The following is a 71,996-nucleotide window of genomic DNA, read 5'->3' as shown; positions in this document are numbered from 1 at the left end:
TGCCAACCCAGATTCAAGCTAGAGATCAGGAAAAGTTTCCTCACTGTCAGAGCAATACAACAGTGGAACCAGCTGCCTGGAGAGCTGGTGGGCTCTCCCACACTGGAGACATTCAAAGCAAGGCTGGATGGTCATCTGAGTTGGATGGTGCGAACTGGTGTCCTGCAACAGCAGGGGGTTGGACCCGATGGCCTTCATACCCCCTTCCAACTCCACTAGTCTATGATTCTATAAAGACACAGCCCCATGTCACTATCAGTAAGCATTTTCTAAAGCACCATTGCAATAACCAGCCTTGATCACACGATGGCATTCTTGCTCCACTGTTCACAGCTTCCCAATTACTGCAATACTGGGAATTCGACTTGCACTGCTTAGACTCTGCCTGAGGCAGATCTGGCTGAAAGGAGTGGACCCAGCAGACCTCACTCAGGGAACTAAAACCTGAACTATCTTCTACTGACTCACTAACCACCACACCATCCTGAGTCCAGCTCACCTCCACACCATAACTGTAGGGTGACCAGCTCCCCAGAGCTGAGGCAGAGAGCAGTCATTTGCATGCGCTAATTTACATGCACAGGTGCAAATTTAGAAATAATACCAAGATAGGAATGCAATGCATCTCATCACTTTGGAGAAAACTAATCACATCAACTCTGCTCCCCGTGTGCTAACTGAGAACTGGCCGTGTCTGTGCCTGCATTCCAGTTGCTAAATATATGGCCAGATTTGCCGTTTCTTCCTCACTGAATTTCCCCTGTAAAGTAAAAGAATCCCACTATAGTCTGGGGAGAAAATTTGTACAAGCAAATTTTAATCCATTCCATGGCCGTGAAAATGGAGTGTGCATAGAATGGCCACTTGTGAATCCCCTGAAGAGAGGCCATGCCTCGCCAACGAAGAAGACAAAAATGGGGCTCTGATTTGAAGGATATTCACAGCCTCTTGCAAGGGCAGTGGCTGATGGGTCCTGATTGCTAAGACTCAAACAGCAGGGACCCAAGTTTTATAGTGATGCACCATGGGGCTGGGCCAGCCAGTTGCTCCCACACTTCCCTGTGCCAGTGGGGCTCAGCCACCGCCCCCTGCAGGACCAAGAAGGAGTGCCAGCTAGCTGGAAGGCTGTGGTGTGGCCACCATGAAGGGGGCCATCGGTAGCACTTCATTGGGTGCCTAATCCCATCTGGTGCCAGTCCCCCTGGCTGCCTCCTAGGGAAAGGAAGCAGCGAGGGGCTTGTTGCACCACCTGGTTGACCAACAGCCATTGGACCCTTTCCTCCTTGAGCCAATTCTTGCCAGGAACACCCCACCCAATATCATACGACTTCCATAAAACCCTGACATTTGGGTTCTGGAATTGGCTGACTGTCCTCTGCCTTCCCAACTCCTTCCACAACCCTTTGGTCATACATGTCTCAGATTGTAGGAAACAAGTAACTAGTGGGGATTAGCGAACTGCTGAAGTTGAGTAATAGCCAGAGCGTGTGATAAGATAGCTTTATCTATGCAGACCACAAATGTACTACTCATTAAACATATTTTTGTTCGGTCCAGCAGTTATTAAAGGTCCACCATCAGACCTTTCAATATTAGAAATAATGAAAGGCATTTCAACCACAGGTCTTCCTCAGTTGCCGAGCAGGTTCCTAAAACTAGACTTGCTTGAATAATCATAGGTGGAGATCAGCAGTATTCTACATTAGCAAGAGGTGTGAGGAGCTTGGATTGAAATGTGCGTGTGCATTTATGTAGTTTTTATATATCAGACACGAAGAAGGCCTTCGTTCGACATGTGTTTGGTTCTGCCTGGTACTGAACGATGAGATTGTGCAACCTGGTTTTCCTTTCTTCTGTTGTGGTCAGCACAATCCAAGATGCCGCCAAACTCAGTTCACGGAGGGTTCTCTCTGCACCCCTCCTGCCGTGCAAAGCCTTCAGACAGCCAAACTTGGCCAAATTCACCCAGGTTTGGCAGCTTGGAAAGCAAGGAGTGCCTGCCCACAACTCCCTCAGCACCTCCATGCACCTGTCTCTATGGTCAGCCTTAAAACTTCAGAGCTGTAGCTGCACCGTTTCTTTCCAGCCTAACTGGGAGGGGAATTCTTGCTCTCCAAATTATGGCAGGCTCACGTATGGATGGGACACAGTCCACTGGTATTTAGATTTTTTTCCTTTTATTTACAATAATTTAGGTCCAAGTTTCAAACTGCATTTTTTACACTCAAGACACAATCATGCACAATCCGTATTTCAATGTTCTATTGCTTCAACCACAATTGAAAATGACTTAAAGATTGGAATGGACAAAAAAACCCTTTATTTTTATTTTTATTTCTTTTTTTAAAAGGGTGGATACTGAGGTCAGAAAGATGAATCCATGCCATCAGCACACTTACAAAGGAAATAATGAGGTTCTCTTCTTCTTCTTCTTTTTCTAAAGTACCTCTTAATCCAAAGTTACAGAATAATTCCACTACACTTTTCTTAAAGAGTTAACATGTTCCAAAAAGAAAAGAAAAAGAGGAATGTGCATCAAAATGTTAAACAGAGAGAACGTAGATCTTTCTCTGTTTAATTGTGTTTGGAAACCCTGAAGACAAACTTGGCAGACAACATTTGTGCCATTTGACTGGCAAAATGGAATTTAGATGAGCTGGGAAACGAATCGTCACTTGCAAGGCTTTTAAAATTTCTTTTTCATCTTGAACATGCTGATTACCCAGATCCAGCGAGGGATTTTATCTGTGCAGAAAACAAACCTCTGGTGTGTGACCCTCCCTGGATGGGGATACTGCAAGTGTAAATTGAGTGTGTGCGATTCTTCAGCCTGGATCTGCTCCTTTTAAAGTTGAAATCCCACACACCAACTGCTGGATCAGTTGATGATCCAGCCCTCTCCCCACCAAACACAGACTGACAGATTTTTAGTTCATTTGTATGCAAGGACTGGACATCCTCTGCCACACCATCCTCTGCTAAATTTCAGCCAGCTTTCTTGTTTATGTGGCAAACAGATGGCCACAAATACCACAATGCTCGCATTGGGGGGGGGGGGGGGCAGCAAGTGGTGTGGTGAAATCCGAAAGCCCCACCTTCTGACCCCACCCCCCCAAACTTTAAGCAGTCTTGGCTTCCCTGGCAAAAGGTGGCCACTGGAGTCACCTCTCCCCAAAACTGGCACGCTCTCATTTATGTTAGTACCACCTGACAGAAGATAAACGGTGTTGCTCACGCAATGGCTTCTTGCACTGACATCACCTTTGCATGGAGCAAAGCTGGTAGGCTGCCTTCCTTGACAACCCACAGCCTGCTTCACAGAATGCACTCACCGCTCTTCACATGCGATAGTTTGCACTTCAAAAACTTAATACACCCATAGGAGAAACAGCCCAGAGATGTGATGCAAGCAACCCAAGAAAGTCATGGAATCACCACGTTGGAATGAACTCACATAGCCAGATTCTCCCTTATCTTCCCTCTCCTGCATATGCCAACGCTCTCATGCAACACCGCATTCACACACACACACACACACACACATCACAGAGCCTAGAAATCCCTAATAACCCTCAAAGGGCTTTCCCCCCTCTTGTCAACAATCTTCCGCCTCCCTTGCAACATCTTACAGATATTTCATTGGCTCACCCATCACCCTATTCATCCTTCTATATTCCGAGTCTCACAGGCCGAGGCATTTGCAACAAGTGGCCTTCCTTTTTTCTGGATTTCCATTTTTCCTCCCCTCATGAAAACAGACTTTTCAATTCCATCCCACCCACTGAAGCTAAAATCACCCGCTACCATTCCGTGAAAGCATCCTTAAGGTCTTGCTGCTCATCAGAGCTCAAAGCCAAGCTCACCATCCCATTGCGCAGTGACGGAAAGCACATTGCAGATCCATCAAATACTGTGTGCCAAAAGAAGGGCTCAGTCCTCCAAGATCAAAGGTGTATCTAGCCCACAAACCTGTTCTTGTATCAGGAAGCCTTGTTATTCAATTTTGAAATTCAGTTCTCCAGTGCAGATCAGTTCCTGGATTCCTTTCAATTTCCTCAAGATTCTCTGACATAGAAAAACTCTTCAACTAGATTATTATAGACTACTAAACTTGACCGGGGACAAGTTGATCCAATCCATTCAACCCAAAGTCCTTTATGTAACTCATGATATGATGCTTGGGGCAGCTTGCCTGGCACTGAACTAGCTTAGAAGTTGGCATTGCTGTGGATAATGGAATGCCTTCCTAGCACTTCCTTCAAAGTCATGCTCAGCTACCTGGTCAAAGAACTGGGGGCTCCCTCTGTAAAAGGAACAAAACCGGACAAATGAAACAGCAAACATTCAACAACAGAAGACATTGTTTAATTAAATGACTGATCCCCTCCAGTTTTTCATACAATTCCAGGCTTGGTTCAAGGCAAAATGTCAGATCCCAGCTGCGGAAAGCGCTCTTGGAAATTACAGCCATGGGGGTCTAGTGGAATATTGCGATATGCAGGAAAGATGGTGGTGGAACCTTCTCATGGTTTGCTGAAGAAGCTTTTCAAGACAGATGGTTAGACAGCAAGTGAAATGAGAAAACTCTGACTAGTGTGGCGGCCGACAAGATAGTCTGCAGTTAGCAACCTCTGAGAAAAAAGGGCAGAAGAGAAGGCCACCTGTAAGCCCTGGTGTCCTTGGAACCAACCAGTCGTTCATCTCCTAAAGACAATAAAGAACTGTGACAAGACGATCTACTGCGGAACAAGCTTCTCTTTCCCAGGTCTTATTGCAGGACGCTCTGAAATTTTATGTCAGAGCATCTGAATTCAGACCAGCCTTTCCCAGGCTGGTCCTTTCAAGGTGTGTCTGACAGGAACTCCCACCAAACCCCATCAAGATGGATGTCAAGTGGCCCCAGGTTGATGTACACAATTGAATTTGACAGCCACCAAATAGGAATTCAACCAATGCTGCTCCTTCCTTAGATTCTCACTGCACGTTGAAGGAAATTAAAAATGCACACCACACAAAATCATTTCACATCACTTTTTGTGGGGTTTGCGTGCATGTACTTACATAAAGGCAAGTCCAAAGAAAACATTCCTCTAGAAGGTACAAGAGTAATTTTCTGTGGAATCACAGTGATTTGAGTGCATGGTGGTTTGACACACCTCACATGGTCCATGTTTTTATGAACTCCAATTCTCCACCATGCAAATGATTGCTAATGAATAGTCCAGTAAATGTCAGCTGATGACAGTTAACCCTCTTTGAGTTGAACAAACCTAGGAAGGGGCCTTGCCCCAAGGTCAGACTTGGGTCCATCTGGCCCTATATTGTTTTCTCTGACTGGCAGCTGCTCTCCAGTCTTTCCCATCCATCACTGCCTGATCCACCCTTTCATATTTTCTTTTGAACTGAAGAAACCAGAGAATGAACCAATCATCTGCAGGCAAGAGGTGTTTGGCCACTGAGTTATGGCCCCTCCCCAAACCTTTGAAGCTGAAGTTTCGCAGGGCAACACTGGCAAGATAATATTGCAACAAGTTGAAATGTCATGCTTTTTTAGCAGAATCCACTCAGCCCCATCACTAAAAAATGGCCAAGGCCTAGGAAAAAAGCCCCTCAAGGGGATCTTGCCAAAGGCTGCTAAAATCTGGAACCAGCTGTGGGACAAGGACATGCAAAAGCAGCTGCAGCGGGCCTTCAAGATTCCCTGGTGACATCAGGTTGGGACTTTGAAACGTGAGCAAAATTCTGCACTGGTTCCCATCAAAGATTGTCTTTGCTCTTCTCAGGCTGAATATTCTTGCTCTAGTCTAGGGGCAGGCTAGGACTGCAGGAGCAACATTTTGGTAAGCTGCTTGCCGGCAGTTATTAAAATGACTGACTCACTGCCCCGGCAGTGCAAAACTATCATGATGTCTCTGTGCACTTGTGATTGCTGCTTGAATTCTCTGAGTGAGGAAATTGTGCACATTGAATCAGATTGGGAAAAATACACAACAGTTGAGTATTTCTCTAAGTTGTTCAACTTTCCCCCAGAACATGAAAACAATAATTTAAAAAAAAGGCATAATTCCAAACGGTGTTTTCTCTGAAACTTTCACAACAGTATTTGAGTGTGAATGCACGTTGGAGAAGTTGCAACCATTTTTGGAAAACTTATTCCCCAGCATTCATGCATTTGGAACTATGAGTGGTAAGCACCACTCTTTCGGAATTCTCAAATGTCTCTAGTTTTGGGTGCTGGGTAAGACGCAGCAGTGCATCTCCAGCTAAAGGTGTAGGACATAAGCTGTCTTTGTATGTAGATCCATGTGGTTAGATCATGCCAGCTGTGCAAGGCAACAAGGATGACTTCCTGGTCTGGACTCTGGACCTTTGCAGCAAAGATGCTGTCCTTGGGCCCTGCATTTTGAGGAAGCCAAGATCTTCCAAGGCCTTTATTTGCATTTGTCATCAAGAGGCCACGTGATGCCCACCAATGTTTAACCAAGCCATTTGCAAAAACAGCGAACGACAACCAATTTACAAATATTTACATATGCTTTATCAGAATTTTGCATCAAAAAATAAAGAACTGAGTCCTCTTGTGGGCAAAAAAACAAAGCAAACCAAGGAAAATGGATTCCAGATGGAAGGGTAAGAGTAGATATTTCTCCCCCTTTAAGAAACTGCTGTTTGTCATGCTTTGGAGGGGAACTGATGGGAGCAGAAGAGAGGGAGGGTCTCACCCCTTTGTCTCAAAGAAACCCAATTTAATAGGTGGAATAAATAAACACTTAAGATCATCTGTATAAATGAGTTTGGGCAATCATGGAAAACAAACATATACATATTTGCAAAGAAGAGACAGACACAAACAGATTGATAAGACAAACACAGGCAGCCCTTACCCCCCAAATGCAAGATTCCTTAGACTTTTGCTAACGCATACACAAGAACCCCGGTACCTTGCTGAGGTTCTTTCCTCCCTCCACCCCATTTTCCCTTTAGTGTCCCTTTAATAAATAGACTGTGCTTCTCAGAATTCCCCTGATTCTACTGCTAGCATTGGCCTGTCACAGGGTCCTGTGTGGGCACTGATAGGAAGCAGGGCCCTTTCCTTCCAAGTTGTACCATGCACAGGAGAACAGACTAATTAGCAGCGGCACTATAAAGCTTAATGGAGTGTCTAACTGGATTCCACCCTTGGTAAACCGTTTGTGGTAAATAAGAGGCAAAGAGCACCAGTGTCCTCTTGCATGCAGACAGCAGATGAAATGGTAAAATTTCTCCTAGACCGTGCTTGGATTCTTGGCTTCCGAACCTCCTTCTCAGTGGGGAAAACTATACCATCCACCAGCCATTGCCAGTTATAACACATAAGAAGAGCCAGGATGTGGATCGGACCAAAGGTCCAGCTAGTCCCACTTGCCATTCACACAGGAAACCCACCTGCAGGATGCGAGGGACCTGCCCATCCATGTCTCCCAGCATCCAGTGTCTGTAGGCACACTGCTCCGACATTGGAGGTTGCATCTACCCAGCCATCAGGACTTAGAACCATGGATAGCCCTCTCTTCTATAAATCTGCCTACCTGGCACCCTTTAAAGCTTTAAAGCTTAAATTTGGCAAACTTGACTCCATTTCATGGAAGCCATGCAAATAATTTTATTTCCAATGATTGTGACTAAAAGGGGCATGGAGGGTAACGCTGAACTGCAAAGGAGGAATGAAAACCTGTGCATGGTTGAATTATTGGATGTTAAAGAAGCGGGGTCCCTGAGCATGGAATTGCACAGATTCTACCAGCTGAAATTCTCCAGGTTTCCCCAGTTTGAAAACCCTGAGCCTGTTTGGAGTCACGCCTGAGTCCCCTCTGAAGTTGGGCCTGGCTCATAGTGGAAGGATCTACAGAACGTGTGATTTATGTGGATGCTGGCATCCTAACAGAGATCACCAAGACCTATAGGAGCCACACCTCCCAGGGGACCTTGACTAGTCATGGGAGCACCCTAGGAGGAAGGATCCAGCTACACGTTTCCTGACATCAGTTGCCACTCACAAGGGTGCTGCTGAAGCACCAAAACCCAGGTGGATTTTCCACTGCCACAGAACTTCATAAAACCGATGCCCTCAGGAACCCTGTGAAGCCTCACCTGGGAACAGACGCTCTTGCCCTGGGAGGGCAGGTAAAGCTACCACAAGAAAGCCTGGAAAGAATGTGGACTGTTAGGGCAGAGCAGGGGTGGTGTCAGCACCACCTGGACTGGGGATCCCGGAGCTCCGGGCCAAGTCCCCACACAGCCATTGCACTAACTGGGTGATGTTGGGCCATGCGCAGACTCCCCACCCAACCCACATCACAGGGTTGTCTTTGTGGCTGCTGTCATGAAGCCAAGATTGAGAGGAGGAGGAATGTTGTGAAAGCTGCCTTGAGTTCATTGAAAGGGGAAAAAGGTGGGGGTAGAAATACAATAAATAAATAAAGGATAAAATGGTCAGAGGAGGAGTGGGGTGCTATGATCCAGCTTAGGTTCCTTGCAAGAGAGAAAAAGGTGGGATATCGATACAATAAATAAATAAATAAATAGAGATGGTGAGTTTTTCAGACCTCAGTGCTAAAGAAAACAGTTTTACTAGTCAGAATCTGGTAAAACAATAGTTAATTGATCGTTCTGCTGATATGTCAAATTATAAGGACTCCTTGAGCCCTAACTGTACAGCTGGGCCCAACAAGAGTATTCACAAACTATGCTAAACTTCAATAAACTAAACTCCACAGAATTGCCTTGATGGTTCTCAGGAAGTAATAATGTTGACATCAACAGGGAGTAAAAGAGCAGGGCTCGCTTCCTTTGCAAGGCCACTGTGAGACTGAGATGGAAGGGATGATTTGCCAGCAAACGTCCAGAACAGTTCCAAGTAATTTGTCAGTTTCAGGTTCTCTCAATTCCTCATCTTTCCAATTACATATATGGTTCCTCTTGAACATTAAAATTTTCCCCAGATTTAACATCCATTCTTTGCAAACTCTGAATTTAGGTTAAGTTTGCATGAAAATTCATACGCACGTTAGAGTACATTTCTCCAAAGGCATACGCTTGTGTACGTAATTGTGACTAATATGCACATTTTGCAAGTCGTTTTGCTAATATCATGCATGCTGGAACACTATGTTCTCTAGCACACCTTTTTGTATGCACTGTTCAATATTAGAATTCCATTGTGCCATTTGGAAAAGTGTGCATTTTGAGGAGTAACTGAGCTTCAGTCCACATCGTCTTTTGAAAGTGCAAAAGTAGATAAGTTTGCATTAAAAATGTGATCTGAATGAATTTTTCCAGCATGCCCACAAAATGGGGAGCTGCCCTGAACAACAGCAAAGACATCTCAGGAACCCAAAGACAGATCCAACACGCTGAAGGTGGCAATGTGCAAATTTAATTTCTAGAGGCGATGGTGCTCCAAATGGGTGAATCAACATCTCATATTGAAATGCCAGTGGCCAACTCTTCTCTGCTCCGTTTGGACTGCCGGCACCTGCCCCATTCCCTGATGCCAGGCCAAGACTGGCCAACAGCTGAGTCACACCACTTCCCCATCTTTTTGTTCGATCCTCTTTCTAACATACAGCAATGACGAGGTCTCTCAACTGACCGGAAAAAGACAGGCCTGCTCTCGTGCCTTTATGCTCGACGCACAGAAATGTGCAGGCAAAGCTTTTCACAACACAGAGCACAAGCAAAGTTATCAATCACTAACATCTGCCAATTGAGCTGCTCTGCAAGGCAACGGAAGGGACGGACAGCTGGTAAAATAGCCGGCAACCCTAGCAAGTCTTAAAAATTTGCCCATTTTTGCTGAGTCAGAGAGAACAAGATCTGTCCAACACGTGTTGGAAGAAACATCCACACAAATTAGTTTAATCAAAGCTATTTCGCTTGTTTAACAGATATGCACAGTCATTTCTAGGTTTCAGCCATACAGGGAGTTCAGAGATTTCCAAGTTCAAAGTTTTGCATTCCAGGTCACAGTCCACAACAGGTCAGGGGAGAAATTCCCCCATCGCTTTATACATTGCTGCATTTCCCATGATCTTTGTGGTTCAGCCATCCCTCTTTGCTTTGCTTTGCTTTGCTTACACCTCCTTCATTGGCTCCCGCTGCCTGGGCTGCATTGCTCAGGTCGGGCCCCGGATCCCACAAACAACAGTGCTCTGCTGTACACAGAGCCACCGGATGGCATTCCTTTAAGCTTCCAGAGCATTTCTACCCCTTTCCCAAACTCCCTTTAATGGGACAGCTAGATACTCAACCAGGTCTTTTTGGTTTGTTATGGAGAAGGGCAGCTTCAGTCAATGGTATCACAATGGTTATGGGGCTGAAATTTCTCAGGCTTGTGAGGCATGAGGCCATATCCATGAAGCGGCACCATGGAAGTGGGCAATGGCTGATTATGGCTCACTACCTTAAGCTGCTCTCTCAGAACCAAAGGGACTTCCTGCCCAGTAGGGGTGGGAATGTCCTGACTCCTAAACTGGGAGCAGACAACCCAACTCCACCAATCCATGGATCGGCCTTGGGGTAAGAAGCCAAGTGGCCAGGAACTCCAGTTCTAGCAGCCAAGGGATGCTCAGAACTCTGCAGAAGGGAATGGACACCTGGCAGAATTGGTCCTATCGCCATGTACACAGAGCTGTTAAATTGTTCAAGCCCAGAGAGAACCACATGGAACGTATTTTTGCTTAGATTTTGAGGAGAAAAAACTCACCAACACAAAAGCACCAATATTCATGACATCATCATCACGCTGCCCAGGAACGCAATGCCATTGAAACTCTAGATTTCAAAGCACAAACCCTCCAATGAGGATGCTTTGACTGATCTGCTTCTTGGTTTAGCATCATCATCATCATCATCATCATCATCATCATCATCATCATCATCATTTTTTGGTTAAATAAAGCAAACTTTCTCACGATCCTCCTCCTCTCATGACCAGCAAACAGCCCAACAGCTAACAAACAGTTTGGATCCTTTCCCAACAGGCGGAGTGAAAGAAGGCCTGGCTCCGGGTTCAAAGCCAAACAGAAAAGACTCAGAAGTAAGAGGGAGCCACTCTGGCTGTTGCTCCTGTCCCGGCAGGTGGGCAGAGCATCTGCGTGGCCGGTCCCACTGGTGCCCCCAGAAATGGCCAAACGGGCAAGGATGCTTCTAGCCCCACCTCTGTCAGCAAGGCTCCTGTTCACATAAGAAATAAATTAAGGATTCTGAGAGAGGGTCGAAGAAGACACGTGATAGGTTTCTTTCCTGGGGGAGGGACAGAGAACAACTGCCCCCCACCCCCCGCTGACCGTGACCATGTTGCTTTTGCCCGCCCATCCTGCGGCAGAAGTCTGAGGTTCAACAAGAGTTTTGATTCAGTCCCGCTGCGAAGGCATGGTGTGTGCTACTCAAAAGGACTAGCGGCTACTGTTCTTTATTGCCTCTTTCGCTGCAATGATCAGTGGAGTCAGACTGGAGAGCGGCTTGGCCAATTTTAAAAACTGATGCTGAAAGGAACAAGGATGAAAAAGAAGGTTACTGACGATGTCTGGGTGGTAGACAAACAAAAGGATCGACCTGCAACTACTTGCAGGCTATTCCGCCTTCCAAAAGGGGTGCTCCCATTAAAGTCTATTGATTTATTCATCTATTCATTTCAGATTACTTGATATAGCAATAGCTCTCAGCAATGTACATACCGAAGAATTAGAAGGCTGGTTAAAATACACAATTCCTAATAATTTTTGGTTCTGCAGTTATTACTGATTTATTTTGTTTCTATACCAACCAGTCGTTGAAGTTCCCTTGGCAGTTCACAGCCATTTACAAAGCACAGAATGTCAGTATACAAGATTTCAGACTATAAAACGGCTAAAACCATCCCAGTCATGTGCAAAATCATCAACTAGACCTTTTAGAACATTGATATGTCCCATCATATGGCCTTAAATGCCTGGGAGTAGAGGCAGTCTCGAACTGATGCCAAAAAGATGTCAACACTGGGACTGGGCTGGCCTCAGTGGGGAGATCATTTCATCATTGGGGGCCGCCACTGAGAAGGTCCTTTCCCTTGTTGACAGCCTCTGAGCTTCACTTGGAAGCAGCACTGTGTGCAAAGAGTTGCCGATTCAAGCCCGCAGACCAAACTTTCACGTCACCCGATGTCAGCCCTGCCCTCAGCTCACACATTCAGACCACCGAAGGCCAACTCAGACCAGGCTCTTCTCCGAATGCTCCTTGATGGGAAATGAGAGTATTCCATCCCTCTTCACTCATATTGCTGACTCCTGAAATGTACAGAATCTGCGTGGGCAGCGCAGGAGAAGCAGCGTTCCTGTAAAAGTCCCCGAGTCAGCATTGCACCTCCAATGGGAACATGCAAGCCAGGTACTGTTGCCATTTCAGTCGAAGACACACAAAGAGACACCTCTGCCTTCTCCTCAAAGGGCACGTGTGTTTTAACCCCTCTCCTATCCTTTCTCCTTACCTGCAAGAGTTCCTTTGCAGACCCTCGTCTGTCGACATCCATCTCGAGGCAGCGGTTCAAAAAGTCTCGGAAAACAGCAGAGAGTCTCTCAGGATTCTGGAGTTCTGGCGTCCCATTTGTGGCTATCAAATACAAGGCCTAAAAGGCAAAGTAATGCACCATAGACTTTGGGAAGGGAACTCTGCTTCCTGTCCTTATTTATGTAAGGATTTTAATCCCAATTTTCCAAAATAATGCAAAAAAAAAAAAAAAACCAACAGGGAGTCCGGTGGATAGCCTCACTCAAAGGCTTCGGAATAGAAAGTGCAGGTAAGACTGCAATCTTACCCTGAGAGGATTTTCATTGAGATATGGAGGTTCTCCTTCCACCATTTCTATTGCCATGATCCCTAAAGACCAGATGTCCACTTTGGGGCCATACGCCTTCCTTGTTACCACTTCAGGGGCCATCCAGTAGGGCGTCCCGACCATCGTGCTCCGTTTACTCTGCTCGGGAGTGATCTGAGCACAGAAGCCAAAGTCAGCTGCAGAGGAGGAGAAAGCAAAGACCGATGGCTGGAGAAATCAGGTCACTGTACAGAACCAGCAGAAGATGCAAGCTGAAGAACCAGGAGGATGGGCAGTAAAGAAGAAAAGAATAAAATTCCTAATGAACATGGCAATATGTTAATGGTCAAACCAAGTTAAAATTCACACTGGAAACATGAGGGGGAAAGATGCCAAGAAAGGAGTAAAAAAGAGCCCTCCACCCATTTCTTTTTTCAGTAAACTTAATTCCCACAAATTGCAAATGACAAATCACAAAATGCATATACTTGCAAATTCCAATAAGGTTTTTTTTTTTTTTCAAATACACAAATAGTTAATTGACTATCCCCCCTCATGCATGTCAAAACCAAACCAAACCCAACCATATCTGGGACAGTCTGCCATTGCTTGCCCAATGGAAATTGTTACAGAACTCTCTCAGGTTAAAACAAAATTAAATTCCCAGGATCATCCATCCCTACCCTACCAACACATTATAGGATGTTCTAGAGTCAGCAGACTTCTCTCGCCTGGTGTCTCCCAGATGCAGTGGACTAAAACTCCTATAATCCCCAGCCAACAAAACTGATGGACCACAGGGTAGCTGTTACCACCACATTTTGGCAACACATTTTGTGCGAGGTCAGGGTTGGGCCAAATGGCAACAGCTCTGGTGGGATCTGGGCACACGGTCCCTGCTTGCCTTTGCCCACCCAGTTTGTAGTGTTCCAGCCCAAATCCATCAGTTTTTATCAAGAAGAGAAAAGTTTGACTTCCCAGAGAGAGAACACGTTGCAAATATTGGAGCAACAGAAACTTCGGGGGAATACTTACTGAGTTTGACGGATCCATCCATCCCGAGAAGGATGTTGTCACTCTTGATGTCTCTGTGGATCACTTGGTTTGAATGCAAGAAATCCAAAGCTTGCAGGCACTAATATTTTAACAACAACAACAACAATAATAATTTTAAAAGAGCACAACAAACAATGGGCTGACTCTGTAGGGAACTGCCTGGTACTCAGCAGCCACCTGTCTCATCTCTGAGCTGGCACTGTGAACTCCAATCCAGCCTCTTCTTCCATTTCTGAATCAGAATCTGAGTCAGCACTCTCCGAGGGCTATCCAATGGGAGGAAGGTGCCTCCTGAGCATGCATTTAGCCCCATTGCTGCCTCCTTCTCCTCTCACATGGGAGAAGCCCACTCTTCAGAATTATACTCAGTGGCCAAATTAGTCCCTCCGTCCAGTCCCCCGTCAGCACTGACAGAGCCTATTGGCTCTGACTCCTGCACTGGGCCCTCCTTGTGGGGCAACTGGAAACCGCCTTTTTAAATTTCCCACAATTCCCCAAAGTAATGCTAGGCCAAGTACTCAGGACATTGTGGGAATGTCAGTGGGGCATTTTGCCCAGTCTCAGTCTGGGTCTGATGTCTGAATGGAGCTGTCTATGGTGCTGAACCTAGTTTGTGCTTGGGCATTGGGCTTCTATGCAATGGACACAAGGAGCTTCCAAGGGTGGCCACCCAGCCCAGCACCAGTTGGATAAGTGCTAATGCCCAGTTGGCCTCTGGGAGCTCACAAAGCAGGAAGTGTTCCTGGGAGGTTCCAAGCAGCCAGCTCAGACTCTTCAATGTATTATCTTAGCTTGATTTTTCTTAATAAACACTAAGAAATGCACACTTTATAACACATTCTATGACACTTCCCGTTCAACCCACATGGGTCTGACTCATTTCCTACTTAAAGAGGATGCCTGCTAGGAAGGTACAAGGATCTTTTTCCTGCTCACAAACCACATGACCATGGTTTCCAACCCTGAATGCACACACGGGTCTGCCAAATGCACTCATGTTCGATTCACACAACTTTCTCCATTCAGCATGTGCAAATATCCACATGTACACTTGTTTTAAAACCAGCCTTATTTATTTGGTAAATTTATGTGAGTCTTCAGGGAGACTTGGTGCAAAGCTTGGGATGCATGTGCACGCATTTGTGCACAAGCATTCACACCGTTTGACCATATGCAGAAACTGCGAACATAAGCTGAGTGCAAAATGAGCAGTGAGACGATCTTTGGGGCCTCTAGGTGAGCTGGCTTGTTTGCCCACTCCCTGTAGCCACAGCCTCTGCTATCTGCCTGTGTGAACCTCTGCTGGAAAAAGCTGCCAGTGGATTTTGACTTTCCCCTGATAGCCAATTAGGTAGTTTATCCTTCATGGGGCCTATGGGAACATGCAGCAGTGGTTCCGAATTTTTTCCACAAACTACCAGGTAACATCCTGTACAAATGCAGCTGCTGCGAGTTTAAACTCTCATCTCATTAAAAATAAATAGCCGAACCATTTTAGATCTCCCTTCGTTCTTTTGTTTTTTCAGGACCATACCTCGATCAGTGAAAAATCCAGCAAATGGCAGCAGTATTAACTGATCTTTAAGGTGATCTTGTCCTTATGTAACACTTAATTAAGTCCCATTAAATTTGGTAGGTCTACCCTAAGTGTAACTAACTCTGGATCCAAGACCTGACCTTTTCTTTTAACCATGGCATCCTTGGTTTTCTAGCCCAGATGCAATGAAAAACAATGCATTAAAAAGTCTAGAGTTAATTAATCATGGCATCTTGAGAAGGAAGGAGCAGTGCATGACAGCCTAAGTCTAATCCTTAGCTTATGTGGATCTAAACCAGACCAGCACACAAGCCAAACAATTCAAAGAGTTTGCAGGTTTAAGGGCAGCGTTGCAATGCCAGCATGTGATACTTCTTACCTCTCTGCAGACAGCCGCAATCTGCCCTTCATCCATGCATGTTTCCGTAACAACATCTGTCAACGAGCCACCAGCCAAATATTCCATAACGACCCAAAGTTCATCACCAACAAGGTAACTGAAACATCAAATGTGTTATTTATTCCACACTGCCTTTCTGGGCCAGGTTCTCTAGAAGCAATGAATAACCATGTAAGCATCCCAGTCAAATAACACTGGTGAAAAATGTGAAGATTTCCAAAATATATTCAAGGGTACATCAATACTTGAGCAAAGAATTCAGCCGGTAAAAAGAATTTTCAGCAGCATGGTCAATAAAAGCACGCCACCTAAAGGCACTTGAAACTTTTTGAAGGTTATTTGAATGCCAAGACTGCAGGGGCTCGGCTGTACATCCCATGGAAAGGAGCTTTGGAGGGTAGAGGCCATGATGGAAATCAGTCCTTATCTTGGCTTAGTCCAATCAGTCTTAAAGATGGTCATGGAATGGACAGTTCCAGTGCTGACCTCAAGAAATGGCCAGCTCATTCAAGCCTTGGCACCCCTTCAAGTGCTCCAATGGCATTGGAGGTCAAGACCAGCATTTTCAACTGGGCCTGGGAATGCACCACTGCAACTGGTCCTGAATGGACGTACAGTGTTCCAGTGGCCAGAATCTCCATCCCAGCTGGTATTTAGCAAACCAAAACCAAGCCTGAAAAGGCTAATCTCAGACTTGTATGTCACATAGTTTCCTCCACTCTTTTAATTTTCTTTTTTCAAAACTTTCAGCCAGCCAACTGTATCTTGAGAACTTAAAAAGAGTATTTCTGTAAATACTCTTTACAGAAATACATCCATTCGAGTAGGGACACTTCCTACAAGCTCATTCCTCTTGAACCTCTGTTTTCCTCCCTTTGGCTCTTTCTCTTCTCATCCAAGTGTTTCATGAATGTTCAGAAGATGCAGTTCCCACTTGACAATGATCATGGGGACACAAGAAGGAACATATGCATGCATCCTTCTTGAAGAAGGATGCATGCATCCTTCTGAAGAAGAAGAAGAAGAAGAAGAAGAAGAAGAAGAAGAAGAAGAAGAAACTAAAACACGCTAGCAAACAATTCCCAAAGAACCACAAACATCACTTACCTATCTAAATAGTTGACAATGTTGGAATTCTTATTTTCCCTCATGACTAGGATTTCATTAATTATTAATTCCTTTTTGGGTTGCTGCTGGAGATTCATTTGTTTTATAGCGACCTGAAATGACATTTTCATGAACCATACTTAAAACAATAGGCATAAAATGAAACCCCGGACTACCTGATTGCTGGCAAGAAAAAGGTCTAATAGCCCGAGGCCAGATCAGATATGTGAAAACAATTAATGCAGTTCCTTCAGTGGTGGAACCTGGTTGTGGAATGCCCAGGGGTGAGGCCTGGCCCCCAAAAGATCTGTGGCCCACAGGACCGAATCACAATAATGCAATGCACAGATTTGCAAATGCTAACATGTGTATGCTCTATTTGCTGTGCACACTCCTTGAAAGACTCTGTCTGGAAATGGGAGAGCGCCCCATTTGCTCTCAGGCAGAACTGGATCCAAAAGCTACTTCCTCCGATGGATGCATTCTTCCCCTGAAAGAAGGGCCTCTTCCATAGGAGGAAGTAAATCTTTGCATCCAACTTAATGAATACAGCAGGGATGCTGGCCCTCAGCCCCAGGGTCTAAATCTAGCCCACCGAGATTCTCCTGAAGATCATATGCTTGGCTGGAGCACCACCCATTTCCCAAGTCTTCATTGGTTTCCTGGCTTTGGGCAGGTTTTTTCCCCATTCCAGAAAGCAGAAATGCATCTTCTAAGGCTTAGCCACTACCCATAAGTCCTTTCAGTTAAAATAGGCTGGTGCTTTTGGCCTCACCCCTTTTGCCTTCAGCCTCACATAGCAGAGGAAAGTCTCTCCAAAACGGAACATGGACCTCATCCTGAAGTTGGACCTCAGGGTGAAAGAGGCTGTGCAAACCTGGGGGACAATGTGCCGCAGTGGTGGAGAAAGCTTTAACCACAGGAAACTTGTTTGTCTGATTGTGGCATTGTATTCACGATTATTGGTGTAGGAATGGTGAAAGACAGACTTACTCCCATTTTGTCTATGAAAAGTTGGGCCGGACAGTGTCTGAACTAAATTCCTCGAAGATGCCAGCTCTCCCTAAAGCCAGAGGCAACTAGTCAAGATTGTTTAGATGTTCCACCGCTGATGGTGACACTGTAACATACTTTTTGCTGAGATCAACAGCAAAACTCACATAGACGTTAATGGGCCTGGATTGTACCTTAATCTCCCTTTCTTCCCAAGCTTCAAAATCCTGACCTTTTTCTATAATTGTGATAAAGGCATGAACATTGAGGTGACAACTCAACATTAGCCCAACTGGAGCAAGTTCAAAGGCTTTCCTCATTCTCTGCTTTGACCAATCACTCTGTGGTTCATACTTCGGTCACCATGTAGAGGGATTGGCATAGCCTGACACAAGCAACACATAATTAAGGATAGGCCTTTGACCCCCAGTTTAATTTCCCTTCATTTCCATTATTAAGGTCAGCCGATCTCCCTGTCCCCTGAATGCAACTCCTGAGTCTTTAAGCAGTGATTCTTCTTTAATTAATATTTACAGCCAACTTTGTAAATCAAAGCTTCCGTCTAAGTGTTAAGAATCATTAGTATCTTTGGGACCAATGCATAGAGAATCTTCACAATCAGACCACCCATTACTCCCATAAAGGGGTGGCTATTGCATTAATTATGACAGGCTTAGCAATGGGGTTTCAACATCTGCTTCACCAGCAAATAAGCACCAACGGTGCGTCACACCAGCTGCACAAGGTCATGATCAACAGCATCAAACTCTAGCTTGGCAAAAGGATTTGAGTTCCAGTGGGCCTTCTCCAACCATGCTAGCACCCACCAAGCTTGCATGCAATGCCACAATATTTCTTACATCATGCACAATAATTAATTGTTGTGTGTTCGAGAGAGAAAGAGAAAGAGAGAGATTCTGGCGTCTCACCCTTGCATCTCATATAAAGATGTTCAGCGACCTTAAACCACAAAGCAAAGCTTTTTTTTTCCTCCCTGCTGATCTTATCATTCTACAACTCATTCTTTCAGTGGTTAAGAATTTTGGCTCTGTAGAAATGGAAATTGGCTTGGAAATCTCTGGACTGTTTTGGTTAAATGCATTGATTTCTAGACATAGGCAGCTATGTCCTACTCTGCCTAGGTATTCACAAGCTCATGCAGTGGACTGTCTCCATCACTAAAAACAACCCAAATGGGGCATGTCAGCCAGGCTCGCAGAAGAGGATGCTGCTTGCCTATCCTGATCGTGACATGAGAATTTCTGCTCCATTCCAGGTTTATTTTTAGAAATGCACAAGCTCCATTACATAAGTAGAGGCAAAGACGCCTTGTTGGATGCTGCCCCCTGTTCGCCTTCCCATGATTTGGTATGCAAGACGGAGTTCCTATATTCCTCTAGCCCAGCTTTCCTCAGCTTGGTGCTGGTTACAGTTCCCAGCATTCCCGAACATCGGCCATGCTGACTAGGGTTGATGGAAGCAGAACTCCAAGACATCTGGTAGATATAACCCAGGGGAAGAACTGGCTGGCACAAACTGGAATCCAGCAACCCAGCTCACTAGTCACAGTCCCCTGCTAGCCTGAGGCAGCATGCAAACACAAAGAGAAGTTCATTTGGCCCCCATCTAATGCTAGAGCACAGCTAGGGCAGCATCAGGAAATCATACGGATCCATGCATGAGATGCTTGTTGCTCAGGACTCCTGGTGCAACCAGTGGGGATCAGAATGAGTAGATTGCAAACTACAGGAGAAAATAGTCCAGGAGTTTACAAAACAAAATAACAACTACAATGCACTTACTTCCTGCCCCGTGGCAATGTCTATCGCTGTGTAAACTGTTCCCGAAGCCCTAAGAGAAAATAAAAGGTGCAATCAAGACATGAGGAGTTTTCAAATGTCAGAATGAATGAGAATAAAGACCTGCTTAAAATACAAGCATTTGTGCTGGAAATTGCTAGAATTCAGGATGAGCGAACAAGCAGAGTTCAAGAGAGCAAAGATTTTCTGAGCTGCAGGTCAGTGGGATCTGCAGCTGGTCCCACACCCGTGGAGCTGAGCGCAGTTCCTATGTCAGTGCAGGAATGGATCTTTCTCACAGACTTCCACCTCTAAGGCAGGCTGCAGTTTGCACATTAAGAAAAAAAACTAAGAAAATTTGTACAAATGACGATTTATACCATGTGAGCTATTTCATCCTACTCACCTACCTGGGGTAGGGTCCTCACTCTGCCCAACGGCAGGGCCAGATCTGTTGAACCTACTTAGCATAATTTAGATTGGTTGTCTGCACATGAACAGAAATTAATCAGCAACTGAATGATTGTCATAGCATTAAAATTTTTCTACCATAGACGAAATCCCTTGGTTAGATACAGTGATTCATTAGACATGCTGTGGATCATTTTAATATATATGCAAATGTGCTTTCTGTGACTAATAAGGAAGATTAATCCAATTTGTTTACATCACATTTTTGAATTTTGTTTATTCATGGCTGTCAATGCAGAACAAGGGCTCCTGAGCTCAGAGCATTTCGATTTGTACATTTTATTTGGAAAACCCGTTTACATCTGGATTCCACTTCTACAATTCTGGAAAAAAGACTTGCTGCATTGCCCGAGTGGTATCTCCACAATCCTATATACTTGTTGGGAGATTACGTTATGTTAGAAGTTGTGGCAATGTTTTCTGCCAGCCTGCCAGACTGTCAGGATCTCAGGACCCCCTCTGCATTCCCTCTGCTGATGCCTCTGCCCTATAGTCCCCACTGCTCACTGGGGGGCCTGAAGAGGAATCAAGTCCTCCACTGGATAGATGCCAAGTTGAATAGATGCCAAGAGCAGGAGGATGACTAAGCAGAGAGGGTGGAAACTGCACTAGTATAGAAACTACTACTAGGACACAGAATAATCTATTGATTGATTTATATCCTGCCTTTTTCCTACAAAGGGCTCAAGGCAGCTTACATCTCCTCCCCCATCTTATCCCCACAACAACAACCCTGTGAGGTAGGTTGGGCTGAGAGTCTGTGACAGGCCCAAAGTCACCCAGCTGGCTCCATGGCTGAGCGGGGACTAGAACCCAGATCGTCTGAGTCCCAGTCCCATGCTCTTAACCACTACACCACACAAACGAAAAGGTGTACATGGGATGTGCTATACGGGCAAAAACAGAGGTATTATCTTTGGCTGTACTTACCCTTGGCCAATTTTTTCAAACCGTGTATATTTCTTTTTTGGGTCTCCAACACTCACAATGCTTCCTAAAATAACCAAGAAAGACCAGATTCACTAAAAATGCACACATGTTGCTTGCAGAGATAACTAAGAACAAGAAAACACTTCAATCATGTGAAGGTTTTACTCAGTGAAATGAAAGACTAAGGTATGAACAGAATGCATGAAAAGGCTGAACTATTCAAAAGTATCTTGAATATGTATGAAACATCCCATCAAATAAATGCATCTAGGCATTTCATAGTAATGATAAAAACTCAAATAAAATCACAATAAAATCAGCAATACGGAACAAATGAACATTTCAAGACTGTGTCAACTCCATCACTGAAATGTTGCAGAAATGCCAAATTCAAAATAATTCTTTGTCTGTTTCATGAGGACTTGCTGCACACTTCTATTACAGTCTTAGTAGAAAGGGGCATGGGGGTGGGGATCAAGCAGATGACCAAGTCCAATACTGCTTTGAACTTTGTGTGCACCGTAGAAGAGACTACAGAAATGAAACACAGGTGCTCTGAGGTAGTGCAGTTTATGTGAAAAGTATTCCTTGGCGGGAAAGAAAGAAAGAAAGAAAGAAAGAAAGAAAGAAAGAAAGAAAGAAAGAAAGACAGACAGATGTTTGAGAGCCAATTATCAGTGCCAAATATCAGCTGCCTGAAAATCAAATACTGAAAGCAAACAGGGATATCAAAGAGAGACACTAAACGTTTCATTCTATATACTATGAGTATTCTCTCTCTTTCAGGTCCCGTAGAGGAATAGTTCAGTATCAAGACAACATTTGACATCAAAATCTAGAAGAACATATTTGGGCGAAAAGATATCTGAGCAAATTCTTTTTGTTCCTAGAAAATGATGCCCATGTTACGTGACCAGAGTGGTTAAAGCATTGGAGCAGGGCCTGAGAGATTCAGGGTGTACCCTCTGCTCAGTCATGGAAAACTTTGGGCCAGAATACAATAAAATATTGCCAAGTCAAGCCCGATTCCCACCCATCTCTAGTTCAAACATTATACCCATAGTTAGTCTGCCGCAAATGACTTCTGCTGTCCACATGGAGGCTGTTCAACATTAGTTAACAACTTAGCACATGGTTCTTACGCTGACACCTGCCCAGGAATAGCAACAGCCGCCTGGACTGTTTCCCCTCCTCAGCCCCAACAACGTGATAAGAACATGTCCATCACCACGTCCATGAGGTGACCCACAAAGTTTGCGAAGCTTACAAGTGTGAAAGGACAAATTTCAGAGAATTGTTTTCAGTGGACATGAAGATGAACGAAGCTGTGTGGCTCCGTTACCAAAGGTGGAGGAAACTCAATCCGACAGACATGGAAGAAGGGAGCTGACAAAGAGGGATAGATTACCCCAGCTGAAAACATAAAAGATTCTTCATGAATTCTTAATTCTTTTCCTAACTAGCACATGTCCAAGGAAACAAGGGCTGATGGATATTCGAATAGGTTTTCAGTCCCCACCTTGGCATGAAGGGGACTAAGCAGCGACCTGGGTCACACGAACATTGCATGATTAAATAGACACAAAGATGCAACTGTGAATCCACAAAAGCCAAGCTAGCCAGGAAGAATTTGGAGATGCGGTGGGATAAGGCTGTCGTTGCCACACCTCATTAGAAACACTCAGCCATAAATGTTACATCTCAAACCTGAGCAGAGGCACCAGGGATCTCGTGTTAAAAAGCCCTTGAGCTCCAATCCACCTGTAACTCTACCTGAGGTCCCAAGCCACCCCCCCTCCCCTGGAGTCCAGGGAGCTGAACCCAGGGAATCAGATGGATTCCCACCCCCAGAACAAATTCCTCATATATCCCCCACTGGTCACACTTATTTCTCCTGGCTCTGGCCCTTTCTCCCCAGCCACAGTTCTCTTGGTGGCTTCCAGCTTTTTGTCATTTTGAAGTTGCACAGGGGCTCATGTGCCAGTCCCCCACTGAAATCCATGGGTCCTCAAAGTGCACAGGTCTGAGGATACAGTGCTTAATTTCCCTTGTCTGCATCAAGGAATCCACAGCTAGCAAGCCAGACAATGAACTCACTTAATTTCTCTAGGATCTCCTCATCCGTCATCTTGGATTTTTTCCGTTGCCGGTCTGTGTTCCTGTACAAGGTGTTTGTGCTGGAGATCTCAGGTTGGGGCGTTGTAGTTTCTTTCACAGGGGCCGGAGCAGCAACAGGTTCAATTACAGAACGTGTATAAATCTGAAAGAAATCAGCATGTGGGGGGACAGCTCGATTTCATGGCAAACTTGAAGAAGACACTGAATCACACATGAGCAAACACATTAATTGACTTGCATTTTCACAAATATTCCCCCCCCCCCAGCAACGGTTTGATTTCAGCTCTTGCCAGGCATAGCATGGATTTCAAGAATTCTGTGATGCCTTTCAATTGACACATTATGCCCCCTGAACAAGAGCTCTGCCATACCTTTTTGCACAATGCAGAAAAGTTTGGGATTAAGTGATAAATCTCAGATCCAAGCTGCCTGAATGCCATCGTTTCCTCCAAATTAGAAGCCTGAGAATGGGTATTAAACCCAAACAAATGTTCCAGAACGCATTTTCCACTGCTGCTTGTAATCACCAGCTACTTATTATACCATGGGCTGCATGTAATCTGAGCTAACCTGGGCTAAGAAAAGGTTAATTCTGTAATTTGCCCAAATTTTTATGCTTCTTGCGCACACCAACCTGAAGCGTCCTCTTTTGCATCTCTTACGCTGCTCTTGCCAGCCATAGGAAGCATTAATTCGTAACATAGAAGTTTCAAACCCTAGTAATGCTATGCTACTTGGCTGTAAAAATTTCATCAGTCCTTGCCTATGTTTTTGGCATGCCTAAAATAGCCATAAGGGCTGGAAACATCAGAAAAATGAAGATTCTCAAAACTGTTGACTTTGCATCCAGGGCTGTATTCCAGGCTCTCTGCTTTGCTTTTAGCACTTTTGCAAAACTGTGGCATAGAGAATGACCTATGAAGAAGGCAGCAGCTGACCGCACAACTGAAGACTTACTGATTTCGTATGTTCTGGGCGGGGGGCAATAACAGGTGGTGGCTCATTGTCATTGTCATCTTCCTCATCGTCCTCATCCTCTTCCTCTGAAACTGGGGGGGCTAGTGGGGGTTCTGATGCTGTCTTTGTGCTCTGTCGGAAGAGAAGTTCAGGCAAAGAGGGCTTGAGCCAATTATGAGATAGTTGTCAGAACATGGAAGGCCTAGCATGCATCTATGAAAGGAACCCAATGCGACTCGCTTGTTCCTTGCCCCTTGCCGGGTCCTCTTGTTGCTTTGGCTGTCCGCCACTCCCACACCCGCTGCTGGTTTTGCTAATTAGGGAGGGTGGGCGGATGCCAACCTGCTGGCCAGCTGTGTCCTGGTGGAATACCTGCTTGTTTTTGATGAGTCAAGGCGTCCATGAAACAGAAAACCAGATTTGAACCACCCGGCTTTGGAAAGTGGGCCAGTTCAACTTGGGTCCCTTCAGGCAGGACCCACTTCACCCAAAGCCGGACCTTGCTTTGGAGAATCCGAGCTTGTAGAGTGTCCTCATGCACCTATGGGGGGTTCCACCACCACTCAGGCCCCACCTCATAACCAAGCATTAGCAGGAAAGGACCAGAAACTGCTGGCCCACCTTTGTGGCTCCATCCCCAGGTAAGACGCCCTCAACAGATGCCTCCGTCTCAATGAATCTCCCATTTTGCCAGCATCCGCAGCAGCTCTCACTGCTCCCCTGTCTCATCAATTGTCTTCCAGGCAGAGAGACAATGAACAAGCCGTCAGTGGCACCCCCTGCTCTCCTTTCACTCAGGTGAGAGGCAGGCAAACAAGGAGAGAGCAATTTTCAGTGGATCTCCTTCTAGGATGTGGCCATCAGCAAAAGTCCAACTCTGCTGATCCTTGGCACTGGCCTGCTTCATCACAGCCCTTTTGCTACCCCTTCAAAACTGGTAGAACAAACAAATAAGAAAACTGGCAAAACAAACCACAGGGGCCTCTCACAGGCCACACAGTACATGCCATATTTCAGCTTCCTTCTGCCATGATCGGCCCATTCGAAATTAAGTCACTTAATGTGAACAAATAAGGACGAGTCCCTATTCACTCATTTGGCATGGAAAATGAAGAACATTTACTTTGAGAAGTCAAAGTTGACATGGATTGTCTTAAGTACATCTTGGGGGTTTCTGGCTTACCTCAGCATTAGTTAAATATCCTCTGCTGCTTGAAATATCCTTGCAAAGGATCCCAGTGAGTTGCTGTTATTTTAGTTGGCTATATATTGGATTAAACCATAAAAGGGGAGGCTTTCCGGAAGGAGATTGATTTACATCCAATGGCAGGTATTTTACTCACCGAAGGATGGGCTGCAATGTATCCATGGGCGCTCTTATCTGAAATGTGCAAAAGAAATGTTCATGATGCCCTGATAGAGCCTAAATGTCAACTGGGCAATTAGGGGAGGAAGAAGAAGAAAGATGTGATACTGCTAGACACGGCAAAGTCAGGTGATGCAAACAGGACAGCCTAGAGGGGCTCCATCCAGCCCACTTCCCAGGCCCTTGTCCAGAAAGCTCCTTGTGATTTCCCCTTCCTCCATGAGCTGACCATGGACTTGCATCTAGTCTGCAGCTGAAGGCCATCATCTCCACCCTTGCAAGGTGACTTGCATCCCTCAGAAATACATGGTACAGCATGCATACATTTGACAGGTCTGTGCAAAAAGCGTATCTTTCAAAAGCGTACATAACCCTCTCCTAATCAATGGGGGAAGTATATTTTCAAGATCCACACAACCTTTGTGTAAACCTGTATCTCACAGATTGCTGGCTGTCTTCCATTCTGTCAGCCACGGATTAATTTTTTAAGCAGAATGTTGTTCTGTTTGCACTAATTCACCTCAGTGTTAATGCTCATCGAGGGACAGGGGTTATTCCTCATACACACATGCAATGATCGAGCAAAGATTGCCGTTTTGGCCAATTCAGTCAAATGTGTCACTTCACCCCTTTCTATATCCTGTTGGTCCTGGCAATATCTTCTTGCCTGCCATTGCTGGCTTACCTCCTGATGTAAAGCTCATATATTTCTGGTTGTTTACTGTCTCTTTGGAATCATAGAATTTGAGGACATCCAGAACAGCTTGTGGGTTCTTCTTTTGTTCCAATTTCGTTATATTGGAGGTCTGTAGCAGCCTGGCCCACTGCTCAGGAATCCCCTGTGAATGGCAAGTGGAGGAGAGAATGATTCGGGGCATTGTCTCAGCATTAGTAGATTCTCTGCAGTACAAGTTCTTTATCAAGAATCCCATGCTACCTGCAGGTCACTGTCAAAGACTCGCTTTGATGCCTGACAGTTTAAAACTGGACACTTCACGGGAGGTCCAATCATTCTCTCATCTTCTCTTAAAACACAGAGCTAAAACCTGGATCCAAGTTTAAAAACAACAACAACAACAGAAAAGAAAGTTATGGTTGTGACAGGAAAAAAGGTGCATGAAGCTCATCCTTAAATCAACACTTCTGATCCATGGAACGATGATGGAAAAGCTTAGCTTGTTTCCCTGGTGATTCAGTGCAGACATCCAAACACTACTCTAAATTGGAGGACAACATGGTGTGCTTTAGGAATCTTATACTGGATAGCTGTTTCCCGACAAGAGAATGCATTCTGCTCAAAGCATAACAGTAGATCTGTTTGAAGTCAAAGTGGCCTCCTGATGGGTTAATTGGCCTTTGGGAAACATTCTCTGGAGTTCAGAGGAGGAGCCGCAATTTGGAACCAAGATGGAAATGCTGAGTTACACAATGCAGCTGTTGCTGTCTAGGAACCCTCTTTCCTGAGTCCTTTGCAAAAAAGGGAAAAGAAAGACAACACGGACTCAGAGAAGAAATGCTGTATGCCAGACCAAGAAATGCCGGGTGTCTGCATGGCGCTGCCTTGGGATATCCAGTATAATTCCCTAAATTCCAGGAATGACCACCTCCCCCCGCCGTCATTGACTGCACAATTAGCATCTAAGCAGCGCCTTGGTGAAAGGACATCAAAGCATCACCTGTTTGCCGCCCCAGCTTAGAGCCACATTCTAACCAAAACAGGTTTCATTTCATTGCATAAGAGGTTCTCTGCAAAGAAAACGAAAGGGAAAAAATAATAAAAGAATGTGTGGCATGGGACCTCTGGCATTGGGTTAATGATGAGGAAGTGGGAGAAGCCAAGCAACGAAATCTACTGCACACACGTGAAACCTGCCGCTGCAGTGCTAAAACATGTCAAAGAAGCACTTGGGATGCAAGCTTCTTTTGGGCTCATAACGCACCTCTGGAAGCTTCCCTGTGCACATCTGTAAGCCATAGAGATCTGGCTGCAATGGACGTAAATAAAGAAAGAAAAGAAAGTTAAAACAGAAGGTGGGGCAACTGAGAAGGTGGGAAAGAGGTGGAATCCAATGGGCCGAAATGGGGCAGGGGTGGGGCAGGGACGGTATCCCATTGAAGAGAGGGAGACAGCAAACAGAGTAGCAATTGACGGGCTACCAGAAGACAGACTTTGAAAGACAGAGGGAAAATCACAAGTAAGTTCAGAGGCATCGTGTCCACATTTTAACCAGGTTGTGGAGTAGTTGTTGTTGTCTTTGCTCACTACAAAATCATATTGCGAAGGATAAATGGCCAATTCACTGGATCAAAGGCACAGTGTTTAAAGATTGGGGGTAGGTAGGATGCACCCCACCGTGTTTAAGCCATTTTGGCAGTTCTGAAATGGTTTGATGCATGGTTTATAGTGCATTCCTGGGTGAGCATATTTGGAAGTAAGTCCCCATGAATTCAGCAGAGCCTTTGCCTTCCTAAATATGTTTAGGGTTACAGCCTTCGATGACTTTTCCAGTTACCTCATTAAAAGCTGTACATCACAAACAGCCATTATGCAATGAACAGGAAACACCATGAGGCGAATGATCAAACAGTTCTGATTTTATGCTTTCGTTTTGTTTGGTGCTTGTTTGTGTCGACATGTGGATAAGGATTCTGAAGTGCACTTCCTCTTTCTATAAAGTCAAACATGTTAGTTTGGCTTTTTGAATTATGATCTTTAAAAGATTGTGCTGCGGCCATTTTTCATTCTAGGTGGGAAAGGGTCATTCTGTTTTAAAGCATGCATTTCAGAATTCTTCAAAAACAGTTCAAACTCCAAAGTCCCCCTTCCCTGCAGACGAATGTGTGAGCGTCGTGTTTTACAAGTACTGATCTCAAGGGGGCAGAAATTTGTGTCTGGCTAGTCATTTTCAATCAATTCATTTAATGCAGTGTGTCCTAATTTCTTCTATGCGTGGTAGCTCCAACCAGCAACGGAGTGAAGTTTTGACATGAGCTTATGACAAGCAGCCTCGTGCCTTTGGATGCTCATGACTGAAAGCCAAACCTCAGTGCCCATGCATTTTTCTCAGATTGTGATTTTGGATGCAGCTAAAAGCAGTGCAGGCAATTTTAGCCAGCAGAGGGATTGGAACTGGGTGGCGAGAGGAACTGGCAAGTTGCGCATGGCACGTGAGAATTAGGCAGTGCACCAGTATGGCAACTATTTCTCTTCCTGGACATGTAGGAGAAATATTTGCACTAGTGTGTGTTTTTCTGGTCCTTCCAGACTTTTGAGAGAAAGAGAGAGAATGTGATTGCTGAACCCCACAGAAATCATTTTTGTTCAAAGGCTTTGCGTTAGCACAGATCTGAGCTCTATGTACTTACCATATAACTATCCAAAACACAGTTCATGTTCAAAAAAGCCCAAGGTGGCACAATCCTTTATTATCTAATTTCTGGAAGCAGCTGCAATTACGAAGCAAAGACCATCAGGCCCTTCAGAGAGCAAAATGCCCACATGACCGCAAAACAATCTGTTACCTTCTTAGTATACAACAGTCTTCCTCAAGCAGAGACCCTCCAGAGGGATTGTACTACCATTCCCATCTTCCATTGTGAAAGTGGTAGCCCATCACATCTGGTGGAGGGCACCTGATTGGTGAAAATTGCTATACAATTTGACCTGGTTGACTTCCAGACATGTGTGCTAAAAGGTCAATTTCTGTCTTCTGAATGGGCATTTCTCTTATTTAAAAATCTCCATTTCAGGGAGCTACATGGCCGTGGACTGAACATGAGCACTAATTAATCTATTACTTCTCTTGTCATGGGAGGTACTCCTATAGCTGGATCTGATAATGCCAGTATAATTTGGATGAAGGAAACATGGGATATGCAGAACATGGGAAAGAACCAGAAAGGTCCTGGATCTCTCTGGAGACCTGCTTGATCTCTTCATCTCAAAGATACCAGAGCAGTAAGGGATCAAGCAACGAGTAAATGGTTCTCCACCACCCTCTCGACTCTTGGGTTCTAGTCCCTGATCAACCATTAAGCTTCTGGAGTAACACTGGGCCTCTCATGGACTCTCGGCCTTAGATACTTTGCAAGGGTGTTGCTGTAAAGAAAAAATTGAGAGGAAAGTCTTGTATGCCATTTTGGGTTCTTGGAAGAGAAGCAGATTATAAATGTAGTAGTAATAGTAAGGTCTAAATTTACTATCCCTTAGTACAGCTTGCAAATATTGATTCATTTCTCCTGTCCAACTGAGGAGGAAACTAAATGCTTGAGAGACAGAAAATAAAGAAAAATAGTGCTCATGAGAATGTTCCCTGCAGCTGCCCTTGACACGTGATGTCCTCAGTCCAATAAACCCTGTTTATCAGACCAACAAGAAGCATTTGCCTTTATGCCAGCGTTTGCCCTCTTCCCTTTCCTGCCCTCCTCTCATACATCTTAATTCACTATTTCTGGACATAAATAAACCACAGGTCCCCTTAGCTCCAAACTATGAAACCGGGTTAAGCTCCGAGTCCAAAATAAGGTTGCAGATCTAGTTGGTTCTTGTTCTGCAAGCCAGGATTGTAGACAGAGCTTTGGATGCAACAGGAAAAGGTGTTTGAGAAACCCTTGAAATACGGGCTTAAGGCAGGTGAAGGGATGGAGGAAGGAAAGGAATACATGTTGGCAGAGCGTTCGTCCTCATTTGATAAACTGTGATTTACAGGGCTGAGATCATTAAGTCTGAATTGGGCCTTTCTGTTTATTGCACAATAAATGTTTGCTGCACACAATCTGCTGGTTTTATCCTGAGACCCAGGTCAAAAGGATGCTGCAGCCTCCGAGCACTGGAAGTCGAGTTGCAACGAGATTGGCACTAAAAGAAAAACCTTTGATTAATATAAGTGGTTGCCTATCTAGTTAAATATTTTAGTGCTTTGTTTTTATGGGTTAGGTTTCTCAGAAAATTCTTTGGCAGCAAACATCAAAAATATTCCACAAAATTAAGAACATCCCAGGGTACATTGTAGCCAAGTTTCAAGGGAGGGAGTGAAGGCTAGCCAGTTTTTGCTACCCTTCCTCTAAGTTGAGGCCATGGGGTGTCATCGCCATCTCCATCCTTCCCCTCAGCATCATCGGTTCTAGCTTTTCATTGCTGTAATTGGCCATTTCTTTTTTTTTAATGGATTTTACTGGAAGATATTTATGGATTTCCTATTGTTTCTGTTGAGTGTGAGAGAGATCGGGTACACAATGGTTAAAGAGTTCCAGGTGGAAAGGGAACCTAGAGAGGAAAAGAAATTGCATTCCTGTCCCCTACGTGTGATTTTTGAGAGCATTCTGTCCAAAACAGGAGATTGGAGCATACCAAGCGGTCCACCAGTACCCCAAGATCCTTTCTAGCCCCATCACTGCCATCTCAGGTCCCACCAGCCTGTATTCGATGTGGGGGTTTACTCCACGCTTGCTCACAGTCTGATGCACATTCTCCCATCTTGCAGAGATCCATTAAGAGCTCCTCACATCCCTTATGGTTTTGACCACTACTATGAGCCACGCATTCTGGGGCTGATGGGAGCTATCGAGCAAGGCCATAAGCCTGTGTTGACTTCCTGTATAAAAACAGTAGCTGTTTAATCTGAAAACATTCTAGAAGATCTATCCAAAGAACATCCTCAGATCTTTTCCCGCGGTATTCATGGATCACAGCATACAAGTCCCCTTGGGGGACTGCTGGCTAGATTTGCAATAGAAGATTCAAAGCATATCCAGGGATGGTAAGAAGGTAGATCTCCAGATATTTGGTACTTTTGCTCCCAGAAGCCCCTGCCTCATGGCCAGTGATAGGAATGCTGGGAATGGAAGTCCAACACCTATGAAGATCGACTGTCTGCCTGCTCTTGATGTACCTCAAATAAGCTTGGCTATTCCTCTCCTGCAGGGCCAAACACAACTTGCACGTGGGGAGGTGCTACCACGGTGCGCTTCCCACTGTCACCTGGTTGGCTGCTGCTTGCAGGCAGAATAGTGCGCTGTGCAGGTTCTTGCAGGGAGCCCCAGTGCAGCTCTTCTCATTAAAGCCCGTGCAGACGGTGCTTGATGTAAAGCCCCTGAGCACCGGAAGGCCGTGGAGGGATCATGCCTGGCGGCCGTCATGCATTCAGCATCACATCGGCCCGGGGCCTATGCATGTGCAGATTGCATGCGTGCAGGCCTGCACCTGAGCTCCACTGCCTCTCACACATGCTGCGTACTGCTAGCACCATGGAGGGCTGACAGCTGCAAAGGAAAGCGACCGAGCCACGTCCACAGCAAAGCAAGGAAAGGTCTGAAAGGTGACTTACTGTGAATTCCCCAGTGACAGCATCAAAGCCCACATGGATCGTGTGTTCGAAGTCTGAAGGGAGAGAGATTTCGGGACGCTCTTTCTCTTTCTTCTTATTGGCTAGAGAGAAGAGGTTCACAAGCACTTATTTTCTGCAAAGCCATCCATTTGTGCAGTTCTCTGTCAGGTTTATTCAAAGCAAGACATTTCAGGAAAATGGGGGGGGGGTAGAACTTGGGACTTTGGCTGCACAATCCTGGAAAATTCACTGGTTTGAGGATCAGCTGATCAATTGACTGGACACATTATACACCCCTTTTGCCGGTACATCAGGGGTGTTGAATCCCAGAGCTGTGAGCCAATATCGGCCCAGTTAACAGGGATGGTGCTAAGTCCCCCAAAAATCCAGTGTTCAGGCTCACAAGACTGGAATGCAGTCCCTGAATGCTTCTTTAAAACTGAACTTGGCTCTCAGGATGAAAGAAAGTCGACACCCCTGCTGTGCATGTTTACTCACACATAAACCCCACCACATTCAACAGGTACATGTGCATATAATGGAAGAGCAGTTCTATGCACTTCCTGGGAGCCAACCATCCCGGAGTTGGTCAGGGAGGATGGGAGTTGTATTCCAAGCGATCTGGAGGGCACCAAGTTGGGGAGAGCTGAGTAAACATGAAGGTGTGTTCATTACCGCAAAATTTTCCATGCAGGTGCCTCGCAAGGGGGTCCTACACTGGAACACTTCCTATAGTTGGATGAATCGTAGCACAAGACAATGTCAGATGATGAAACACTGGTTTCGCACACAGGTAAATGGAATGAATGGGCGAATTTATGAATGGGCCCGAGAACTTCATAATGCTTTCTGTAACCTGTTCACAAGCTTAAGCTTTTGTACGAGGGAGTAACTGAGAGGTAGAAATGAACAGGGCATAACTGCTTCAGAGGATGCGCCTCACCTTCAGCTTAATGAATTCGTTAACCTGGGCCGCCCTATTTGTTGGTTTCTGACCTTGTGACAGGGAGCATATACCAACCTGACATACAGAGTCCTTCTTCCCAGAGCCAAGCTCGCTCTCGCTCTCTCTCTCCCCCCGCCCACCTCATACATGCTTTAGTCTATAATGTGTTTGCACTTCAATTTTCAGTGGAGAGAGCGCCTGCAATTGATGTCATATCTTTTCAGTGAGAATAATTTTGAGCAGTGGATAGCAAAATAGACTCTGTTTTGTTCTCCTCTGAATGGTGGCAAAAATAGGTTTTGAAAGGGTCATTGAATGATGCTGAAAGGAACAGTCAAATCTATAAATGAAAAATGTTACATTATCTAAGAGAAATGTGGTTGGTGTTTCTCTTTGTAACTCATTTATGGTCCCTCAAAAACTCTGGCTAAGGAAGTCGGTGCCCTTGGGGAGCAGATGCAAAGTCTCTTCTTAAGCGACTGGAGAAATAACGCCTGCCTTGAACTACTCCATTAACATGGGAATTATATATGGAAGTAAACATCTGTATTTCGCCTTACTGACTATGGCCTGACCGAGCCTTCTGTGATTTATGGCCAGTGTCGCATCATGTACTTCTGGGGAAGTGAATTAGGACAGACAGGCCGGATGTGGCTTTTCACAGCCCAGTCTGCTAAGGGACATCTGGAATCACATCGTCCTCGCATTTCACATCCTTATATTTTATCAGTTTCAGTCAGCAACCCAGAGAAAACTTAAACAATGCCACTTTCAAGTGATCACATTAAGAGGCTGCTGAATTTAATTGCTTAACATTAAGCCATTTCCCCTGCTAGCTGTGGAAACACCAAGGAAAGCCATTGTAGAGTGGCTGGAATGGAGAGCCCTTGGCATCCCTGATACGTTACTTTTATCCCCTCCTGGGAAGATGGAGCGCAGCCGGGCCTTCTTGTTCTTCTCTTCGGGAGCCATGGGAAGCGGCTTGGAGCTGTGATTGAGTGCAGAAGAATCGCGGTTGTTGCTGTTCATTCTCAGTGGAGGGGCTGGAGGTTTCTCTGCAGTATCAAGGCTCTCTGACATCTTCAGCGACCCTCACAGCCTCCTGCAGGAGAAAAGGAGGGTGTGGAAAGAAGAAGAGAAAGAGGGTGGAGAGGGTGAGGTTTGGAAGCACAGAAAAGCTGCAAACAGCTGGGGAACAGTGATCGGAGTCTCATCCCAGTCGTTCTTGCGGCCGGCACCCTGGGCAACCCCAACGGCAACTGTTTTTCGTTGCAAAGCTGAAAAGAGGATGGCCTCCTCTCACAAGGGGAGTCAAAACTCTCCACAGTTCAACCGTGCTGGTAGTTATTCCCCATGGTCACAACCACTGGAATATAAACAGATGGCCTTTGTTTAGGCCACAACTGAGTGCTCAATTTACCTTGCAGGAAAGCCCACTGAAGGCGGCGGAATTTACTCCTGAGCACTCACAAAACAGATTGCGCTGCTCGTGTGTTCACAGCAGTGGGCAGCAGAGTTCTGAGCAGTGCCAGTTGCTGGACCTAGCAGCCATTCCAGTCCCTCGCAATGCCCCGGAGGGCCGCCAGCAGCATTATGGGGGATCGGAAGGGTGGCTTCCAGCCTCAGTTAAGCAGCACTAATTGGAGGCCAAGTCCCCTCGGGTTCCTCATAAGAAGCAAAGAAGACAGGCTAAGAATGCAACAACAACAACAACAAGAATGGCTGCTGAAGCCAGTCCTGCTTGGTAAGGTGCGGGTCAAGAAGCTCCCCCAAACAACCTCTCTGTGTTGTGTGTGTATGTGTACCCTTCTCATAACACGAATTATTGACCCAGCCACAGTCAGGGACAGCCTGAGCGGCAGAACCACACAACTATGGCAGACAACTGGGTGAAGAAATGGCACCTTGCAAGGTGGGATGGGAGCGAACGTCAGCGGGGGACTGGAGTGGACAACGAGCAGCCCCTCCTTTGCTGCAAAGCGCTGCTTGGCCCTTTGGCAACCACTCACACAAATCTCCATTTGGTTTTAATTATGCCAAAGGCTACAGTAATTAGACAGTCTGAGGATAATTAAGCAACAGGTGGGACTGGGTAGATAAGGGAATTCATAACAGCATGTGCTGCCCGACCCAGGATCAGAAGTAAGAACCAGGACACAAATTATGCACAGCATCTTCCGTAATGTCGACTCACGCACTTCTGTTATCGTTCCTGCAGGTTGCGTTAACCTTTAGATTAATGCCTCTCTCCCCTGCCCCACGGTCGCCTCCTTCACATGGTTAGCAGCTAAAGGCGAAACACTGACAAAAACAACCAGCTTAATGAACTCAGACTGGAAATACTGGATAGACTGCCTGATTCCAGTGTTCGAAGGAGACACAGAAAGGTCCTTTCTAAGCTCTCACGGATACCTCCAGCTCCCAGTCACCCTCAATGTGGATCTTCTTGTATCTGCAGAGAAGAGACTGTTGCTGGATGTGGCAGGAATTACCGGTGGGGTTTTCTCGGGGATGTCAAAGGAACACAAATCAAATTCAAATAACTCTGGATTTCTGTGAATTTGATCTGTGACTTCCTCAGCAGACCAGCATCTTACAAACTACACACATTCCATGGACTTTCAGAGTATTTTCTTTACCTTCCCAAATGTTTTATTCTCCCAGATTGTACACAAATTGATACAAAAGCATGAGCATTCTTGTTATAATAATCATTATTACATTGCATTTCTATCGTGCCTTTTTTCCTCTTACAAAGAACCCAAGGGGGCTTATATAGTCCTCCAATCCATTTTATCCTCACAACAACACCCCTGCGGGGTAGGTTAGGCTGAGTATGAGCGACTGGCCGAAAGACTCCCAGTGAGCTCCTGGCTGAGCAGAGAATTAGAACCTGGATCTCCCTGGTCTCCAGCCCAGGACTAGACACACGCATGTGCCTTTCCTTAACCCACCCAGGCCCTGCCAATGAGTTATACCATCCAATCTCTCTTCCGCCCATACCGTGTTATGCCTTTTCTTTCTTTGCTGGAACACTGCTTTGTTCATTGGCCAAATTTGCAAGGCGAAACCAAGCATGGGAGAGATGGATCCCGAAAGGGCTGATTCCCAACCCTAGTGATAGTCGTGGTGGCAGCTGCCTGGAATAAGACCGGGTTCGGGGCATAGGTACAGCTCTAATTCCAACTTTTTGAAGTGTGGGGGGAGCAAAACTTGGGAGACCACCACGTGAATGGTGGTTGGGGAAAGGCGTTGGGGCCGGGGAAAGGAGCCACACCCTGTTGGGCAGGAGGAACGGATGGGGAGTAGCAGGCTGGATTTACTCTGCACAGCTGTTTCTCCCTCCCTGAAGTAGAGCATCAGGTATATCGTCTGCTCTGTCCCGTTCGCCAAAAATTGGGTGCAGTAAGGCAGGACTGAATCCAGATGTCAGGCTATAAAGTATCCTAAACAATGTACATCTCCATGCAAATATAATTGTGTGCATACCATACGCAACATCTCTGTTTGCTAATGCTAGTGGGAGTCCCCCTGTTTTGCAGATGAGTGTAAATAATTTTGGTCCCTTAAAATGCATCTTATTTCTGTATGCAAATCTTTGCCCCTCGTGGGAATTGGGATGACCTTTCATTGATGCAGTAAAACGCTCGGCTGACTGTGGAACGTTTCAGTAGCTCCCAATGAAGAAAGGAACTGTATAGGTTACTCACTGCATCCATTTGTAAACAAAGTCAGTTTGCTAAACTAGCCTTCCCAGGGGACTGTAGTCTACAAAGACTTCTATTAATGTTTTTTGGCTCAATTTGCCTATGATGTCATTGTTTCCAAGGTTTTGAAAGAGGCACTATATTTTATTTCCCAAAGATGCTTTGGGCTCCATTTCAAAACCAATACAAAGTGCCATTCTTTGCTGCAAAACACCAAGGCAGAAAGATCATCTAAAGTGTTTAACATTTAATAGAAACTTCTTCGAAAGATGCACATGTGGTGAGAGAAAGGGAGAAGGAAGATGGGAGTGAATACACGCAGAGAGTGTTTGTCATGGCAGCAAAATCACACATTGTTAGAGGCAGTGTACCCCTACATACATATTCTGGAGACGGGCAAGTACTAGTTGTTGCCTTCACACCCTGCTCATGGATTTTCTGGGGCCTTCTCTTCAGCTGCTGCTGCTGTTGGATTAGCTGGGGACATGCCAAGAACAGAGATGCTGGAGCATTCGCAACAGATTTAAATCAGTTGCCATTTCTATGAATCCTATGGATTTTGCAGCTCACCAGCTTCTGCAAGGCCACATGGATCCTTCGGACTTACAAAACTCTTTTTTTCACAACTTTTACACAAATGTACTCAAACGCACGCATGTGCACACACACACACACGCATAAAACGACTGACCAAAAGTAAACAGTTCCCCATAAATATGAAAATACACAATGGAGGCTTTGCACATTTCAATAGGATTTGTTGGTTTATGAGACTGCAGATTTGCACAAGGGCAAATTTGTGCAAGTGTAGACAAACACATTTCTGCAAAATCCAATTCTGTCAGTGAGCAGATGGTGTAACAAAAGGCACCTAACAATCCAGAAAATGTAGACAGAATTGATTTTATAGTACCTGTACATCCCTTACTGGGAATGAGTCCAAGATAGTCACTCAACGCAAATATCTCCCATTATCTTATTAATTCACACCAGTTTTGGCCACGATACAATTAAATTTGATATGAATGGTGAAATGCTTAGTCCTTTAATGCTGGTCTCTGTGAAAATGGACTCTGTAAAACCCCAAGCTAATTTTTTCTGGTGTTGTCTCTGGCCTTTGATCTGATCCGACAAGGCTCTTCCTACTTCTGCTGGGAAAAGACGCAGGAGAGAGCTCTTGTTGTCTTGCTCCCTACTCAATATACTCTACAAACCAGTAGCAGAAGCAGAGGCGAACAGCTTGCTGCAAATGGGAACAATAGCAGACTTCCCCTGCTCCGTCTTAGCTGTTGCACTGAAGAATGAGGGCATCTTTTTATATTCGCATTTCAGCATGTGCCTGGAAACAGAACAACCCAGGAGGGCGCCCCTATTTGAGTGGTCATGGGTAGGAGAGATATGGCAGTGGGGCATTCCAGTGGATTCCAGACGGCTACAGAGGATTTTCCTGCTGGGCTCCTTGAAGCCTGGTCACGTTCTGGATCGTGGAGATAACATGGGAAGCAAACATGCTTGCATCCAAGTGCTCTCTCTTTCTGTGCAGAGCCCAGCCAGTTCCTTGGTATAGTCCTGAGCTGAGAGTGATGAATCAGAAAGGAAGGTGGGTTATTTGGGGTTAAATTAAGGGAGAACCTCAAGTTGTACCCCCTTCATCGATTACTGAGAGAGTAACATGAATAAACTCAAGATAGTTCCTGAGTGTGGAGCTATTGCACCTGTCATAGAAATTGCTGTGTTCTTCATGAATAGGATCTCCATGCCAAAAGCAATTAAGACAGAGAGGAGTCCAGACGTGGATTATTAATCATGCACACTAATAGCTAACTCAGTTCTCTGATTCCCACTCCTCACATAGCCAAAAAGCAGCAACCACATGCAAGGGAGAAATGTCAGGGTCAGAGAAGCTGCAAGATTTGCAAAAGTGCACATTTTTTTTAGGAGAGGAAGCCCCAAGGGGCTGGGAGCTCGAAGACAGAACAAGGAAGACCGGGGGTGCTGACATTGTGGTGTGGACAGAATCATGCCAGAGTTTGTGGCTGGGGAACAGAACAGCACTAGAAAGGACAAACAGATGGACGGACAGAAAGTCCGGGGTACTCCATCCATCCACAGTTCTCCAAGTTTCATCTCAAAGCCTGGTTCATCTCAATCACTTTCTCATTCACAGCTTATTTCTTCTGCTTGATCAAATGGGGGAACTGCACGTTTCTTCTTTGACTTCTTTGAGTGTGGAAAATGTAAAATGTTTAAAGCATGCTTCTTCTGGAAAAAAATGGACTTTTAAAAACAAACATCGAAGTGTGCATCTTCAGAAATGTGCATCTTTGAAAATGCATGCTGGTGTTAAAGTACGTGTTGTTTCAAAGTGCACACTTTTCAAACACACACACAATTTAGAGAACTGGCAAATGTATTTAGAGATCATATACTTCTCTACATGTTTGCATTTGAGGCAGCAATTGTGGCAGTTCTGAGTGATATGCAAACTGAAATTAAATTCTCATAAACTTTCGAACAGAGTACTCTGGAAGAGGGCATGATGAGCTGGCTGGACCCCTGCACAACCACACCCCAGACCACAACAGTTCTGGTCAGATCGCAGTTCTTATGAGTACTGTTTATATTGCTCATGAAGACAGACAGAAGAATAGCAAAGGGGTGGTTCCCTGTGTGGTGGAGGTTACTATTTAAAATTCATCACAGTGAAGGCAACAGAAGGAGAGGAGGAAGAAGAAGGAAAGGGGAAAAGATGTGTCATGTCCAGCTCCACGTACTTAGGCTTAGAAAAGTCTACTAATCAAAGACCGATAAGGTTATCTGCAATTCTCTGGTTTTGCATCAAGGTTGTGAGGAAAAATGCACTTTGGCTTTTTGTTTATCTAAGGAGATTCCTCATTCTTTCTGCACTCCGGTGCAGAAGGGAAAATGCCAACATGAATATGCCTTTTCCGCATCCCAAGGCAGCCATTTGGCAATGGAGGGGTGTGGACTCCAAACTCACTAACAAACTCATTAGCCAGTGAACAGTGCTGTAATACCAACGATCTAGGATTTTGCTTTCATAAAGATTCTCCCTCCCTCCCTCCTTCCCCCTCGGGCATGCAGTGATGTGTTTCATAGTTCTTTCTACCAGACATCATAATGTTGGAAATTGCTGCACAGGTACAGAAAAACCATTGCATGATGAGAGAGCTGGTAACCAGTCTCCAATTCTTAATGCCAGTCAGTCAGTCAGTTTACTGCATTTAGCCATAGGCCATTACAAATTAATTAGGTAAAACACGGAATTACCAAATAAAACCATAAATCAAATGTATTAAAGCATAATACTAATGGACAGACCAGGTGTAATTCAGGACGGTGTCCCCTTCAAAGCCTCCCTTGCTTTTATCTTTTTAGCTGTGAGAGGAAAAAGAGATACTTGATAAGACACATGTGCATCAGCATCTGATAACAGAAACTTCTCTGAATCAGAGCAGGCAATAAAGGTGGGTAGTATACTAGCCAATTTTCCCCTAGATTCACAATATAAGGAACAGTGAAGAATATAATGCAAGAGTTCTTCCCAATTCTCCCTGCGAGGGCCTTTCTGCAAGCCCTACACTCTCTGCTATTATGCATACATAATCTGCTCAGCAGCTTGACTCTGTGCTCCACCAGACCCAGTGCCCCACCACTTTAAAAGGCAAGCTCAGCAAGATTATGTATTTGCAAAAAGGTTCCCAGTTCTTTCAAGCTAAATGATATCAGCACTTTGCGTATATTAACTTTTATTTGTTCAAATGAACAGTTCTCTAGAAGGAAGTGTCTATTTCCCGTGGCCATCACAGAAACTAGCCAGAGACCACAAACTATCCAAAATAATGAAGCACAAGTTAAATCATAAGGTTTCATTCTGAGAAGTTTGAAGGGAAGGGCTCCAAATTCATTCTGCTCTATCTAAACCCCTAAATGGATTGTGGAATCTGCCATAGGTTTCCACTCCACACTTCATACCATGTAGGCAGGTTTATCTGAACTCGGGGACTTCCAGTTTTGCAAGGAATGGCTGGCATTGCCACACTGCAGGCTGCGGGCAAGGGAGACAGGACCCTGCGTTGTTCCGTGGATACCCCTGGATTGCGTCCAGGTATTCTAGGAGTTCAAGGGGGGAAGACAAGGGAGACACTGTGCAACTTGGAATGTCTGCAAGCCACAATATGGCCAGGATCAGATATCACAGTAAGCCAGAGGTTTCTGTACAGGAGCAAGTGCTTTGGCTCCCAGCACCTGTTCAGCCCAGGAATGCACCCTCCCTGGGTTTGCTAGCATGCTGTCCCAAGTGGGACCTCCAGGTTGTTGGGATGGAGACCATCCAGGGGTGATGGGTTCCGACTTTGGGTTGTTTAGCTCCTCACCGCCAAACCACAAACTGGTTTGGTGGTGAGAGCCATTGTGCTTGCTTGTTCAAGAGCAAAAAGATCACGATGCCCAAATGTGTTAAATGCCTGCTTCATCACAGCCTGAAGCAAACCCAAGAACTATCCAAACAGCAGGTCTACTCTGGAAATCTTTCCAGAGCATGCTACCCTGTTGAAGCCTTAAAAGAAACAGATCCTCGTCAAACAGATACAAGGAAGCAAATGGGGGGATGTATTTCTTTTAGCAGTCCCAAAATCAAAACAGGTTTAAAATGAGCTGGATTTCTCTCAAATTCATTTCGAACTAAGCTCAAGCCCCCGACTTCAGACAATGAATTCCTTGCCAAGGACCATTCTGCTTTATTTTTGTGTGCAGGTACGTAAGAAATATGCAATGGCTCCGTTCAGTTCTATTTATTTGCCTAAAACGATAGGTCATCCCCAAATGAGCCTCGGGGCATTTAATCATAAACAGAAATGCTCAGAGGTTTGCATACCCAGTGCAGTCCAGACACATAAGAGCCGCCACATGACTTAAAACATGCAATCATCAAATAATTACAGAGTCTCACAGGCCGAATTGACTCAGAATATCGCAAATTCATGGTAATTACTCTAAGCAAGCGACTACCATAGCAGGATATGGCAAACAGTTTGGTCATCGTTCTATCTTATCTTCTGGGTGGCTTGCAAAAAAAAAAAAAAACAATCATGAAACAACAACCCTGCAGTTTTGTAGGTCATGTGTTTATCCTAGTCTGCCAGAAGTAATCAGATCATTTCAAAAATCTGGCCAAGTCCCAGGATGAATCTGGAAGGGACTGCAGCTCGGTGGCAGTGCACACGTCTTGCATGGCATGTAACACATCCTGGACTCAGTCCCAGGCGACTCCAGATAAAAGGATTTGGCAGCATCAGGAGATGGGGATCACCTCCACTTGAGTGATATCCCTCCAGAAGCACCTCAAAGGCTGTCACAAAGAGGCAGGTCAAGACCTCTTCTTTCTGATGCCAGAGTGGAGGACACGAAATAATCAAGTCAAGTTGTGACTACCCAGAGTCAGGCTGGACATCAGGAAGAGCTTCCTCAATGTCAAGGCAATGGAACCAGCTGCCTAGAAAGGTGGCAGTGGAACCAGCTGCCTAGAGAGGTGGTGGCTTTCCCATACTGGAGACATTCAAGGGGAAACTGGACAGGCCTCTGAGTGGGATGGTGTAACTCCGTGACCTGCAACAGCAGGAGGTTGGACCTGATGGCCTTCATGGCCCCTTCCAACTCTAATGTTCTATGATTCTATGAGTCCCTTCATGGTCTCTCAGCCTAACCTACCTCGCAGGGATGTTATGAGGATAAAAATGGAGAAGAGGAGGCATGTGTGAGCAGCTTGCCTCCTTTGCAAGAGGATAACAAGTGGCAAATATGCATGAGGAAGAGATTGATAGGCATTAGAGGAGGCCGTGGAACAATTCTGCCAATTCTTTCTTTAGAAATTTCACTGGGTTTCTTCCACTCAGCTTCTCATGGAAATGCTGCTGCTAAACATGTGGTAAAATCCAACTCCTGCTTCTATATCTTTCCAGCATTGTGTATTTGGAAAAATGTAGGCCAGTTATTCATTTCCCAGCCCTGGATAAGTCTAAACAAAGAATAAATTTTAACCTTAGAATTTGTAACCAAGAGCCTATGTCATATGAAACCCAGTGGAATAAAGTGGTTGGACTGGGAGTCAGGAAATCTGGGTTAGAATCCCCACTTGGCTATGACTCTGCACTAGTCCCTGGGGACTTTGGGCGAGGCAATGACTCTTAGCCTAACCTACCTCACAGGGCTGTTGTAAGCAAAAAAATGGAGAGGCGGGCAAGGTAAGCCACCTTGGGTTTCTCACGAGAAGAAAAAAGGGTGGGATATAAATGTTATAATAATGACGATAATAATGATTCAACCCACTGTCCATCGTACCTCCATGGCTTATAGTTTTGGCAATCTTTCATTTCGCTCTAAATGTCCTAAGCTCCAACTCTGTTTCATCTGTTGCACTCCACTGCCCCAGACGTCAATTGCCTGGATCCTCTTTCAAATTTAAATACAACGTTGTGCTACGCAGCATTAGTAAATCAATATGTATGTTTTATAGAAGAAGGAATTGCCTGGAGGGCAGAAATAAAAGCATTAATGCTGGAACATTTGTAATTAAATGTCCGTGTGGATTGGTGGGAGAAACACTGGACTACTACCAATTACGATGATTTTTACAATTGCAAGAGCGATGTAAGGAGATTGGTTGCATTTGCATTCTGTCTGCAGCACGGAAGAGAAGGGCTGTGGGCTCGTGAGCCTGCTGAGTGAGTGGTTCTTTGGAGAAGTTCTTTGGAGAAGTTCTCGGTGGGGGGACTCCATTCCAGTTGAGGCAGGGCTGAAGGGGGTAGGTGAAGAGCAAAAGAGGAATGGCCAAACTACAAAATGCTGGCATGTTGTGGCTTGAAGTTTCCACTGCCAGTGATTACACCTTAGGAGGTGTCTTGCAACTTTCAGAATGGAGGACAAACTGCAGAAAAGCCAGGAAGCCACCCGCTGATGGGTGGTCCAGAGAAGATGTCCATGGGACTGTGCCTCCACAGCACTGTGCTGCACTGGTCTGAGCTGTCCAGGCAGGGCTGGCTGGCCTGTTCGCCCGGCCCCTGAGAAGAGGCATGCCTCTTGCTTCGGGTGGAGACTTACCCCAGTGAGATGTGGTTCCTGCCTTCATTTCGAGCCCAGAAGAGAGGCAGGTATTTGGGTTTCGTCCCAACAATGACATACAGGTGAGGGAGCAAAATTAGCGATGGAGACAGAAGTTCACTGAGGAAAATTCCTTTCGATGCACCACGAAGTCCTTTGGCGGGCTGGAGGGCCCAGCACAACCTGCATGAATTAGTGCCGCCGGGAGAAGCTGGAAGGGACAGTGCCTGCCTCCGGCATTACTTGATACCCTATACCACAAATGTATTGAGTGGCACATTTGCGGGGTGGAGGTGGATTGCCTTGCTTCAAAAGCATGGAACGCTGCAACGTCCACGGTGCAGTCTCAAGAAGCTTTGGTGCTGGGATGAAACCGCGTTGCCTCGGCTGGACTGTTCTTATATGTGTATTTTATTTATCCATGTATTTATAGGCCACCTACAACTGCCGAGGCCTTCCTGGGCGGCTGCTCTTGCCCAGTTTGTTCTGGATCTCGCCAGTTCATACCACAAACTGGGAGAGCTGCCATCTGACTGCCAACACTGAGCTCACCTGGTCCAGCAGTGAATTACTTTGCTAACACAAAGATGAGCAAAGCAGATTCCTCTTCCCTCTGCCCAGCCTGAAAGCTGGACTGGGACTTTGGCCAGATGGTATGGAATTACATCGCTTGCGTTTTCTTGGTGTAGCTTAGACGGCACTGCCTGGGGTTACAGCGTGACCCAAAGCCTCTTAGCAGCAGTGTAGTCACACCAGCCTAAAACGATATGCATTGCTGTAACTGACCCGGGAGGAGCAATGAAGCGGGGAAAGAAGAGGGCCAAGAAATGAGGCCTGGTTTCCATCGCATTGCTAGACCGCTCGTCGTTTGAATATTTGCCCCTCTGGTCTTGCTAAGATGCCTGTCCGTGCTGAAAAGAAAGATCTGGATCTGGCCTTCGTAGCTGGCCTATCTAGCCTGCACTAGCCTGATTTTAAGCTTTTTAGGGTGCAAGCCTATGGCCACTAGAGAGAATTTAGATAGCCATAGGATTATGCAAAGTCCCAGCTTCAATCCTGGCATTTGCTCCAAAGTCAGAGGTGGTCCGCTGCACTTGGGGAATGCTCCCTCCATCTACACTGGCTGCAACTCTGAGAGTGACCTTGGCCACGGGTTTTGGAGGGGAGGGAGGGGAGGGGAGGAAAAATGTAGGGTCTACCAGTGTATAAAGCATTTTGCTAATCCTTCGGCCTCCCTCCACTGTGCTCTAAGGCAAAGCCTACAGAAGGCTGAAATCAGCTGTCTCTTGTGTGGTGAAGTGTGTGGACAACCTTTGCCTTCACGGCCCTTCTGCCTCCACCTACCCAGGATACCCATAACCCTCTGCATTCAGAGGGCTGCAGCCAGCCTTGTTGGATTGCACTGCAACAAGCTCCTTGCTGTCATCCCTTTCTAGAGAGCCCCCCCTCAATGCAATCAATAGATAAACTGCTACCTGTGCACTTCCACAAAGGTTTAACCTGTCAGCATCTTGGAAAGATGTAATTTCATCATCAGGATCCCATGAGCATCTTTTTGAAGAGAAAGTAGCAATGCGATACCTGAATAAGTCTTTTGCCTCTCAAATCCCCTGCATGATCTTTAAAGATCTTGGTTTGATCTTGGAAGGAAGGAAGGAAGGAAGGAAGGAAGGAAGGAAGGAAGGAAGGAAGGAAGGGAGAAGAGGGGGATAGAGAGAGAGAGGAGAGAGAGAGACAGGCAGGCAGGCAGGCAGACCACATGCCTACCTAGCCTAACTTGAAAACACTGAATTCAGGGTGCAAGGAGACAAACTTGGCCATGCCTTTTCCCCTAGCTCAAACTCCTTTCTCCCAAGCAAAGGCTGTTTTGAGGGTTCTCAACATCTGCACCATACTTTGCCCACCTGAAAAGACTGAAATGCCCTCTCTAGCGAAAGACTTAGCCACAGGCACAAAGAGCTCCATCTCCAATAGTTTGGCCTTTCGGGCCTCACTTTTTCTTCATTTTGCCACACCACCTAGGACTGCCGCCCCCATCTCAGTGCTTTCCTTTGGGTTTCTATTCATTCCCATACGTAGAAGAAAGGAAACAAATGGAGCTCATTCACTTTGCTTTCCTTCTTAACACGAACGCACACCCTTGGAGAGCATCTGAGATTTTGCTGTGAGGTGCCTCAATGGGGCAAAACAATCCTTAGTTCAGCCTGGTGCAATTTGTTTTTTAAGGGGAGACGGGGGAAAGGTGAAGAATGTCGGTCTTAGGATGCCTAATGACAGTTGTGCATGCACAACGACCGGATGAACTGCTTTTCGATGGCTTTCAAAAGCCCATAACTGCTCGATGAGCAATCACTGGCCATTTCTGAGGCGTTTCCGTATGGATGTTTCCATTCATAGAGTGAGCTGCTTCCACCAGTGCCAGCCAAATGCCAAGCCCATGGGCAGCCCATATGTTCCGGAAAGCCATCCCACCACGATCACGCTACGAGCAAGCCCATTGCAGCGTTTGGGACAGAGGAGCTGCATTTCTGCCCTCCAGCACTGCCAAGGACTTACTTGCCCCCGCAGTGGAGTCTCCAACGTCGTCACAGAGTGGGGCATTAGCTACACAGTGTAGCATCACTCTGAATTCTAACAGCATCCCCCAGTGGGAGACTGGGAGCCTGCACCTTAATTTCCCAGAATGCCACAGAGCAACACTCCCTGAAGAGCTTTCTGGGAAATGAAAATGCCTGCCCATTAGGAAGCCCCACCGATGCCACCCCCTCCTTTGCTCAGAGCCTGCACAGGCCCGGTACGCCTTGCATCCATGGTAGAGACAAGGACGCCAGCACAGAAAAAAGCACCGGAGTCTTCCCATACTGAAGGTGCCCCAGGGCTGTCAGCACGGTAATTGCTGCCGGTAAGCTCAGAGGCAGAGGGGGCACCGCTCAGAGATCTGTAGCAGTGTCAGCGTCTGATCCCTCCCCATCCTTCTATGTGAGAAAGGTAGGGAGGCATTAGAATGCCGGTGCATAATGCAATCTAAAACCCGCCAGGATGGCAAGGAAAGAGACGCGGCTCCAAGAGGAAAGACAGGCTGCTGTTTCTCTCTCACTCCTGCTCATCCTCATTACCATAGCAACAGACAGCTTGAACACCTGATCAGGTCGCAGCAACCAAGTCTCCCTCTGTGCCCGTCTAGAGGGTGATCCACACCTCCCCCTAACGTCACTCCTTCGTGCATTCATTTCCCCACGTTTCAGCCACTGCTGCTCCCCACAGGGAGCCTGGACAAGCCCCAGAATAGAGAATTATTGGCTGCCCCACAATGCGGGAGATGCAGCTGCAGTTGGAGCCTCGGCAGGTGCACCCCAGAGGCTAGGAGAGGACAGGTCTCCAATGAGGGGCCACACCTGCTCCTCGGTTGTGGAAGTAGAAAAGAATGGGTGCATGGAGGGAGCAGCGTTGCTCTGCTCCCCGGACTGTGCACCTGCGTGACAACATTTGGAAAGAGCCCTTTGCACATGGAGAGTTCTGCAAGCACGGGGTTCTCCCAGACCCTGTAAAGACTTCCCTGGACTGGACCAAGTTACTGAATGTCTGTTCTCACCCAAGCCACTCTGCTGGCACCTGAAGGCCAGCGAGGGAGGATTGTCCTCCTCAGCCCCACAAGGTGAGTCCATTGATGGGCAGCCTGCATCTTCTGGAACATGTTGCCAAGAGGAGTCCACCAGCTCATCACTGTAGGCTTTTAGGAAGGCCTGGAAAATGTGTTCTTTTCCCGGGTCCGTCTCTTGATAAGCTTGCTGTCATTTCTGTTTGACAGCATGTTTCTGTTTAACAATGTTCTGTGGAGCAATGCTATTGGATTCATGGTTGGTTTTCTCTTTCTTATGGCGATTATTATATTATATGTATATCTTGCCATTTTTCCCTCTTGCAAGCAACCCCAGGTGGCTTTCATACTTTCATACTCCTCCTCTTCTCCAAGTTTCCTTCACACCAACCCTGTGAGGTAGACTAGACTAAGTCAGTGACTGACCCCCAGGACACCCATGAGCTTCATGAAGATCAGAACCTGTTTCTCTTGTCCCCAAGTGCACACCCGCTTGTTAGGCTGGCTCTCAACGGTTTTGATTGCATCCTTACTGTTTCCATTGTGTCTTTAGCACACCCACAGTCATACCAGCTTTAGTCCTGTGTGTGGCTTTGCAAGGGCTGCTTCCTTGAAAAGCAGCCAAGAACTATTTTTATTCTATCAATCAATCAATCAATCAATCAATCAATGTGCATTTAATGTGTGTGCACTGGGAGCAGAACCTGCCCGCCCATTCACTCCGTGCAATCCCTGTACACTTGCTACAGTAGACTGCGGTCTCCTTTCCACAACTCCACTTCCTCCAAACTGCTGCCCTTCAGATGCGTCCAACTACACCTTCCATCACCCTCCAGGAGCAACCCATTGACCGTACTGGCCAAAGAGCATGGAGGTAGCAATCAGGTCCATTTGACGGAACCGGCCTGTGTTGTCTCTTTACACACCCAGGTATGTTACCTTCCTTCTATTTCGTGAACCACACCATTAGTCTGTCCCTTTCTCCACCCATAGCTTTAAAAGCTCTCCCCATTTCATCTTAGAATAATGGGATTCTTACAGTTTGATGCTTTAGATATGCCACCCTTTCTTGATGCCAGTTTTTCCATCAACAGCCAAAGGTGTTTCCTCCCACTGCAGTGGATGGGTGCAAAAGACATCTGGAAACTCATCTAATTACAAATGTGTATCACCAGACAATGAGGAGATCAAAGCCTTAATTCAACCTGCCATTTCTTAGCAAAGAGATCACACACACAATTCACTAAGAATAAAACCAGACTTTGGCTGATCATGTTCATAGAGTCATCCAGTGCTGCTACAAAAGATTAAAATGTGGACATTTTCCTGCGGTGTTTGATTTTATTATTAGTGACTTCTGCAAATAAGTGGCTGGCTGTACTCAGACATTGATCAAACCATTAGATGGACACATCCAATTTGACCAAGGATGAGCATGAACATGCGATGCTTTCCCCATGGCTGTGCACAACCAGAGGTTCCCTCACAAATGAACCCAGCTGCATCTCTTACCCCATTTAAGTATTGCTCAGCCACACAATCAGGGTGTCCTGGGGGCACCCTCCCCATGAGCAAGCCCTCTTCCTGACCTGCTAATGCAGGGCTGTGAAGGACAGGACGTGGCAGAGGGCCTTTGTTCATGGGACTGCTATATATTGGGGATGACTTGATGGCACATAACAACAACACCAACACATTTCTATGAGCTTCTCAGCAGCAACACATGCCCATGAGGGCTGGGCAGTGACAGGTTGGGATAAGAGGACCAACCATCATCAAGAAGAGCAGGTGAAGATGCAGGAAAGAGGATAGACATTGTAAGGGACCCGATCATCGAGCAATCAGAATCACTGCCACCTTCCTACCAAGAAAAATGGCACTCAGGGTGGATCACCATAATAAATAACCCTTGAGTGAAACAATAATAAAACAAATGCATTAAAACTCAATTAACAGTCCAACAGTAACAGGGATGCAAACGGTGTCCATCCAGCCCAACAGACTCGTTTCCATGCCAAAAGGCTCTGCCTGCCCATGGGAGAACGAGCAGAGAGACGGTGTAGACAGAAAATCCTTCCAGAGCAGGGCTCTCTGCATCCAGGAAGCAGCTGCCAAGAACAGCCTCTTTTGATTGCCACCAAACACACCTCCAAAGCAGTGGACATTGGCCGAAAGTCCTCTCCCAGAGATCCCAACACATGGCCAGACTTGCTGGGGAGGAGATGGTCTTTCTCCTTAATGTATAGACTAGCTGGGGACTCATCTTCCTGGAAAGACGGATCAGAAATCTTGGGTGCAGTGGCCCAAAACATCTGGAGGGACACCACTTGGCATATCCCTACTGCATTTGAAGGTCTGTCGAATGTAAAGATAGGAAGGGAGAGCAGGGCATGGACATTGCTCGACCACAGTTATAAAGTTCAGACAGCAGACTGAGAAAGCAGTGTAGTGGTTAGAGAGTGCTGGACTGATCCCGACAGATCCCGTCACCCTATACTTGAAGTTGGGGCTTTTTGTTCCACTGCGCATTGTTTTACACTGGCTTTCTTCACACCCTCTAGCACCTTCCTAGTCTTAATCCAACCACACCACGAAAGCGATCACATCTCCGCACAACCTCATACAGCATCCCCATGTTCCTGCCTTTTGGTACCTCACTGAGAACATCTAGGGAAACGGGGATGCCACCCTCTATGAGTGGAAAAGGCCATGCCCCCTCGCTGCAGCCCCTGCCTCCTCCACCAACCGTCCATCAATTGCAGACATTTCTGTACAATTCTTACATCCGGACTGGCCACGTTGACCTTCTGGGTGTTCCGTAGCTGTTGTGAAGCACCAAAAAGGCCAAATTCAGCTTGGAAGCAAAAGGCAGTGGACACAAGATGCCTTTTTAAGAAAATGGTGCTGCACGGGAGGAGGCTGGGACCTGAAAAGGTCTTCTGGACCCCTCAGAGTGGTCCACCCCTGTTCTACACACACCCTGCCAAGGATTACCTTTCAAGAGCCCATTTGGTTAAGAGGCAGGCCAGTTTCACAGCTATGATTGAAGTGGAGGCGAAAAATAATTTTGACCATGGGTGGGATCTATACGACAAAGTGTGAAGTCCACTGGAATGTAGTACACCTTCAAAAGATCCTTTTGCTTCTTGAATATGCGGCCACCCATCAGAATGAATGACATCTTGCTAATCTCTATAAAAAGAATGCATTCCGGTTCCTGCCAGTAGTAACAGTCACAAACGTTTGGAACATATGAGACCCAGATGTTCAAGAAATGATATAAACCCAGACTTTGACAATGGTGCAAAATATTCAAATTTGACTGCGGCAGATGTGGAGATGAATTTGTGGAAACATGTGTATTCATATTTGCTTTTTCTCCTGCCTTTCAACACACTGGTCATAGCTGGTAGTTTTCAACTCTGTTTTCTTAGCTTCTCTTCACCTCACACCCATTTTTTAAAAAAAGAACACTCTCTCTCTATTGATGTCTCTTGAATACACACACATGCATCCCCTTCTGTTCTCCTCCCCAGTAATGTGTTCCAGATGCTCCAGTAATACGCATGTGCGAAACTCCCTTTCTGCCTTTTCCCAATGCGCGACTTTAATGTGCAACTCCTTTGCTCCGAGTGGAAGCAGATTTGCCGGACGGAAGCTTCAGAAGCGACCCCTTGGCAACGAACAGCCATGCAGGAGCACTGATGCTCCTCTCCATCCACTGTGCGGGCACTCATTTTGAGGGGCGCAGTATGAACTTGCGACATGGCCGCGCCCTCACACTCATCCCATTCCAGACATGCAGTCTCCGAATTTCTAGCCAGGGAATGCCATTGTGGGGTGGAGGGAGAGAAAGAGAGAGAGAGAGAGTCACAGAGTTGTATGTTTCTCATGTGCATTTTGGTCTGAGGTAGCTAGCTACACAACTCTGGACAAGAGAGGGTGCATCATTTTGATAAAATTGCACCTGCTAAGTTAGGAGAAACAATTACTATAGTTTAACTATAAATGTGTGCATCACACCCTGGTGGGGAAGCTGTGATCACAGACTTGTCCTCTGCCACTCAGTTTGCTGCCAGCCACTCGCTCTGGACGGCAACTTCAAGGCCCTTTGTGTGCAGAGTTTAACTCCTCCATGTACAAGTTTCCTCGAGCAGCATCCTCTATGCATTTTGCCCCAGATCCCCCCCACCCCCCCATCTTAAAGGGGCTTTGGTTTGGGATCAGCACCTTTACAGTCCTGGCCCTGACAAACCGCCCTTCCCAGCCCATACTTTCGCCCTGCATCTCTTGCTTTCTCTTTGCGGCATGATCCTTTCTTTGTCGCAACACAGACTCTTGCCTCTGCCGAAACCTTAGGCCAGGTCTTTTCTTTTCCCAGGGTGAGGCGGCGTATAAAATCAAAAATGGGCATCTGCCTCCTTTTTCAGAAGACAAGGCTTGATTTGACGGTGCCCCTGTCTGAAGGACTGTTCCTTACTAGCCCGTTTAAGGACTGAAAAGACCAAAACATAAGAAGAGAGAGCAAGGCAGAGGGGCCTTGAAGTTACAAACTTCTCCACTGTGGAAGATGCATTCTGTTTCTATTTAGATTACAGTTGCTATTTCTAAAAGTGCTTCTCTGCATATAAATTAGCATTTGGGTTCTTTGCAAATCTGTGTCCTCTTTTTCTTCTCCCGTTTGACGATGCACTTCCTCTTCTTTGGTGCTGGCCCTGTGGCCAGTCAATGCATCAGTGGCTGCTCACAGGGACTTTAATCTGCACCAACTCAGCAAAACCCACCTTGCATTATTTCATGCCTCTATCCAGTTGTAGGGAAAGAGATTAGGTTTGGACCAAAATGGGTAACCTGCCAAATGTCCTCATCATCAGTTGCTGGCCACATCAGTCATTACAAGAATTACAAGTCGATGGGACAGAATAGCCGGATCTTTCTTGGCAGGTTGGAACGGTTGCGGGGGGCAAAGCTGTCCTCCCCTGTATCAAAGATGATGCAATTGATGTCTCTGTGTATATAAAGGAACAAAGAAAACTGCAGTTTGATGAGTCAGAGTGAGGGAGACACATGCTGAGAGACACACACAGAGAGAAAGGATTCTGGGCACAGGAGATCACCTTTCCCACCCACCTCTCTGGGACTCTGATGTGGGGACAGTGGTTCTGCTGCTTGCAAGGAGTGCTACGCTTTCTCTGCTCACCTGGGATCATCATGGATAGATGGAAATAAACACACATAGCCCATCTTTCCTTCGGAGTCCAAAGGTCTCTCTTCCAAAAGAAGCCCAGGAAAAGTTGGCCTTGGGACTTCTTAAAAGTCATGGAAAGAGGGAGCATTATTGGTGCTCCTGTCATTGTATGGAAGAGTCCAACTACCTTTACACAGTCGGAGTTCTAGTTGTATTTACTTTTCACTAGGAAGGAGCCACGGGGGACCCCCTGTAGAATCTGAGCTGCAGCTTTGGAGGAGGACAGAGTTAATGCTTCACCCTTGCTCCATTTTCTCCATCGCACTTCTTGGCCACCAACAGCCCACACCCTTGCCCTGGTGGTGCTGTGATGGTATAAACACGCCAGGAACGAAATGAAATGAAACCGAAGCAGAAGACACTTGCTTTTCACAAAAACAAAACAAAGAAAAAATGTCCTCAGGTGCTTTGAAAGGATAGTCTGTTTGCACAGGAAATCTCTCTGTCAGGGACCACTTATCTTCCGCTGGATACTTTGGGAATGGAGTCATTCCACCCTTTCTTCTGTGTTGAAATGAAGCATTTCAACACTGAAGACAGAGCAGTCAGACTCTTTTTTAAAAATGCCTTGATGATGAAAAGAGAGTTCTCAATTGTGTTAGGCAAAATAAAATACCCGTTCAGGGCATTTGAGAACTTTTTTTCTCTTTTGTTTTTGGGGAGTCAAGGTGCCACTTCTGTCCACCCCCTTATCTAATGGGACTCCCATTTGACTCTGACAATTCCCTCGCACAAACTAGAGGAGGAATGGGCAATGTGTGGCCCTTCAAAAGTTGTTGGACTACAGATCTCTTTACTCTCACCATTGGCTATGCTGGCTAGAGATGATGGGAGCTGGAGCCCAAGAACACCTGGGGGGACCCACCCCTGAATAGAAGCACATTACACCTCCTGAAGCCTCTAAACATTGGATAAAACCCATCAGTTAAGCATCATCCACACCTCTGCATGTTTCCTCCTTGGCCCGGGGGGCATTCTGAATTACCTGGTCTTGTTTCCAAAATGTAGCAAGAGCTTAGGAATGTGCTAGCATCCCCGTAAAAGAAAATATCTGAACTGGTACCAAACACAGAAAGTGTGGTATGCAGCAGCTTTAATCTTCATTGTGTCTTATCCCAAGACCAGTCAAGTTGATTCAATGTTTTGGTCCAAACTGAGAAGGATTCCAGAATTATCAATACGCCTAAGTCATCATGCTTTTACAATTTGCCTTGAACATATAGGGATGGTCCTTACCCCATGGTTTCCAGCTCATTTCCTGCATCACTGCTCTCATCTACATCTCCACACAATGCTTCCACCACTCACACACAGGCTGGGGAACAGATTCTGGAGGACTCAGTTCAAAGCAAAACATCGATGTTACATTTCTACAAAATTCCCAGGTATCTGACAAGGAAGCAGACACATCGGGGTGACTTTTGCTATGGTCAGAAAACAGATTCCTAATAAGAAAGGGCACCACAGGGCTCAACAGGGTCCAGATGCCAAGGAGGTGTGGGGATAGAGAGAACAACACAGGATCTCAGTGAGGGATCACATCCATGTTAGCACCCAGACACAACAGAGATCTTGCGACAATGAAAAGCAGTCATACAGGAAGTCTGGTCCTTCCATGACTCCATGATGGTCACATCAAGGGAGCTTTGGGACTCCGCAATGCCAAGCTGCTGAGTACCATCCGAGAAGAAGGCGAGAGTGCAAGGGCATGTCTACAGAGGATGAGCTACATCACTCAACAGCAGAAGAGCCTGGCTTCAGTCCCAGGCGTCTCCAGTTAAAGACTGCTCAGGTGGCAGGGCAAGAGAAAGACCTCTTCCCAAGAAACAGGAAACCCTTTGCCAAGGAGACAATACTGGATTAGACAGCCAAATAGTCCGCACTGGCCTGTGGCCACATCCCACATGCTTTGAACCCAGTTTATCATATCCGCTCCCAGGAACTGTTGCCCGGGGTTCCTGGGCTAGGTTTTTCCCCCATCCTCCTCCTTAATCCAGCAACTGCCCATGTTGTTGCCCAGGTTAATGGAGCAACGTGTGTCTCGGGCCATTTCAGGACGTTCTTTGCCATCTGTGCTGATTTCTTTACCTGTAGGTATCAAGATCTATATGGCAACACTTTAAGAGGTTCAGGAGGACTGGACTTCTGGCGCTGTAAAACAGCTGCGTTATCAGCCACAAGTCAGTCAGGAGTGCCACATGAACAAGGGTATTTTTCAATGGTGCAACAATGCTTTGGAAGGTAATCTCAGGCCGGGAGAGTATCTTGATATGCCTAGAAATGAAGTCCACAGCAACCAAACACTGTTGACCTCCCAAGTCACACAGGAGAGCTGCCAGCCTTTGCGATTAGCTAAGGTTGCTTTTATTGAAGGCTTTTGCCATCCCTCTGGTCTTCTGCAGCCATCACAGTATGAAATTTTGTTTGTTATGGCACTTTCCATCGTAGACCAGCAACCAACCAACCTTGCTCATTTGCAGCATTTGGTTAGAATTGTGGTACAATACAGTTTCCTTTTGTTATTAAGCATTTCAATTCACTCAGTTATCCTTGGCTAGGCACGCATTTTCTACTCATTTCTAAAGCATAAGTCTGATATTTAAGTCACCTGATGAAGCATTAAACTTCTTGAAGTTCTGGATTTGTCCAAACATACATACATACCTACCTACATACATACATATTTACATGGTTCTTTAAATTGTAAGGCCACACATGCAAGGAGTCTGCTATAATCAACTGTTTCTCCTCAGAAATACTTTGCTATGAGGTTGAATATCATCATTCTTATTGTACACCACTAGCATCAGAATGGCATTTGGTCAAATATTTTCCTTTTCTCAAGGTCACTAAAGATTTACAGTCTGTGTGAAGGTAGACTACATAGGCACATGAAAAAGATTTCCGTGCCCAAACACTAGCAAGGCACTCTTTTTGGGTTCAGTGTTCGAAACATGGTGCTAGACAGACAAACTCGAATCAAGCCTGAACTTTCTCTCAAAGCCGAATTGACGAAACTGAAGCTGTCCTATTTTGTGCATATCAAGGCTCACTGGAGAAGACCGTCATGCCAGGCAGAAGGCAGAAGAAGACAACCAGCTATGGAATGGATTCATCCCACCAAGGAAACCATGGCCTTAATGCATAAGAGCTGGGTAGGGCTATTAAAGACAGGGCATGTATTCCTAGCATTGCAATAAGTTGGAGCCAACTTGATGGCACATTACAACATGACAATTTTTTTCAATTTTGATACGAGTTCTGGAACAGAAGGTGATTATCATCTATCCTTAAACCTTAATAAATTGCTTACTCAGGATGCCACCTAACTGAAGGATGACCTTGGGGTAGTTTATAATCATAGATGCAAAGCAGTTTGGTGCATAGCAACTTGCATCAGCACGAACTATTAAGATAAAGCACTGCAGATGATTTCCTTTATCTTTGCAAAAGCATTCTCCTAATCTAGTCCCCCATACTGGAATGGCCTGGCTATTTTAAAATGTACAGGCAAAGAATAGATTGGTGTTAGTGCTCGCAACATGGGGAAATACAGATTTCCCATATATGATGGAGCTGTCCTAAGGTGGCACAAGGTTAGAAACAAATACTAACCACAATTAAAGTTATGTTAGGTTATGATATTCCACAGATCTGAAATCCAGGGCAACTCCTCTCCCCTGTCCATACATCGTGTTTTTGCCAGCTGGGGTCTCTTTAGGAGGCAGGAGTCTTTTACAAAGACCTACACAAATCACAGGGAAATCAAATATGAAAGAGGTTATCATAAACAAACATCAGGCATCAGCTTGGAATTTCTTTAAAGCAGTGGCCAAGTGGAGGGGAAAAAGGGTATACATTGTTAAAAGCTGGTTGTGTAATGTGTTGGACATGGCAACAATTGCAAAATTAACCAAATAGATACAGATCTGGGACAAGAGCAAGAAGCAAATATCTTTTGCAATGGTTGGAAAAAGATGGTTGTTTTTATTTTTGTTGTTATGAGTTAAAATGCCATTTGGCTATGGGTACACATGAAACAAGTTCAGATTTAAAAATTAACTCTATAGTTAAAGCAGGGTTAAATGTATATATTGGCAGTCATTGAGTCATATTTTTGTACTTTTTAAAGCATTTTGCAGAAGCAGTAGTAGTACTAAGAGTGTGGCGTTGAAAAGAATACAGATCTTGCTTAAAAGTTACTGGACTGAAAACATTAACCAAGTTGCATTGTGTTTGTATAATATGTAATAAAAGCTTTCTTTTTAAAAAGTCTAACAGAAATGTGTTTCTTGTTACAGCCGTTCATGCACAATATTCAGGAAAGACCTTCCTGCTTCCTTCATCATGTTCCTCTTTGACAAGAGGAAGAATGAAGGGGCAGGCGGGAGCATGCCGGGGCCCCTCTCGATGGACTTGGAGACAGGTCTGGCCGTGTGCCATTTGGGGTTGCCCCGGGCATTTGCCTAGTACTGGGTGCACTAGCCAGATCGGTAAAGGGGTTCCTTGCCAAGTGTTTCCCCTCATGTCCTACCATTCCTATAATCTGTACGGGTGAAGGAAACACGTGCTAGGTTCACACTGTAATGCAACATCATTGAATCTCATTTTCTCAAACCTATAAGTAACCCAAAAGTTCGCGATCCCTCAAAATTTGCATTAGCCAGAATCCTGCTGTTCTGATTCACTGATCAAAGCATGCCCTCAAATCTGTGGAAAAGAGGCTCATGCAAAAGTTTGTGCATTGGGGAAACATGCATATGAGGCGAAATGACCTATGGGAGCAGTATGTTCGAAGAAGTGTGCACAGAAATGAAACAAATTTTAATTTGAACTTTAAAAAATAAAAATCCTCAAAGGAGTGGAGGAACGAAATTGGAGAAAGGAATGACAAAGTCCATCGTGCCCTGTGGTCTGCATGGAGCCCCTGAGCGCAGCTTGCTGGACCACATGTCACTCAGTGTCAGCGCAGATTTTCTCCATGCTTCTTCCTGAAAATGCACAATCCATCCCATAACCTTCTCAGGTTCCACATTGAACCTGCAGAGGCCAACGGTAAGCATCTGTGCAACCAAAAGTGGCAGCAGCAGCCTCAATGGCAATGGAACCAAAATTGCTTCCAACCCAACGTTTTTTCAACCCATTCCCTGGGCAGGTAGCAGTCAAAATAACCTTAAGATAGTCCAGGGTGCTGATCTTGCTAATCTGTTGCAGTGGGAACAACCACGAGGCTACTAGATGCTTAAAGACGAAGGACATTCTTCTGAGGGCACTCAAGAGTTTCTGAACTCGGAGGCTGAGGAGCATCCTGAGAGGTGTAGGATGGGTGTCAGAAGGAACATCTCCTTGGCTAGCATTTTCTCTAGGCAGGCTTTTCTGCATTTTGGGGTGGGGAGGGAAGGAAAGGGGCTCACGAAAGCTCGCATCCTGGCATCTCAGTCTCTTCCCATTCCCATCCACTGAATCACCCCCTTTCATTGCTCTTTGAAGTGGACAGAGGGGCAACGGACACAGCTTTGCCTACAGTGGCCCTAAGGGTGGAGTGGGGTGGGATTCCAAGTCCCAGCTCAGAGGTCAAAGCACAGTCTTATCCAGGAGCTAAGGATCCAAAATATCCCACAATCCCTCAGGTGCTTGCTGTGGGCCATAAGGTCACTTCCTATTGTGTTATGAAGTTTCTGGGGTCTAGCAACAACTTCTGCAGAGGGTCCAAAGGACAGCAGTAAGTCTGCAACATGTCCATGCAGACTCCAAAGTACAGAATATCAGAACAAAATAACCCTTTTGCAAAAGCTGTCACTGATTGTGACAATACTTTCCTAGTTAAGCAGTGCTGTGTGAATTCTACACTTGCACTGGAAAGGATAGAGGTTCTATTTAAGTCCCGGTGTAATTGAATCAAGTATGTCTGCATGCAGATACACATCCATATACTCTGGAATCTAATATATAATTTAAAATGAACTTTCTATTATTCGCCAGCCACTGTTCAGCCATGAATCCCAGAGCAGCTCACAAACAAAACATAAAACACAACACAGCAGAACCAGCAGGGAGGAAAAACAAACCACAGAACAAATCCAGCATAAAAGGAAAAGCTACACTCCAAAAGAAGTCTTCAAATTGAATAAGTCTCACCTGGCATGGAAAAACAAAGAAATACTGCTAGGTGAACTTTTTTTTGGTGGGGTGGGGGGAGGATTTCCAAAGACATCCACCTTATTTCAGTTTATGTAGGGATACAGAGCAGGACTTCCCAGGTTGATGACAGTGGCTTCGCAAAGAGATGAAGGAGCAGGTAGCCTCCTATGAATCCCACCCCAAAGCTTGTATAGCATATAAAATGTCACTGCTGCATAAAACAACCTGGGAATTGCCATGCAGCTCATCTGGGGAGCATCAGGTTGGACCATGCTGACTGGGGCTGTTTGGAGTGGTGGACATCTGGAGGATGTTTTCTACTTTGCCAGTTCATTCTTTCAGATGCAGTTTCACTCTCTAGTTGGTGCTCTGTCCAGAAACGGGGCAGTATTGATTAGAGCGCAAAGAGAAAAGATGAGAACTGAAGCTCTGGCTTCACAGCTAGGAAATCACTGAAATAAAATCCAAAGAAACTTGCTATTCAACAAAACAGCTCCTCTCCTCTGCCTGGTGACCAGATCAGCTTTGCTCCATCCACACAGTGCAAACTGTCCAGCAAAACTTGGAGGAACGATCCATCCTCTGATCTGGGAACACACCAGCCAGCCAGCCCAACACAGACATCCGTGGCCCTTCAGGAATCCAAATTCTGATCCACTAAAGTTGGAGCAAATGAATTTGACCCCCTGAGGCCATCCCCCCAGCCACACAAGAATCTAACCAGCAGCTCCTGCAGGGTTGGGGCATCCTGTTCTCCCTATCTTAGAACAGGCCGTCAGTCAAACTTAGAACCAAACACAAAGGAACAGATCTGTGTTACCATCTTACCCGTCACAAGGTGTAAGATCTACACACCTGCAGAGTGTCACATAGCAGTCCCAAGCGGTAGAACTCCGTTGAGACTCCTTGTGCTAGAATTCCACCAATGTGGAATTCTCTTTCCTTTGTCTTTCCAACAGTAGCTTCAGATGCCTCTGATGAACACCATTTCGCTCTTCTGAAATGTGTGCTCCATTCCTCGTCATTTTCCCTGCAGATGCCTGATCGCCTGGTCTTCCTCAAGCTTCCCCCTCCCACTTAGACCTCTCTCCAGTCCTCCTCATGACTCTCATCTGCACAGCAAATCCAGCTTTCCTCGCAACATCATCTGCCACCCATGTTCCTTCTCCTGTCCCCCCTCTATCCCACCAGCTGTGCCTCTGGAACATCCAGAAATAAACTGCATTAAGAATGTTAATTTATGGATCGGGGAGGTGGCCCAAGGGACCACTTGAAGTCATTCCCCACGAGGCTCAGCATTTTCTATTATCTTCCCTAAAGCACACGGCTGCTTCATCCACTCCCCTCACTTCCTTTCTTCCTGCCCCTCTCCCACCACCCTGGAGCAGCCAGTCAGGCTTGAGCCACCCCCCAATAGTTCCTATCAGACCCACATGTGGTCTTTGACATGCTGATCAAAGCCTCCACCCCACCCTTGAAGTGCCGCAGAGGGTGCATCATTTGGTCAAGCCCCAAACCAGAAATGAGCATCTGTCGTGCCAAGGGGAGCCACAGGAGAGGATGTGCAGTGCTCAGTCCTGTTTCCATTGCTTTCCCAAAAAATAAGTGAGTCGTAGACACACCAACAAGGACACTCTCTTCGGAAATGCACGGAAGTTGTTGCCACCCCTGGCTGCAGGGAATGGGGCAGAGCCCAGAGATGTCCATCCTACTTAGACACATCAGACCAGGAACCTTTCTTGGCAGGGAAGTGGCCATTAGAGAAGGCAAACCAAACCAACCTCCAGCTGCTGAGACTGGCCAAGACACACATACTGGCCTATTTCAGAAACAATTCCATTTTCAGCCCTTGGCGCATCTTTTCCGAACCCCTTATCACTCCTGCACAAAGACCTGCTTTCCCCTTGGCTTCTGCCCCGGGTGTCAGAAGATCAGTGGATCCTAAACCAGGCATGAAATAGAAGGGGCTAATTGTACAGGGGAGATCAACAGGGAGGTGGCCAGAAGAGTAGGAGAGCTGATGGTGACAGTTAGACACACAACTCCGGGACAAAGGGGCAGCCCTGTGGAAGAAACACGCTGCATTTGGGCATCACAAACTCGCACCGCGTGCGAGAAACACCAGAAACACCCTCCCAGTCCTGAGGGTGGGAAACCCAACAAAATGCAATATCAATTGATCCAAATGCAGTTGGCCGCGAAGATGATAGACAGAGAGCAGGACGGATAATAGTGACAGATACTGCGGTAAGGCCGAGACCCTCTTGAGCCTCCAAACAACAAGCAGTTGCGGATATCTGTGTTGACACTTCAGTCCATGCAAGGGAGTCTTCAGCCTTCGCTGCCCGCGTTACACACACCATCCTTCCCTCAGGAGTTAATCTGCTATAAGACACCCATTTCTAGATCTTTCCAGCCTGAACACTGCTACTAAAAATCATATGTACAAATCCAGAACGGGGAGAGGAGAAATGAAGGATGCCTCGAAGGAAACGCAAGAGCCTTTCTCCACAGCCGGGTTTGCACACATCCTCGCTGCCTTCCGCACAGACACGCACGCACAAGCATTGTCTGGGATCATTCCTGCCCTGCATTTGTGGCCAAGAGGAAGGAGGCCTTTGGTACCCGGCGGAAGAACCCTCGGCTGTGACGGTCAGGTAGCTTGCAGGCAGCTGGGAGAGGAGCTCCACAGGCCATCCCTGTTTCCAGTGTAACGGCAGCAAAGATGGCAAAGAACGGGTGGGGGGAAGCCACATTACCTGCAGTCTGTCCTGTCATGCTGCACCCAGACCGTCAGCCCCGGAAGGTCTGGCGTTGTCATCGAAAGCAATGCAGGGAAGGGGGGAGAATAAAAGAAAAGGCACACTCCCAGCTTAGTCCATTAAAAGGCTGTCTGCTTTCCCTGTACAGCAGCTTCTGACCTCCAATCCTAACATTAATAGCCTGGATGCTTCACTGCCTCCTTGCTGTTCCCTAGCTCATGTCGTCACCAGGTTTCCGCCACCCTCATTGGCTGCGAGGAAGCAGATAATAATACTGCTAATAGCACTGGCTGGGCAGGAATAGGCAAATCTTATGTTTCAAAGACAAGCCGCACCAGGAATCTGAAGAGGGAGACCAAGAAGAGAAACTTGAATTCAGTCAAACACTTACTGGCCTTTGGCCTTCTCTCTCCAAGGACTTTGGATTAAAGTCTACAAACACTTTTCAAAAGCAAATAACCCCATGTTTGCCCAAGTGCAGCACTTTTCCCTAAATATGATGGCAAAGAGACTACTGTTATCCCCTTACTCGGATCCTCCTATTCCTCTTGTTTTAACTGGAGACCTTTATGGAGGAGCAGCAAGGGACCGGGATCAAAACAGAGGGGCTGCACATTGCTGCAATTTCGCTGCAAGAGCAACGATGCAAAAGGATTTCGTACATGCGGACTTGCCAAACATTAAAATAAGAGGGCCAAAGAATGAGTCACTGCTTTTATTAAGGGTATTTCTTGCCCATCTAGCTGTCCCCTAGGCTAGAAAATGGTGACGCTCCAAGGCTGGGCTTTCAGAAGGCATTACAAAGATCCTGGGCAGTATGAGCACGTGAACAACCTACAATCTGCCCAACTGGTGGTCAAGCTCACCATGGGTTGTTCAGCCTCTCTTTCCACTTCCTACTCCATCAAGGGTATCCCAGGGGCACCACAAGCAGAACCAACATCTCCCCCCCCCCCTTCTTGCTTGCAATCACAGGCCAGTTTTGACTCACTGCAGCTTTTTGCCCCTTCACCCTTTTGTCCTGGGATCACACTGCCCAGCTTGACAGATGGCTTTCAGAATCTCCTTTCTGACTGCAACTGACAGCCCCCTTGGAGGGCCTCAGCAGCAGCTTTGAGGAGCTGCCAGCAGCTGGGAAACAAAACCAGCCCGATTTGGACGGATGCACAGGAGTTCCATTGTGTGACTGTGGAAATCAGATGTTTGGTGGCTTAAGGGCAGAAGGGTACAACAGGTACCGGCCCTGGCCCAGGCCCCAAAGAGGGCTGAAACAGAGTTCACTTTCCTTTGCTTTCTTTTGACAGCTGTCAGAAGGAAAGCTGTCAAGGGAAAGCAGTGGTGAGATGAAAGAGGTTGATGAGCCTTACAGCCACTTCATGGCAAGACCTTTGTTCTTTCCTTTCCTAAAGCATTCCCCAAGGCAGTTGCTGCCTTACAGCCATCCTAAAGAGGTGCAGACTCCATTTCCCCTCATTTGGCTGTCCCCAGTGGCTGTTGCCTCAGACGCGTATCAGAGAAGGCCCTTACTCACTTTCACTCAAACAACTTCAAATTCAGAACGTGCCCATGCAATGAAAGCACTGCGTGAACAAGTAATGAACTAGCAGAGGGTTTGTGGAGTTGTCTGCATCGGTCTGACTTATGTAATAGAGAGGAGGGGGGTCATGTGCTCTCCTGGTGGGAGATGGAATGTAGATCATAGACATATAGAACTGTATTGTTAGAAGAGGCCTTAGAGGACACGAGGGCCAAACCTTGCAGGATCTGCACTGCAGGATACAACTCCAGCATCCCTGTGACGCGGTCACCCAGCCTTTGCGAAAGTACCTCCAGGCAGGAAGAACATACCACCTCTGGAGGCAGTCTAGCAGAATGCCAGGTAGCATGCACCATTAGGAAGCTTCTCTTAATGTTTCGGCTTCATCTGCTTCCCTGCAATTTCCACCCTCTGGCTCCAGTCCTGTCTCCACAGCATCAGAGTCCAAGTCATCCCTTCAGAGGTATTCTAGAATGCAAGACATAAACAAAAAGGAATCCATTGGAACAAGGAGACAATTTCACTTCCCACTGGATGCTATCTATTATCCTCAAACACTCCCTCTTCCCAGGCTGCTTGAATAATGCCGAATGCGTGAAGAGCGCCTCTTTCTGATTTCCATATTGAGGAATAAATAAATAAATATTGTCTCCGTGTTTGCATTGCTTGAGGTGACCATAGTGGCCCACCTTGCTGCATTCGCCCCCTGCTCCTCCTCAAATCAAACACTGCCTACTGGGCTAATTGACCAAACCCTGGAAGCTGCTTGCTCAGGGTGGGCAAAGCAAAGCAAGACATGCAAATATTTACTCAAGCAACACGCCTTGGGTCTGGGGTCAGGAACCTCCAGCCGACAGCCCTGAGCCGGCCGTTAAACATCTAGAAAGCAAGCAAAACATGCACGATTCTGCCAGAGAAGCTTGCTTGCTGCGTGTCCATGACTGGAATTTCAGCGGTGTCGTAGGAAGAGTTAGAGTGTTTGCATTCCGCAAGGAAGCACGGCATGTGCCATACTGCCAAGGATAATTCATTTTATATAGTGCTTAATAATATTCAAAATATCTGATCCACCATCTTTCTTAATGGCTTGGATTCACATAAAGCCACCACAACTAAAGGTCTACTACTGCAAGAGCTAAATGTAATTGATGCAAGCCCAGCTGGTGGGAACACTACCCTTTGCAGGCCAAACGTTAGCTGCTTCTCACATCAATAAAGCTCTGGAGGCCACTGGAATTCTGCCAGTCAGGTTGGACTGCCTCAGCAAGACAGAATTTGAGATGAGGCTATCCAAATCCAGTTGAACCTGGTCCACCACCACAAGATTCCTGCCTTCTACCTATGGGGCAGGTGAGCAGTTATCTCCTGGTCAAATCGGTCAAATCAGGTGCTCTGGTTTAACAAGCTTGGGAGCAAACAGAGAGCAGGAGAGCAGGAAAGTGCGATCAGGCTTCTCGTCTTCCTTTTTGGCAGGTTTTGGTGTCTGCAGATGGGGGATATATGCAGGCAAAAATATGCGTCCTTAGCTACAATGGATTTTGCATCTTTCGCCTGGCGTTGCTCCACACAAAAGAGTCAGGGAGAGCCGTGGCTGCTCAGCGTATTCAGTCAGGGTCAGGGCTCAGGACGCAACTGGGGCCGGACTTTGGGGCCCAGGGACAGGCCCATGTTCAGCTGGGCACCTGCTGAGGGCCACGTACCACCAGGGATCACCAGTGAGAACCGGCTGGAATTTCTCCCCCACTTCATGACCTGCCTGTTTCCTGACGCTTGTCCTAGCTCAGACAGCAGGAGTGGTGATGGGGAGGAGCAGCAGGCGCCGTGGCCTTCCTACTCACCAGCTCACGGCCTGCCAAGCAAGCAAGCAAGCGCTAGTGAGGAGGAGGAGGAGCCGCCACCCGCAGCAACAGGGCCAAGAAGGGAGAATCCCTGAGGGACGGGGCTCATGGAAATGCTCTGCTGAAGAGCCCTCGGACACCTGGGCTGGCACTGCTGGTGCAACGTGTTCGTATCAACGCCATTCATGTTTGCCTCACACACACACCATTTCATCTGCACAATGGCTCCGTGCAGTAGATTAGCGGCCAAGCGACTAAGTGAGTAGTCAGTGACACCTAACACTTTTGGAGCTGTTGTCCCACCAATTATGGTGAATCCACCAACTGTACCATAGTGAGTACTGCCAGGTGTGACTCAAGGTGCTGGCTTTAACCTGCAAAGGCTTAAATGGCTTGGGGGCACAGTACCTGCTGGAGCGCCTCTCCTGGCCACAATCTACTTGGACCCTGCGCTCAACCACTGGGGTCTTCCTCTGAGTGCCAAGGAAGGCAACAAGGAGGAGGGCTTCCTCTGTCGTGGCCCCCATCTATGGGAGAACTTCCCCACTGCAGCCCACCTGGGGCCAAACTTGTCATCTTTTCAGTGCCAGGTTAACACAGCCCTTTATGCCGGGGGCTTTTCCAAATGTACTTGGCCACTCAGGAACTCCAGAGGATTACCTATCCCAGGCATTTCTTTTGCAGAGTCATTTGCTGGTGCATGTTTTATCTGTTTTTAAAGTGTTGATATAAATGTTATGGGTTTTTGTTATATTTTATTGTCTCCTTTTTATGGATTGTTGTAAACCACCCGGAGAGCTTTGGCTATGGAAGCACACTATGCCTATGAAAGCAATAACAACAAAGTGATTCATTTTATTTTATTTTATTTTATTTACATGATTTATAAAATGACATCCAATAGTCCCAGATATAATTATGGCGATGATGATGGAAGGTTCTTGTCAGAACTCTGCCAAAGGGGCTGTGACTTGGAGTGCTGCGGGCTGGCAACTGGGGTGGGCATGGCTGGGTAAGGACCCACCCTCAGCGGAGGCCCACTGGCAGAATCCATCTGGGGACAGCTCCTCCCTTCACCCCTGCCACCAGCTGGCTCACCTGGCCCAGGTAACATTGCTGCTGAGGAAAAGGAGCAGTGGATGCCCTGGCGAGCTTTCTCCATGGCTCTCTCCTGTTCAGCAAGCGTTTGGCAGAGAAGATAGAGCAGAGGTGGAGGAATGGCGACTGGTGGTAAAGACCATGAGAAGATGGACCCACTGATGGAGAAGTCTTGCCCAAGGGTTTCCAAAAGCCCATATCAGACACCCAAATGCTTCTGGTAAGTCTGCACAGCAGGAAGCAATTTCCCCTTCCCCAGCAGGAAAGCCCCAGGGGTGACAAGGCTCAGCACTTGCCAAGGACCTCCACCCCAGGAGGGGCCCAGGGGCACGAGTCCTTGGGGTTGCTCTTCCTCTCCATCCCCACCACCTGCTTGCCCGCCTGTCTCTCGCTCAGGCAACCGGGATGGCAAGGAAGAGAAGCAAGAGATGCCACTGTCCATTCGCTCACTGGCTCTCTATCTGGCAAGCTGGCAGGAAGTGTCATGATGGGAAAGGGGGTCATGAGCAAGGGCATGGGGGGGGGGGGGGCATTAGAGTAAGAGCCAGCTCCATTTAGTTCCAGTGCCCTTATCTGAAGGAGTTTGAAGTGCAAACCACTTTAGATGCTCAGATGTTTTGGTTTGCAAACCGTGGTGGTGTTGCTGCAACATATCAGCAATGTAAACATGGTTTTAAAAGGCAGGTAGAGGGAAAGGGAGGAGAAAGGCTAGTCCCGTGCTTCATGACTGAAGTAATAAAGCCCCATAAAGCTATTAAATTTGGGGGTCCAAAATCACCCAGCTGGTGCAGATACAGCAATGAAATTTCTGCCTGTGCTCTTCTTACACAGATCTGGCAGCTTTCAAAATGTTTGAGTAGCTGCGGAATTACTTAAGAAGAAGGAAAATTCCTCCCTTCTTCTTCATTTTTTTCCCGACTTGCTGTTCTTTTTGAGTCTGAGATGACACATTTTTCTTCCATGCTTGTTTAACCTGTCAGCAATTAAGTAGCCTAAAATAGCAACACTGCAAGACTAGTTTTTGCCTCACTATTTATCATGGCTGGGAGGTTTAAGGCAGAGAAACTAATAATTTAAAAAAGAAAGAGCAGGAGGCATGCAGCAAACGCAAATGTAAAGTTTTTGGACCAGTTGGACTATGATGTCATGGTTTCCCAGCTCCACTCTGATTGGCCAACCTGGCTTGAGCATCTGCTGAGAGCTAAGGGTTGGTTAGTTGCCGGAGGTTCAGACCTTTCAGAGCAGCTTTGAATCAGGGCTGGTTGTCCTGACAACCTGGGTAGTGTCCGCAGCTCCTCTTGGTAACTAAATAATGAGGCTGCCTCTTTCACACACGTACTCCACAAAAAAAATAAAAATGGGCAAGATCTTTCGGCAGGCATGGCCACTGACATTGTCTGGGTAGGCAACACACACGAGCAGGAAAGCCTGGGGAAAGCCTTTGTCACTTGCATGCCGGGTCGATTAGGAAACACCTAGCGACAGATAACTATGGAAACTCAAATCCAATTGCTTGACAGCTGTGCATGCGCGGTAGAGGTGCATGACTAGGGGAATCAGCTGGCACTTTGGAAAAACAGAAGGCAGAAGAGAGATTCTGCACAGTTCCGACCTGAGCTGCCTCTCCGATCCACCTTGGGTTAGTATTACCACTCCATCTTTTGGGGAGAGCTGTGTCTCCGGATGGAGACAGACTGGATCAGGAAATAATGCTCTGAAACTCTGGTGTTTTCTGACTCATTGCTACTTTTTGCACTGTGATTAACAAGTGGTGTTTTCACTGTATCGATTAGATTGGATGTATTTATCTTCATAAAAAATATAACTCACTTTAAGGGGATTGCCAGGAAGCAGAGCAAAAAGGTGAGGGGAGTCATTCATTCATTTGTTCTAGCATACACTTAAATGATGCCTGCTTATCAAGGATAGTCCTCATTCACTGGCCACTGGGCTTATTTTTGCACAGGGTAGGGTATGATGTGCTAAAGCTGTCAGTGGGAATCGCCAGAACTGTCATTCTTCCAGATCCGGTGGACTTGTCCTCCAAGAAATGAGTGCATAGCTCAGTGTATCTCATCTCTAAGGCACATCTACTTCCATTCTTGTGCATGAACACTAAGGCATAATGCTTTGCACAGCCCAACATTTCAAGCTTGCTTATCCCTGAGGGCTAAGCTAACATTCTGTTTTACCTACCAGAAACTGTGTTGTGCCAACAGGGGGCTTTTTCTTTTTGCTTTTAGCCCCTGGTGGATGTCAGATTTACAAGGGAGCTGGAACTGGATGGGTGGAATCCAGGCTGGTTCTGATCCAGTTCAGGCATCCACATGCTTGTCTGAAGATTTTTTAAAGTCACATGCACATTGTATATTTAACATAGTGTATCACTTAGACCTGTGATGGATTTTGAACTGCTGCTAATATATGGAAACAGAGCAAGCACTCGGTTGTGCAGTACATAATTTGCATGTGGAAAGTCCCAGCTTCCGTAGGGCATTTGTAAGCAGGTCTGCAAAAGTACTCCTGTCTGGAAACCTGGAAGGCCCTTGGCACATTCAGCATGGAGTAGATGAATGGATAGGGACCAATGGTCTTCCATGACTTAAGGCCACTTTCTGTGTTCCTAGATATGCTTCTGTACAAATACCTTGTTAACCAAAACAACAAACAACTTCCAAGGGAAAAGGCTAGGCTATTGCAAGGTAAACAGACGTAAACAAAATCCTTTGTTGCATCAGTCAACTTTTCCTTGCACCACAAAATGTTCTCCTCCTGTCCTCCCCCTTGCAGCTCCTTGTGCCATCCCATCACCAGGAGAAGTTAACTGGATGCCTTCCTATGTAATTATTTATTCATGCCTGTTATTTAAACCAGCGAGCAGAAATATACCCTGCTTCTTTTTTCAAAGGACTCAAGAGGGTTTCCAATAAGCCAATGCTGAACAGCAACGAGAACAATGGAACCAGAGTACATGAAACGACCATCCAAGTAGACCATCCCTTGACCGAACGAGCACAAAGGGGCATAAAATAAGTGGAAGGGAGCCTTCTTCTGAGTTCCACAGTGGGTGAGGCAGGGAACATGTGGCTTAGCAATGATCCTGGCCTAGGATATTACAAGCAGGACTCCAGGTTTATTTGTGAAGTCCTGGAAGCCATGGAATGGCCGAAAGTGATGCAGATTTTGAGACTGAGATTCAGGGTGTCCAGAGTCAAATGTATAGCTCTTCCACTAATTCCTTCTTCTGCTTTGGCTAAATTGTCAGACTTAAATTCTCCTCCTCCTCCCCCGCTGCTGTTGTTAGGAAAAGTCAGCAAGGATGATGCTCGTCAGCTTTGCAAGTACTTTGGAAACCGGGAAGTGCAGGATGTGAGTTACCGTTTTAGAAAGAGAAACCTCTATGATCATGGCCTCACTCTGGAGAGCTTGATCCACGTGCTCTGCTGCGACCTGCTCCATTCGTTTATGAAAGAAGTGATTCCGCTGAATTGAATTTCTCAGCACAGCACAATACTAGCCAACCATTAGGAAAGAAGCAAGAAGCTGGACCACAAGTCCTGCCCGCGATGGTCCCTGCTTGCAAGAAACGGCTCAGAATTGCTCACGTACCAGGAGAAATTGGGTGACATTGCCCCCCCACCCAGTCACCGCAGTTTCTCTGACCACAACCAGGGTTGAGAATTTTGTGTGGCTGTTTGCTCACAGCTCTAATGTAAATGGTGAGAGAAGGCACACCACTGGTTCAAATACTTGTGTGCCTGGTTAATGGAACAGAAGTTTACTGTAAATGAAAGCCAGCAAGGAGAAAACAAAGATATTTTTTTAGGCAGTCCAAAATCTTCTGTATTTGTATTGTAGCTAAGCTTCCACCCACCAAAAAAATCAATAAAAATGTTGACAAAAAAATTTTGGTCCTACATTCCCCTATTCTTTATTTTCTACATCTGTGCACAGAAAAGCATTCAAGATTTAGCGAAGTTTTTCAAAATAACAAATACTGCAATTATGCAGGGCATGGGCCTTCCCCAGCCTGTCCAAAGTTTTGGAATAGAATTAATCAGGATGAACTCAGCCCCGAGGTCTGCAATTCTCCATCCCTGACCGAGACAGCCCAGCTACGATTCTGTGATACAGGATCAGGTAGAATCTTCTTAAAAAGGTGTCCATAGAACTCTTCCACTAAAAAAGGGAGCCTGTTTGTAAATAATGCCAAAGCCCCAGGAGCTTGCTACCTTTCCAACTGGAGAGGAGAGAGGGCAGTCCTCTGTTTGAGAGCCTTCGCTATCAGGAAGGGCTGTCCAGTCTGAGTCCAGTTTGAAGACCAAGAGTAGAAGACGAGAGAGTTGGGGCGGGGGGGAGGCAGTCTGCCAGCACCAACCAACCTGTTATCGATGCCAGAATAACAGCCTGGCTGTAAGTAGCCCCCACTAGGCTGAACATCCCTGCATTTCTCCTTAACTTCTAGCAGCACTTTCTAAATTTGCAGCATTAATACAATGTGCAAAGCCGTGTCCCCTTGTGTTCTTCCTTTTGGTGACACCTCTCCTCTTTTTGGGCAAAGTGTCTCTGGCCAATCATATCCTTTCCTTGCCTTCCTCCCCTGCACTCAAATGTACCAGGGGCAGCTTCAAGTGGAAGAAAGCAAGGGAAAGACCAGTGTTTTCTGGGCCAAGAAACAGTCGTTTTCTACCTCCTGATGATCCTTTGGGGGTCAATGAAGAGGCATTCTTGGAAATGACAGATGCCAAGCCTGCCTCACTGTAAAGCCCGGCAGCAGCTGCCAGGTTCCAGGCGTTGCTCTGCCACTTGACTTTGCATCCACGATGTACCCCGCACAAGCCTTTCTCAGGTGCACCTCCCTGAGCTGGGCCCCAGGTGTGACTTGTCCCTGCTGGAGTGTATTATCGGAAGGCCACTGTGACATTCTGCCTCGGCTTTCAAACTTGTCTGGATAAGCCATGAGTTGATTTAAAGCCTTGTTCCTGAATGTCAGTACAAGCTCGAGAGGAATAACCTCTCATTGGCCTCATCCGCCATTGAAAATGGCTCTCTTTTCTGCACCTTGGGGAAATGAGCAGGTTTGAAACTGCTTCTATTTGGGGTGGGTGGGGGGGGTCTTCCATGCCACTGAAACTGAACATTGCTGGTGGGTTGCATCCATTCATAAACATCCATTCAATCTTAACACCCTTTTGCAGCCACCATTCTGTGCTGGTCTATTTAGAATCTCTCCCTCCACAAGCCAGGCCAAGGGTTTGGGAAGATGGAAATTTCACTGGTTTAATCATGGCAATTATGTGAGGCTTGAAATGTGTTAGGCTGCATAGAAACAGAAGAGGCAAGGAGGAGATTTACTGGAAAACTGATGACTGCTGAATTCAGTAGAAAAGAAAGGAGCTACTTTCAAAATTAGCCAGCGTGTCATGAGATGGTGATTTGTTTATCGCTCCAAAAGGGCCCCCTCCTTATGGCAAAGATCACTTCTGCTTTTGTATTTTTCCAAGTTGCAGCCCATGTGCATATAAAAACTTGATTTCTGCTTGGGAGGGGACACGATCCTGCCTATCTTGTTTGGGAAACCCTCTTCCCACAGCACTGTAAGTTTGCATCTTCACCTGATGGAGGTCTGATGGATCACATCTTGAAATGCAGGTGAGGATTCTCTTCTGGAATTGGCTGTTTCTTTTCTTCCACAAGTTAGACCCAGTTTAGGAGGAGAAAAGATACCAAAGACAAAGATAATTGGACAGGTTGGTCAATTGACAGACTCATCCATCCTACTATGGATGCAGCATTACTGGGTCAGGACATGTGGCAAGATAGAAACATGTCATATTTAGCAACTGCTGGTATTAAATGGTGGGTGGCGGCAGCAGGGCCAGGCTGAAATATTTACTCTATGGAGCAGATCAGCAAATAGCGAACCCTCCCCCACCCCTTCCACACGCACAAAATCCCGAATTGAGCTCTTCAGTTAAATAGGTTCAGCCTTCCCATGCTAGACTCCACATGCCAGAGAAATCCTGAACAAAGGAAATGAGTGCAAATTGGCCCTTGCAGATTCTACATCAGGCCACCCTTCCCCAAGACATGCAAATGTGGCAGACCTG

The 71,996-nt window shown here is 46.2% G+C and overlaps 1 protein-coding gene across 1 annotated transcript; it reads right to left on the bottom strand.

Annotated features, from left to right (window-relative positions):
- Positions 1-11,400: 11,400 nt before the first annotated feature.
- PAK3 (p21 (RAC1) activated kinase 3) lies at positions 11,401-61,585 on the bottom strand. The gene is made up of 16 exons (XM_044427317.1): positions 61,411-61,585; positions 33,747-33,940; positions 31,893-31,993; positions 27,507-27,551; positions 26,252-26,405; positions 25,544-25,581; positions 24,201-24,332; positions 23,223-23,385; positions 21,126-21,189; positions 19,728-19,776; positions 16,933-17,045; positions 15,805-15,922; positions 13,868-13,967; positions 12,833-13,029; positions 12,506-12,643; positions 11,401-11,525 (listed from the first exon to the last, which is right to left on the bottom strand). Exons 2-16 carry the CDS (start codon positions 33,916-33,918, stop codon positions 11,436-11,438), a joined length of 1,674 nt encoding a protein of 557 aa, XP_044283252.1. The 5' UTR covers positions 33,919-33,940; positions 61,411-61,585; the 3' UTR covers positions 11,401-11,435.
- Between the last annotated feature and the right edge of the window lie 10,411 nt (positions 61,586-71,996).

Source organism: Varanus komodoensis, unplaced genomic scaffold (genome assembly GCF_004798865.1).
Source record: "Varanus komodoensis strain SLA01 unplaced genomic scaffold, ASM479886v1 scaffold18_3, whole genome shotgun sequence".
Lineage (NCBI taxonomy): Eukaryota > Metazoa > Chordata > Lepidosauria > Squamata > Varanidae > Varanus > Varanus komodoensis.
Note: the sequence above shows the minus strand (reverse complement) of the source record. Positions and strands in the feature narration are given on the sequence as shown.

What these genes read in the sequence shown, in the direction of transcription:
- PAK3 (XM_044427317.1), bottom strand. Translation starts at nt 33,918, where the DNA reads ATGTCAGAGAGCCTTGATACTGCAGAGAAACCTCCAGCCCCTCCACTG. An exon ending in GCCCAGAACATACGAAATCA is followed by an intron (nt 23,386 to 24,200) that starts GTAAGTCTTCAG and finishes GATTTCTTTCAG; the next exon opens with ATTTATACACGTTCTGTAAT. An exon ending in TCAATGAAAATCCTCTCAGG is followed by an intron (nt 12,644 to 12,832) that starts GTAAGATTGCAG and finishes TTTGCCTTTTAG; the next exon opens with GCCTTGTATTTGATAGCCAC.